Here is a 72089-nt window from a genome sequence, read left to right as displayed (position 1 = left end):
TTGCCTGAACTAGTAATCCAGAGGCTTTGATTAATGGGACGTGAGTTGAAATCCATCCACAGCAGCTGGGGCATTTAAATTTATAGAAAAAAAAGAAGGATCCCAATCGCCCTGACTTTCCTCAAACACAGTTTGAATATCTGGAATCACAGGCTTATCTTTCAGCTAATCCATTGGGACGATTAAATCATCAATCAGAAACATTTAAACCATAAGTTACCCCCTTTTTAAAGGGGCACAAACAATAAGTTCCAAATTATGACAAAACTAAAATAAAAACCTTTTAAATTATAATTGAGTTCCCTGGATCCACTCTGCACTCCAGTCCCTCTGGTGCCCACCGGTTAGGGAAAGCCTCAAAGGGAACCGTCAGACACTGCGTGCTCCCTCTTCAGGGACACCCAGGCATTGGTTGTAGCCACGGAAGAGAGGCGGGCAGCCGGAGCGAACACCCCCCACCCCATCGACCGCGCTCTGCCTGGACCAGTTGAGGGCCACCTTGCCCAGGTTAATTGAATCCTCCGTTGTTTGCGAGTCAGTGTCTTTTTAATAGTTCTGCGTGGTTCAGTGGGTTGGTCATTTTCAGGTATCTGTGGGTTTGAGGCAACATCCAACCAGATCAGTGAATCTGCAAAGCGGGTCAGGCGAATGGAAAGTGCGTGTGAAATAGCAGAGGCTCTGACCATCATTTTCCAATCTTCTCTGGCTTCAGGTGTGGTGCCAGAGGACTGGAGGACTGCTAACGTGGTACCGTTGTTTAAAAAGGGACCATGTACAGCAAGCACCTCAAAGCACTGGAGAGGTACCACCGACGCTGCCTCCGCAAGATCCTGCAAATCCATTGGCAGGATAGACACTCCAACGTCAGTGATCGCGCTCAGGCCAACATCACCGGCATCGAAGCTTTGACAACGCTCGATCAGCTCCGATGGACGGGTCACATTGTCCGCATGCCCGATACGAGACTCCCAAAACAAGTGCTCTACTCGGAGCTCCGGCACGGCAAGAGAGCCCCAGGTGGGCAGAGGAAGTGCATCAAGGACACCCTCAAAGCCTCCTTGAAAAAGTGTAACATCCCCACCGACACCTGGGAATCCCTGGCCTAAGACCGCACAAAGTGGAGTAGAAGAATCCGGGAAGGTGCCGAACACATCGAGTCTCTTCGCCGGGAGCAAGCGGAAGCTAAGCGCAGGCAGCGCAAGGAGCGCACGTCAACCCAAGCACCCCACCCACCCGCCCCCTTCAACCACCGTCTGCCTCACCTGTGACAGAGACTGCAGGTCCTGCATTGGACTCATCAGTCACCTGAGAACTCGTTTTAAATGTGGAAGCAAGTCATCCTCGGTTCGGAGGGACTGCCGAAGGAGAAGAAGAAGTTTAAAAATGGAGAATGGGATAGACCGAATAATTACAGGCCAGTCAGCCTAACCTCAGTGTTGGGAATATTATTGGAAACATTTCCGAGCGACAGGATAAATCTTCATTTAGAAAGACACGGATTAATCAGGGACAGTCAGCATGGACATGTTAAGGGAAGGTCATGTCTGACTAACTTGATTGAATTTTTTGAGGAGGGTCGATGAGGGTAGTGCGTTTGATGTAATCTATATGGATTTTAGTAAGGCTTTTGATAAGGTCCTGCAAGGCAGACTGGTCACAATAGTAAAAGCCCATGATATCCAAGGCAAAGGGGCAAGTTGGATCCAGAATTGGCTCAGAGGCAGGAAACAAAGGGTAATGGTCGAAGGGTGTTTTTGTGACTGGAAGGCTGTTTCCAGTGGGGTTCCGCAGGGCTCAGTACTGGGTCCTTTGCTTTTTGTGGTATATATCAATGATTTAGACTTGAATGTAGGAAGTATGATTAAGAAGGTTGCAGATGATACAAAAATTGGCTGTGTGGTTGATAATGAAGAAAGCTGAAGACTGCAGGAAGATATCAATGGACTGGTCAGGTGTGCAGAACAGTGGCAAATGGAATTCAATCTGGAGAAGTGTGAGGTCATGCATTTGTGGAGGGCTAACAAGGCAAGGGTTAAATGGTAGGACACTGAGAAGTGCAGAAGATCAGAGGGACCTTGGAGTGCATGTCCACAGATCTCTGAAGTTAGCTGGACAGGTAGATAAGGTGGTTAAGAAGGCATACGGGATACTTGCTTTATTAGCCGAGGCATAGAATATAAGAGCAGGGAGGTTATGCTTGAAATGTATAAAACACTAGTTAGGCCGCAGCTAGAGTACTGCGTGCAGTTCTGGTCACCACATTACAGGAAGGATGTGATTGCACTAGAGAGGGTACAGAGGAGATTTACGAGGATGTTGCCTGGGCTGAAGAATTTTAGCTATGAGGAAAGATTGGATAGGCTGGGTTGTCCTATTTATCCCTCAAATAAAAACAGAAAATGCCGGAGACACTCGGCAGGTCAGGCAGCGTCTGTGAAGAAAGAAACAGAGTCAACGTTTCAGGTCGATGACCTTTCGTCAGAACTGGAAAAAAGCCGGAAATGGAACAGATTCTTAAGCAAGTGAAGAGGCTGGGAAAGGGGGGAGGGGAGGAAAGAACAAAAGGGACGGTCTGTGATAGGCTGGAAGGCAGGAGAGATTAAGAGACATTGAGAGATATTCAAGGCAAAGGGAGATGGTAATGGGACAGGTTAAGAAACAAAGGATGGCTCTAGATGAAGTGTAAATTGTGCTTTCTTTTAATATTAATCCCTCAACCAACATAACAAAAACAGATGATCCAGTCATTATCACAGTGTTGTTTGTGGGAGCTTGCTGTGTGCAAATTGGCTGCTATGTTTCCTACATTACAACAGTGACTACACTTCAAAAAGTACTTCATTGGCTGTAAAGTGCTTTGAGACTTCCGGTGGTCGTAAAAGGCGCTACAGAAATGCAAGTCTTTCTTTTCCCTAGTCTCATTCTTTTGTATTTTCCCACATTATATGCCATTTTCCACCCAGCTATCCCGATCCCTTTGTATTTGTAGGTCCGCCTCACCCCCATTATTAGATTCATGCCAGCTTTAAATGATGGTTAACTGTGTATGTGTGTTTTTGTAATGTTATAAATATTACCTTTTGCACGAGTACATTCCATGTCTTTGACATGTACTGGGGTAAGTCTGGTCTATCCGCCGGGGAAAGGATGTTGGAGTTAAGCTGACAGGATTGGGGGGATTGCAGGAAGAGAGAGGCAATCACTGTGTGTACTCTTTTTGAGCAACCCATAAACAAAGAGACCAACTAAACTCAAAACATTAAGTGAAACTTAACAAATCAAGTTGAAATTTGGTTGCTGGGTGATGAATCACTCCAGTCCCCACCGGTCGCAGGAGGCCTCGAGCGTGCCGGGTTCACCGCGTGCTCCATCTCCAAGGACACCCGGGCACGAACATGGCCGCGGAAGAGAGGCAGGCAATCCGGCTGAACGACCCCCCGGACCAATTGATGGCTTTTTTAGCCAGGCCCAGGCCGACAAGGGTGACCGTAGATCAGGAGCGTGGGACTGAAGTGCAACCAAAAAAAGCAAGGAGCAGCCCCTTCAGGTAATGAAAGAGGGGCTGCAACCTCTCACATTCTATGTAAACGTGAAACACGGACTCCTCCAGGCCGCAAAAAATGCAGGCGGCCTGGGAGTCCGTGAACCTATTTAAAACCATATTGCACAGGACCGCTCCGTGCAACACCCTCCAGGCCAAGTCCCCGATGGAACAAGGGAGGACTCCCGCGTAGAGAGCCCTCCATTGGGGACCTCCGCCACCGCCGGTCAGCAAGACGCCACGGCGTGTGCAGACAGCAGACGGCAAAGTGGAGTGTGTGTGCAGGAGCAGCCCGTACAGGAAACTCCTCCGCGCGGAATGAAAAGGCACGGAGGGTCTTTCCTCGAGACGGCGCAAGTTGTGAGGAGCCGGTTCCCGAGGAGAGTTTCGGGGCCGGGCGCCGATTAGGAACTCCGTCTGAACGGGGGTGAGCTCGGACGGGATCGCCCCCGTGCTTAAGCCGCCGCGATACACCTAGTGGAGCCGGGGCCCAGTGCCACTTTCACTGACTCGATGGCTTTGACTGCGAGCCGGACGTTGGCCCAGGCCAGGCGCCGTGCCAGCTCCTCCGGCGCCATGCAGACCACTCCTCCGCCATAGAGCAGATACCCGCCTCTGGTCACCTTGCCAGGCACAGCCCTGCACGCCGCCAGCCTCCCGAACCCACAGTCGTGGAGGTGTGGATTCCTGAGCAACGGCTCCCGCAGGAGAGCCGCCGCTCCCGACGGGGGGAAGAGTTCCGCCTGGAAGCGACATAGTTCCAAACCCATAGCAGTTCCTGGTAGAAGACAGGCAGCTCCCGCAGGCTGGCACGCATGCCGCCCACTTTCACAAACAGGAGCTGCGTGGCGTAATTGAGGCCGTGCAGCTGGTGGAAGAAATACGTCGCCAACGCACACCATCTCAGAGGACACAGCCCAGCGTAGCTCTTGTCTGAAGACAACCAAATGTTATCAGAAAATAAGCAACCACTCAAATTTACAAGGAGACAAAATCCAGTCCAATGTTGGACAGTTTATTTACAGTTAGTGACAGTTGATATTACAGAGCCCAGGTCTCACAGCTCTTTGTACAAAGTCACACAACCCATCATTCCCTGAAGGACAGGGTCTCCCACACAATTATATAAACACGAGTACTGAACACAATAAGCTTCAGTCACTCTCCCCCAGGGTGTGCTTGTCAAACAAGTACTCTCCCATGCCATTCTCAGGGGCTCCCAGTCTCTTCAAGTTGGTGATGTGATCTCCAAGCTTCTTGATTATCTTCACTTGCTCATCCAAGTAGTGGGTCTCCAGGAAGTCACACAACTGAAAAGAAACAAAGTGAAACTAGTTATGGCCAGTAGCAGATATCAAGGAACATCCAAGCTCCCCCCACTTCCTCTAGAGTTGGGATTTTAATCCTCTTGGACTGGAGGATAGTCAAGTGGTGTAATTGAGATGATGTAAATTTGCTCAAATGATCTAGTAATTCCTGTACAATAGATGCTTAGATCCTGGAACCACTGCGACACACTTATTCTCAATGTCCACATAAGGCCAACTGTCCCATCCTCACCCCAACCCCCTTAAGAACCCAGGAGACACCCCAACACAAAGCGATTGGGCATGTAGATTGTTGAATCGGCTCAAGGACAGCAAGGTTCCACCACCTCCAACATACCCAAAAACCCACCAAGAACTTACATGAGGGTCAGTGCTCCCAGTGGAGAGTTTGTGCAGATCCAGCAGACTCTGGTTGACATTCTTCTCCATCTGCAGAGCTCTCTGCATCACCTCCAGACCATTGCTCCACTCATCCTGCTCTGGTTTCTGAAGGTGAAAGTCACAGTTCACTTACAATGAATTAAACAAAAAAGACACAAGACAGCACAAGGAAAACAGGGGTGAAAAGCAGCCAGAAATCCATGTTACCATGAACCGATGTGTCACAGGAATATAGAATGACAGCATTGCTTTAGAAAGTATTGGAAACAAGGGGAACCCAACAGAAGGCCACTCATTTATTGAATCCAACCTTGATGTCCTCCAAGATGATTCGGCCTCCACGCCGATTCTGGAATTTCATCAATTTCTCAGCATCCTCGTGTTTCTCATGTGACTGCTCCTTGAGGAACTCGGCAAAGTGACGCAGGGCAACATCATCCCGGTCAAAGTAATAGGACTGTGGAGAGAATTTTAAACAGCTTCATCAGACCTAGATCTTCATATACAATGCAAGATTATATTTACCCCTAGTTAGCTAGTGAGTTCTTAATCTTGCAAAAATAGATAGAACCATAGAAGAGATAGGAGCAGTAGTAGGCCATTCGGCCCCTTGAGCCTGTTCCAACGTTTAGTGAGATCATGGCTGATCATCCAAACAAGTACCCGGTCCCTGGCTTCTCCCTTGATCCTGAAGATACCATTGGTTAACTAGCAAAATGCAATTCACTTCACTAATCTGAACATGTTGGCCAGCTTCTCCTCCCAAGAACCAGGATGAAACAGTCAACCAACAAATAAAAACTATAAACTACAGTTCAGGATTATATTTCATGACCAGTCAAACTAAACTCTACTGCTGGATAAGTAGTCCCTCCTCTACTTCCTGTCATTCAGATGAGATGTTAAACAGAGGCCCTGTCTGTCCTCAGGTGGATGTGAAAGATCTCAAGGCACTACTTCAGAGAACAGGGGAGTTCTCTCCAGATTCCCAGGCCAATATTTATCCCTCAACCAAAACAGATGATCTGATGAGTCTCATTGTTTGTGCAAGCTTACTGTGCACAAATTGGCTGCTGCATTTCCCACATAACAGGTGGCTTCATTGACTACCTCCCAAAGTGCCTTGTAGCCAAAGAGATCTAGGCACAGTGAACAAGGCTTCAACACCAGGATTCCCAGAACTTCACTTCCAGTTAAAAAGAAAGCTAGTGAGGACCTGCCATCATGTCACTCACTACAGTCACCCCACTGAAACTGAACTTTGTTTCATATCAACAAGCACCAACAGTCACTTGACCAGGTTTGTGCTCTTCTGTTACAAACTCAGGCAGCAGCTGAGCTAGTTCCATATATTAAACCTGGTCAACAGAGTGCAGCTGCTACAAGGAGCAGGCCATCAACACAACAAGCTCACCCTGAAGTACTCACTGCTCAAAGATTGCTTTCCCAGGTAAGGAAGTCAAGCGAAATATAATTTAAAGCCAGTTCATGGAACTACAGAATGTCCAGCTTTTAAGAATACAGCAACAAGGAATACAAGACTCACCATGGAAAGATAAACATAGGAGGAATAGAGCTCCATGTTAATTTGCTTGTTGACAGCATCCTCACAGTCCTTGTGGTAGTTCTGACGTACTTGGGAGGCCATCTTCACTATTTCCTGTTGTACTATTACTGCTCACTAGCACCTAGAAAGTTCAAAAACTAACCCTTTCTAACTCAAGCTCTTGTATTTATACTACTGGGACAGCCTGCATTCAAACAAGGAATGACATCACCAATGATGATTGACAATCCCTGAGAGCCAATCAGGAATCTTTCCTGAATCCAGGCACCAATTAACAAAGGAGAGGGGGTGTGGGGGAGGAGGGGGTGAGACCCAGAGCCAATCAGAGCTATGGAAAACCGGCAGGTTTGGGAGATCAGTCTCGGTGATGTCATTGCTTTTGGGTTCCTTGACCTTCTTCAAATCGGAAAGTCTCTCGTTGTTTGATGCTCTCATTTGAATTAAATGACAATTTGCTGCTTTCCAAAAGCTCAAGGTGCTGAGAATCATCCTTCGCTATCGATGAATTTTCCTACAATTGTTCCTTCATCGTCGCTGGGTCAAAATCCTGGAACTCACTGCCTAACAGCATTGTGGGAGTACCTTCACCGCACGGAGTTCAAGAAGGCGGCTCACCCCCACCTTCTCCAGGGCGACTCGCGCCGGGCAATACATTCTGGCCGTTGACAGCGACGCCCACATCCCGTGAATTAATATTCTAAAAATGGAATCAATTGATTGGAAACATCTTTGTGTGTTATGGAACATACACCAGAGTATTATTCATTTCACATTTTCAGATTCTGTAGAACCGGGACCCATGAGGCTTGACTTTCCATTAAATATTTCTCCCCATCACACAATCCCTTCGAATGTAAAGACAGAAATTTCTCTTCCAGAAAAACAGGCATGTTCCCGATGGCGGGGAGTCCAGAACCAGGGGTCACAGTCTAAGGATAAGTGGGAAGCCATTTAGGACTGAGATGAGGAGGAATTTCTTCACCCAGAGAGTGGTGAACCTGTGACATTCTCTGCCACACAGGGCAGTTGAGGAAAATTCAGTAAATACATTCAAGAAGGATTTGAATATATTTCTTGAGGCTAAAGGGATCAAGGGATATGGGGAGAAAGCAGGGACAGGGTACTGAATTTGGATGATCAGCCACGATCTCATTAAATGGCTGAACAGGCTCGAGTTGCCGAATGGCCGACTGATGCTCCAATCTTCTATGTTTCTCTGTGTATTTTCTAGCCCGTCACTCGGGGAGCTGCTACCAGGGCTGTGCTTCTTTGTAGTCAGACTGTAGGAAATGTATTGGCACGGAGCGGGGTGAACGTCGACCTCATAGATTTTGTGAGATGCAAACAGTTACCATTAGTGCCGTTCTGACCTCAGTGCGGGGAGTGCTTGCAGCTGAACCGCACCCGAGTTCAACGTGTTAAATTGGTATAGAACCTCGGTTAGACTACACTTGGAGTACGGTGCACGGTTCTGGTCTCCATAGAATCATAGAATAGTGCAGCACAGAAGGAGGCCATTCGGCCCATCGAGTCTGTCCCGGCTCGTTCAAAGAGCAATCCAGTTAGTCCCACTGCCCCGCTCTTTCCCCAGGAACCTGGAATTTTTTCTACTTCAAGTATTTATCCAATTCCCTTTTGAAGGCCACTATTGAATCTGTATCCACCGCCCCATCAGGCAGCGCATTCCCAATCCTAACCACTCCTTGTGTAACAAAGTTTTTCCTCCTGTCGCCTCTGGTTCTTTTGCGAATCATCTTAAATCTGTGTCCTCTGGTTATCGACCCTTCAGCCATTGGAAACAGTTTCTCTTTATTTACTCTATCGAAACCCTTCATGATTTTAAACGCCTCTATCAAATCTCCTCTTAGCCTTCTCTGCTCTAAGGAGAATATTACAAAAAGGATATAGAGGCACTGGAGAAGGTGCACAGTTGATTTACAAGGATGATAGCAGAACTGAGAGGTTATATCGATCAGGAATGACTGAACAGGCTGGGGCGCTTTTCTCTAGAAATAAGAAGGCTGAAGGGTGACCTAATAGAGGTCTTTAAAATTATGAAGGTGTTTTGATAAGGTAGATGGAAAGAAAATGCTTTCACTTGTGGGGAGTCCAGAACTCAGGGCCATAAATATAAGATAGTCACTAATAAATCTAACAGGGGATTCAGGAGCAACTTCTTCAGTGGTGAGAATGTGGAACTCGCTACCACATAGGAGTAGTTGAGGCGAAGAGCAGAGATGCATTTAAGGTGAAGTTTGGTAAGAAGGGAATAGAAGGATATGCTGATCGGATTAGATGAAGAAGGGCAGGAGGAGGCTCGTGTGGAGCATAAACACCGGCACGGAGCAGTCGGGCCGAATGGCCAGTTTCTGTGCTGTAAATTCAATGTCATCCTTAAAACACGGGCGCCTGTAAAGTTTTTCACATCGAGTGAGCTGAAGACTTTGTTTTGTCTGAAACATGAAGCCGTCAAACCCGTCAGCACGCAAACCCATCCCGACTCGTAGAATTGCGGCTCATCGTCGTGTGAAATGTGGGGACTCAGATACCCCAGAAATGCCTCCGAGAGATGCAAAGACATCAACGTGGAATGGCTGAAGACGGCAATTTCATTGCACCCGCTGCAGTTCTCAGCTAAGTTCCTAAATTAGCTTGTCAACACTGGCGTGTTGCAGCTGCAGCATCATCAACGGTTGAATCCATTCCTGGGGGTGGAGGACACAAATGGAGATGCAGTCGGATTTGGAAAGGATGATTGCTATTTGGTATGAACTGCACAATGGGCCTGAATACCAATCAATACATTTATGGAGGAGCTGCCGGTTGACGCGCCATCAATTACTCAAAAGACTGAGGTTAAGCGAGTAACAATCAGGCTTTTATTAACTAGAGAATGAAGGTCTTGCCTCGAGTGGTCGACCCGTCCAGAATACCAAGGGACTGAGAGGCAGTCACTTATATACCTGGAATAGTGGGAGGAGTCAGCCGAGGCATGTACAGACCTGTACCTAGTGGAGTACACACACACATGCAGGCAGGTATAACAGTGGTTTACCACATTCACCCCTTGTTTAAAAATGAGTCCGGCGGGGTGAAGTGTATTTAGAAGTTCATGTATTGGAGTCTCTCCGGAGGTCTTGTCTGCCGCTGTGATCGACGTGGCGACGGCAGGGGTGGTGGAGCTTCTGGCGTCGCATCCGTTGTAGGCTGGTGCACTGGAGTGTAGTCCTCGTGGGTGATGGGCCCAGGCGTGCCGGCTGCTGGGGTTGGATATCGGGTCGTGGGGGGGGTGGTGGTAATGGGTAGTGGGTTTCTGCGGCCCCCGAGGGTGCGAGGTCTCGTATGGAGACTGTGTCCTCCCGCCCGTCCGGGTACGCAATGTAAGCGTACTGGGGGTTGGCGTGGAGGAGGTCGACCCTCTCGACCAGGGGGTCCGTTTTATGGGTCCTCACGTGTCTTCTCAGTAGTACCGGCCCTGGGGACGTCAGCCATGGTGGTAACGATGTCCCCGATGTGAACTTCCTTGGGAAGACAAACATTTTCTCGTGAGGGGTGGCATTGGTGACAGTGCAGAGCAGTGACCGAATCGAGTGGAGCGCATCGGGGAGCACCTCCTGCCAGCGGGAGGTCGGAAGGCCCCTAGACTTTAAGGCTAGTAGGGCGGCCTTCCAAACTGTCGCATTCTCTCTTTCCACCTGTCCGTTCCCCCGGGGGTTGTAACTGGTGGTCCTGCTTGTGGCTATACCCCTAGCGAGCAGGTACTGGCGGAGTCCGTCGCTCATAAACGATGAGCCCCGGTCGCTATGGATATAGCTGGGGAAACCGAACAGGGTGAAGAGGTCGTTCAGACATTTAATGACTGTGGCACTGGTCATGTCCGGGCAGGGGATAGCGAACGGGAAACGAGAGTACTCGTCAATGATGTTGAGGAAGTACACATTGCGGTCGGGGGAGGGGAGAGGCCCTTTAAAATCGACGCTCAGGCGTTCGAAAGGGCGAGTGGCTTTTATCAGGTGGGCTCTGTCTGGTCTATAAAAGTGCGGTTTGCACTCAGCGCAGACTTGGCAGTTCCTGGTCATGGTCCTGACCTCCTCGATGGAGTAAGGCAGGTTGCGGGCCTTGATGAAGTGGAAGAACCTGGTGACCCCTGCGTGGCAGAGGTCATTGTGGAGGGCCCTCAGCCTATCGATCTGCGCGCTGGCGCAGGTGCCACGCGATAGAGCATCTGGGGGTTCATTGAGCTTCCCAGGCCGGTACAAGATCTCGTAATTGTAGGTGGAAAGTTCGATTCTCCACCTCAAGATCTTGTCATTTTTGATTTTGCCCCTCTGCTTGTTGTTGAACATAAAAGCAACTGAACGCTGGTCAGTGAGCAGGGTAAATCGTTTTCCGGCCAGGTAGTGCCTCCAATGGCGCACAGCCTCCACAATGGCCTGGGCCTCCTTCTCGACCGCGGAGTGTCTGGTCCCCGGGCCCTGGAGGGTTCATGAGAAGAAGGCCACAGGTCTCCCCGCCTGATTAAGGGTGGCGGCCAGAGCGAAGTCGGACGCATCGCTTTCCACCTGGAAGGGGATGGATTCGTCCACTGCGTGCATGGTGGCTTTGGCAATGTCCTCCTTGATACGGTGGAAGGCCAAGCGGGCCTCTGCCGTCAGGGGAAAAGAGGTGGACTTGATCAGCGGACGGGCTTTGTCTGCATAGTAGGGGACCCACTGGGCGTAGTAGGAAAAAAACCCTAGGCACCTCTTCAGAGCTTTTAGGCAGTGGGGCAGTGGGAGTTCCATAAGGGGACGCATCCGGTCCGGGTCGGGACCGATGACCCCGTGTTCCACAACACAGCCAAGGATGGCGAGGCGGTCTGTGCGGAATATGCACTTCTCCTTGTTATATGTCAGGTTCAGGAGTTGGGCGGTGCGGAGGAATTTCTCGAGGTTTGCGTCATGGTCCTGCAAGTCATGGCCGCAGATGGTCACATTGTCCAGGTAAGGGAAAGTGGCCTGGAGCGCGTTTTGATCGACCATCTGGTCCATCTCCCTTTGGAAGACGGAGACCCCGTTGGTAACGCCAAAGGGAACCCTAAGGAAGTGATAGAGGCGGCCGTTTGCCTCAAAGGCAGTATACTGGCGGTCTTCAGGGCGGATGGGGAGCTGGTGGTATGCTGATTTCAGGTCAATGGTCGAAAAGATGCGGTACTGCGCGATCTGGTTGACCATGTCAGCTATGCGGGGGAGTGGGTAGGCGTCCAGCAGGGTGTAGCGGTTAATTGTTTGGCTGTAGTCGATGACCAGGCATTGTTTCTCGCCGTTCTTAACGACCACAACCTGGGCTTGCCAGGGGCTGGTGCAGCCCTCAATAATCCCCTCCTTCAGGAGCCGCTCCACTTCGGTTTTAATGAAAACCCTGTCCCCGGCACTGTATCGCCTGCTCTTTGTGGCGATGGGCTTACAGTCGGGGGTGAGGTTAGCAAATAGTGGGGGGGGGGGGGACTCTGAGTGTGGAGAGGTTGCATCTGGTGCGCGGCGGGCAATTTGGAAGCTGCTGGCTGCGGACTGTGAGTGGGGGGAGGGGGCCACCGTATGCCATCGTAACACTTTTGAGGTGGCACTGGAAATCCAACCCCAGTAGAACGGCAGCGCAAAGTTGGGGCAGGACCAGGAGTTTAAAATTATTGAACACAGTCCCGTCTACTATTAGTGTCACCACGCAGTAGCCGCCAATGTCCGCTGACTGGGACTCGGAGGCCATAGAAATCCGCTGGTGCGCAGGCAGGACTGGGAGAGAGCAACGCCGCACCGTGTCGGGGTGGATGAAGCTCTCTGTGCTCCCGGAGTCAAAAAGGCAGTTTATTGCATGGCCGTTTACCTTAACGTCCATTTTGGACCGAGCTAGTTGGTGTGGTCTCGTTTGGTCCAGCGTAACAGAGGCCAGCGTAGGGGTCGGCGTGTCGCTGCGGGTATCAGATGGGGGGGGGGGGTTGGCGGCCTGCTGCGTCCCGGCTGGTGTCCAAGATGGCAGCGTCCATGATCCCCATGTGGCTGGAGTCGTCCAAGATGGCTGCTGTTGGGGTGGTTCTCACATGGCTGGGGAGGCCCAAGATGGCGGCCCGCACGGCCCACACGCGGCGCTGTTGGGGGCCCAAGATGGCGGCTCGCACGGCCCACACGCGCCGCTGCTGGCGTTCGGGGTGGCTTTGGCCCTGCAGACGTTGGCGTAGTGTCCCTTTTTCCCGCAGCCCGAGCAGGTCGCATTCTTCGCCGGGCAGCGTGCTCTGGGGTGTTTGGCCTGGCCACAGAAGTAGCATTTCTGGCCTTGGGATACTGCTGTCTGGCCTTGGGACACTGCTGCGGTTGTTGGGCCATTGTTGGGATGTGGCTGGGGTGGTACGGTGCTATGGGGCTGTCCTACTGTGTCCCAGGTTGTCGTTCCCCACGGCGTCCACGGTGCAGAGGAGTAGGCATCCATGCCCCGGTAGGCTGCGTCCAGCGTTAGTGCGATTTCGGAGGCTTTGTTGAGGGTGAGGTCGCTCTGCTCCAGCAGTTGCTGTCGGGTGTAGTTGGACCTGTGGCCCGCTACGAAGGCATCCCGGATCAGTTCCTCCGTGTACTTAGCGGGCGTTACCGCCTTACACCCACAGGCCCGGCCAAGCACGGACAGTGCTTGGAGGTATTCCTCAGTCGACTCCCCAGGAGGTGCCTGGCGTACACTTCATTCACAGGGCGCGCGTACTGGGTCTTGAGGAGCTGGAGGGCGGCTGTGTACGAGGTCGCGTCCCGGATGACTGAGTACACTCGGTGGTTCACCTTGGAGATCAGGACAGACAGTTTGTCCGCATCCGTTACGACCGCAGTGGAGGCAGTCAGGAATGTCTCGAAGCACATGAGCCAGTGAGCAAACTTGGTGGAAGCGTCCGCTTCCCGACTGTCCAGGTCCAGCCATGCTGGTGTGAGGATCTTCTCCATTATAAAAAATCTAGTTAATAAAATTGACGCGCCATCAATTACTCAAAAGATTGAGGTTAAGCGAGTAACAATCAGGCTTTTATTAACTAGAGAATGAAGGTCTTGCCTCGACCCATCCAGAATACCAAGGGACTGAGAGGCAGTCACTTATATAGCTGGAATAGTGGGAGGAGTCAGCCGAGGCATGTACAGACCTGTACCTAGTGGAGTACACACACACATGCAGGCAGGTATAACAGTGGTTTACCACACCGGTATTGGGTTTCTACATTGATGGAACAGGCAGGTAGGGGGAAAGAGTTTCAGGAGAAGTATCTATTTAACTTGGGGGTTTTACTTTGTGCATTTAATGAAATACATTTACTCCTTCCAGAAGGATTATATTTTGTGGGACTACAGTTCCGCACGTATTCCTCATCCTTCAATACCTTACCCAAGACCATGAGTGTTGGCAGGTTAGTCAAACATGGTGGGGGAGGGGGGAGGAGAGGGGTCCCAGAACAAAGCCCAGTAGGGTACTCACAGTTTCCCAGTAAGATATTTTCAAATTCTCTACCCCAAAGGGCTGTGGATGCTGAACCATTAACTATATTCAAGGCTCAGATAGATTTTTAGATTGTAGTGGGATTAAGGGATATGGAGATCGGGCTGGAAAGTAGAGGTGAGATTGAAGATCAGCCATGATTTTATTGAATGGTGGAGCAGGCTCAAGGGCCGCATGGCCTACTCCTGCTTCTAATTATGTTATGTGGATAGCAAGCTGATATGGCAATTGTTGATTCTCCTCCACCACCACATCAATTGTAATCCCCTTATCATGAGTTCAGTGAGCTCCAACATTGCTGGTCTGTGCAGCAGTTATTTGTTTCTCTGCCCACAAAGCTGATCAGAAAAGCTATAGCGGCAGTGGTGAGTTTGTTAACGGAGTTACCCCCACTAATGACTGATGGGGATCTGTAGCAGTTTACTGAATACGAACTGCTCTTCCCCAGGGAAAATATAATTCTTAGAGAATGCTAAACCAGAGCTTTCTCTTCATTGGACTGAAATGACAGAACACAGTCACAGGAAAACTTCCTTGTGTTTATTATAACTTGTATTTCATTGTAGTGACTAAATAATAACTCTCTTCAAGCTCTCAAGGGCAGGGGGAATATTCATCGCCATGGCAACAAATACTTCTATTTAACTGCCGAGACCCCAAGCTCTGGAATTCCCTCCCTAAACACCTCTTCCTCCTGTAAGACTCTAAAAACCTACTTCTGACAAAGCTTCAGGGGTCCCTGGTCCCATTAGCTCATTTGGCTGAACACACCTTGGTACATTTAGCTGTTGTATTACAGTTCCAAGAAATACAAAAAAAATTAAAAATTACCCCTGCAAAAAAAAAAAAAAAATAGAACTGTGGTCATTGGTGGAAGGGTCAAGAACCAGAGGACACAGATTTAAGGTGATTGGCAGAAGGCCCAAAGGCGACAGGAGGAAAAACTGAACGCAGCGAGTGGTTAGGATCTGGAATGCACTGCCCGAGAGGGTGGTGGAGGTAGGCTCAATCTGTTTCCAAAAGGGAACTAGACAAGTACCTGAAGGAAAAAATGGCAAGGCTCCACAGAAAAGGGCAGGGTGTGGTACTAGCCGAAGTGCTCCTGCAGAGAGCCGGCATAGGCTCAACGGGCCGAATGGCCTCCTGTGCTGTAACCATTCTATGACCAAATCCCATGACAACACTGCTGCACAGCCCAGTGTAATACTGGAAAATGTAACCAAGTTATGCTAACTGGAACAAAAACCACTAAAACTTACAAGCAGACAAAATCCAGTCCAATATAGAACAGTTTATTTACAGTTAGTGACATTTCACATTAAGAGCCCAGGTCTCAGCTCTTGCACAAAGTCACAAGCCATCATTCCCTACAGGACAGGAGTCTCACACACAATTATAAATACAAGTACTAAACACAATAGGCTTCATCCCTGCAGTCACTCTTCCCCCAGGGTGTGCTTGTCAAACAGGTACTCTCCCATGCCAGTCTCAGGGGCTCCCAGTCTCTTCAGGTTGGTGATGTGATCGCCAAGCTTCTTGATCATCTTCACTTGCTCATCCAAGTAGTGGGTCTCCAGGAAGTCACACAACTGGAAAAAGAGGGAAACTAGTTATGTCCAGCAGCAGATTTCAAGGAACATCCTAGCTTCCCCCTCGAGAGTTTAATCCACTTGGACTGCAGGATGTTCTAGTGGTGCAATTGAAATTAATGGAATTACTGCATCATTAGATTAAAATTCCTGCACAATAGGGGCATAGATCCTAGAATCACTGGGACACATTTACTAGTCAATGTCCACAGTAGGCCAACCTCCCACCACTTAAAAACCTAAAAAAAGCACCAACACAGCTATTGGGTGTGAAGATCTTTTGAATAGGCTCAAGGTTCCACCACCTCCAACTTAACATATGCCCACATTACAGCATCAAGAACTTACATGAGGGTCAGTCCTCTCAGTGGAGAGTTTGTGCAGATCCAGCAGACTCTGGTTGACATTCTTCTCCAGCTGCAGAGCTCTCTGCATCGCCTCCAGACCATTGCGCCACTCATCCTGCTCTGGTTTCTGGAAAGGGAAATTCAGACAGTTCACTGTACAATGGAATAAACAAACAAGTATTGAAGGAAATTAGGCGTGCAAATATCTAATGTTACCATGAACCAATGTGTTAGAAGAAAAGAGAGCTACGGCATTAAGCCAACACAACTACTGGAGTCAAATAACAGATGTATTGAAGGGGAAGCTAGATAAGTACTAGGGAGAGGTGTATAGAAGGATATGCAGATAGGGTTAGATGAAGCACGGTGGGAGGTGGTTCGTGCAGGATACACTCCGTCATGGACCCACTTGGCCAAATGGCCTGTTTGTTATAAATTGGAACAAATTGCTTTAGAAAGTATTTGAAACAATCAGGCTACGGGGACCCAGACCGAAGGTCACTTGTTTATTGAGCCAAACCTTGATGTCCGCCAAGATGATTCGGCCTCCACGCCGATTCTGGAATTTCATCAGTTTCTCCGCGTGCTCCCGTTCCTCGTGTGACTGCTCCTTGAAGAACTCGGCAAAATGACGCAGGGCAACGTCATCCCGGTCAAAGTAGAAGGACTGTGGAGAGACCAGAAAAGTAGTTGGGTATCCCAAAGCAGATCAATCATGGGTATTGTACATAAAGCCAACCTGGATTATGCTTTCTTGCAAATGGTTCAAGTCTCACTGAACTCGTTGTACATGAAAACTAGCACAGGCCTACTTACTTCACTAACCTGGTAGAGAGTGGACAATCTGACCCCTAGCAATAGGGGAACTGGCCAATGGAAATGGCAAAAGAACCAGAGGCTACATGAGGAAACTCAAGTGCATGCACTGCCTGAAAGGGTGGTGGGAGCAGATTAAATAGTAACTTGCAATTATTGGCCCAGATGTATTGCCAAGGGGCACTAGAAACAAACCCATTACAGTAGAGTCTAGTCACAGTACACAATTCATGTAGTACATCAAAGAGGAGAAACTGGTCTGAGTCTTACTGGCTACATTCATCCCATGGAACTAAAATTACCACAAGCAGCATTAATTTGGCACCTTCAACACTAATCAAGGCATTTCAGAGGAGAAGCACATACCAAGGAATAAAGGTTCATAAACCTTCAGAATTTGAAGTGCTTGGTCAAGGTCAAGAAGTAGGAAAGCAGAGTTAAGGGAGAGTTCCCGAGTAGGGTCAAAGTGGCTGACGGATTTACCACCAGTACGGCAAAGGGAGTTAGCGAAAAGACAGAAGGGCACAAACTGAGAGTTAAAACTAAGGTTAATATTAGGAACAGGAGTAGGCCATTCAGCCACTCGAGCCTGCTCCACCATTCAATTTGATCATGGCTGACCTGTAGCTTTACTCCATCCCCCTTGAGGCACTTACCCAAGAAAACATCTGTCTTGAAAGCTCCAATTGTCCCAGCAGCCACAGCTGGGGTGGAGGAAAGCAGGTAAAGAAAGTGTTCCAGATTTCCACCACCCTTGCGTGTGAAAAAGTGCTTCCTGACTTCCCTCCTAAATGGGCTACTTTTAATTTGAAGATTACATCCCCTCATTTGCAAAAGCAAGGTAGGGAAAGGCCATGGAGTGAATTAGAAGTGAGGATAAGAATTCTGAATGCCACACATTGAATGCAGAGTATTACAAATATAAACTTCAACAACATGCTCACAAGAGCCCAACAAAGAGTCATTAAGATACTCAGAATATGGTTCAGTTACTGCAAGGACCAGAGAGGCAGTTTGTTAATGGACACACAAAATGATAAATTGCATTATATTATACCTTTAAAAAATGAATTAACTGTGCATAGATTGAGGGGTGGGCTAGACACAGCACAGAATTTAGTAAAGTAACATTACATAGACTCCATTGTGAAGTGGTCAGAAATACAAGACTCACCATGGAGAGATAAACATAGGAGGAATAGAGCTCCATGTTGATCTGCTTGTTGACAGCATCCTCACAGTCCTTGTGGTAGTTCTGACGCACTTGAGAAGCCATCCTAATTATTATTATTTATTGCTAAATCTAAACTTTGTTGAAGTAAGAAGCTGGGATTTAACCAACCCCCCAAACTCCTAGTATTTATACTGCTGGATAATCCAGGGCGTGACCGCCTAGATGATGAGTGACATTCCTCAATACCCAATCAGAAGTGGCAGCCTCTCTCTCAGAGCACCAATCAAGTAAAGGGAGGAGGGGGAGATGACACCCAGAGCCAATCATGACTTTGAAAAATGAGTGTCATTGGCTGACAAGGCAATAAGGATCCCAAAGGAAGGGGACACTAGCGTCACGCCGTGGCGTGCCGTTTTACCTCCGGACGGAGGCGGAGGTCCCCAATGGGGGGCTCTCTATGCGGGAGTCCTCCCTTGTTCTATCGGGGATTTGGCCTGGAGGGTGTTGCACAGAGCAGTTCCGTGCAATAGATTTTTAAGTAGGTTTACGGACTCCCAGACCGCCTGTTTGTTTTGCGGTCTGGAGGAGTCCGTCTTTCACGTTTACACGGGGTGTGAGAGGTTGCAGCCCCTCTTCCATTTTTTGAGGGGGCTGCTCCTCAAATTTTGGTTGCACTTCAGTCCCACGCTCCTGATCTACGGTCACCCCGTGCGGAGGGGGGCGGGCGGGTCGGAGGACCTCCTCGTGGGCCTGCTCCTGGGCCTGGCCAAGAAAGCCATCAATTGGTCCTGGCAGCGGGCGAGCGAGGGGGTCGTCCGACCGGATTGCCTCCCCCTCTTCCGTGGCCATGTTCGCGCCCGGGTGGCCATAGAGATGGAGCACGCGGTGTCCGCCGGCACGCTCGAGCTCTTTCGTGACCGGTGGGCGCCGCGGGGCCTGGAGTGCATTGTTAATCGGGACAACCAAATTTTAATTTGATTGGTGGAGGGTTATTTAAAAGGGTAATTGGGTTTTGTCACCTTATTTGTGAAATTGTTTCTTTTTTATTTGGGTCCAATGAAAAGAGAGGGGACACTAGCGTCACGCCGTGGCGTGCCGTTTTACCTCCGGACGGAGGCGGAGGTCCCCAATGGGGGGCTCTCTATGCGGGAGTCCTCCCTTGTTCTATCGGGGATTTGGCCTGGAGGGTGTTGCACAGAGCAGTTCCGTGCAATAGATTTTTAAGTAGGTTTACGGACTCCCAGACCGCCTGTTTGTTTTGCGGTCTGGAGGAGTCCGTCTTTCACGTTTACACGGGGTGTGAGAGGTTGCAGCCCCTCTTCCATTTTTTGAGGGGGCTGCTCCTCAAATTTTGGTTGCACTTCAGTCCCACGCTCCTGATCTACGGTCACCCCGTGCGGAGGGGGGCGGGCGGGTCGGAGGACCTCCTCGTGGGCCTGCTCCTGGGCCTGGCCAAGAAAGCCATCAATTGGTCCTGGCAGCGGGCGAGCGAGGGGGTCGTCCGACCGGATTGCCTCCCCCTCTTCCGTGGCCATGTTCGCGCCCGGGTGGCCCTAGAGATGGAGCACGCGGTGTCCGCCGGCACGCTCGAGCTCTTTCGTGACCGGTGGGCGCCGCGGGGCCTGGAGTGCATTGTTAATCGGGACAACCAAATTTTAATTTGATTGGTGGAGGGTTATTTAAAAGGGTAATTGGGTTTTGTCACCTTATTTGTGAAATTGTTTCTTTTGTTTGGTCCAATGAAAAGAGAGGGGACACTAGCGTAGATTTAGACTTGAATGTAGGAAGTATGATTAAGAAGGTTGCAGATGATACAAAAATTGGCTGTGTGGTTGATAATGAAGGAAGCTGAAGACTGCAGGAAGATATCAATGGACTGGTCAGGTGGGCAGAACAGTGGCAAAAGGAATTCAATCTGGAGAAGTGTGAGGTCATGCATTTGTGGAGGGCTAACAAGGCAAGGGAATACACAAGGGTAGGACACTGAGAAGTGCAGAAGATCAGAGGGGCCTTGGAGTGCATGTCCACAGATCTCTGAAGGTAGCTGGACAGGTAGATAAGTTGGTTAAGAAGGCATATGGGATACTTGCCTTTATTAGCTGAGGCACAGAATATAAGAGCAGGGAGGTTATGCTTGAAATGTATAAAACACTAGTTAGGCCGCAGCTAGAGTACTGCGTGCAGTCCTGGTCACCACATTACAGGAAGGATGTGATTGCACTAGAGAGGGTGCAGAGGAGATTTACGAGGATGTTGCCTGGGCTGAAGAATTTTAGCTATGAGGAAAGATTGGATAGGCTGGGTTGTCCTATTTATCCCTCAAATAAAAACAGAAAATGCCGGAGACATGTGGTGTATGTAACCATTCCACCTTTAAGAGAACTATTTTAAGAGATGCACTACTTTATCTTGGCTGCTGTATACTGTAATACCGGTGGTGACCACACCGGTATATAAGTGCTGTGTAATGATTTATTGGGCAGTTCAGCCTGACCTCCGACTAGTAAAGACCTGTTGAATTTACTCTTGTGGTCTGTGTGCAGCGATTCTTATTAACAATAACTAGAACACACAGACTTAACAGTGGCGACGATGACGATCTTACCCTGCGGCAGAGATATATCCAAGGCAGTTTAACGGGCGTCGAGAAGAGGCATCCGCCCTCGTCATCCTGCTGAGAAAAGACTCGGGTCTGAAGAGCAAGGAAGAATCCTGACACGAAGCCTTCCATCAGCAACAGGCAATGATCATCCCTTCTATCACGGTGGTGGGTAAGCCGATCAGCGACGAGCAGCAAGTCGGCCACGTTGGCTGTGAAGTAGGGGAGGGAAAAACGGAGGATATAAGGGCGGCGAACTCGACCACGGCCGGGGAAAAGAGCCGGACAGAAGTCGGGGCCAGAGGCGCTGAGACTGGGGCAGCGTAAGGCACGGGAGCCGCGGTGAATGCAAACGCAACCGGAGTAAAAGACTGGGCTGCAAGCGGGCTGGGAGATGCAACAGCGTCGAGAGAGAGCTCGACCGCGACCGGGGAAAAAGGCCGGGCAGCTACCGAGGCCGCGAGGCGTGGGATAAAAAAAAACAAAAAAAAACGCGGAGAACTCAGCCGCAGCCGGGGGAAAGGATCGGACTGCAAGAGGGGCTGGGAGGCACGATTTGAGAACTGCTGGGGAGGGCGAACGCAGCAATACGGCAATCGCCATTACAGCCAGCGGGGGAGAAAGCCAAATGCGGGAAGCCGCCATTTTCGTAGGCGGGGGAAGAAGACAAGCGCGGGAAACCGCCATTTTGAAAAAAAAAAAAAAAAATTCTTTTTGTTTCTCAAGAAGATTGCGAGGATGCCTAAGCGTGGTAACATCAACGATTTCGATCCCGATGTTGAAGATTGGGCCACGTATGTAGAACGCATAGAGATTTATTGTAAGGCAAATAAAATATCAGATGAAGATAAAGCACTAACCTTACTAAACTCAATGGGTGCGAAGACATACGGGCTATTGAAGCACCTTCTATCACCAGCTAAACCGGCGGATCAGGCTTTCGCTAATATTGTTGCTGTCCTGAGAAATCATTTGAACCCCACACCGCTGATGTTAGCGGAACGATTTAAATTTTATGCGAGAACGCAACTGAAAGAGGAAAGCAACGCGGAGTATTTAATTGAACTGCGTAAGTTAGCGAAATACTGTCAGTTTGGGGAAAGACTGACAGAGGCACTGAGAGACAAATTCGTGTGTGGATTGTCGAAAGAAGGAACACAAAAGCGGCTGCTTGAAGAGAATGATCTTACACTTGATAAGGCTGTCACTATTGCAGCATCGCACGAAGCCGCAGCGAGAGGCACTGCGGAAATGCAGCTGAAGGCAGCGGTACTCAGCGTAGATCAAATGGCTTTGGGTACAGCGAAATGTTATCGTTGTGGAAAGACAACACACGATCAGAACCAATGCTGGTTTAAAAATCAGGAATGTAGAAAATGTGGCAAGCTTTGTCACATAGCTAAAGTATGCCGGTCAGGAAAGAAGACCAGCAACAAAAAGTCACCGCAGGAAAAGTGCAGAAAGGTACATAAGGTGGCTGAGAAGAGTTCGGATGAACAGAATTCGGATTCAGACTCCAACAGCAAGGAACTGGGTAGTCTGAGAATTCACAATGTGAGTAAGGAAGCTGACCTACAAACCATCTGGGTCACACTTCAGATAGCAGGAGTCCAAGTGAAGATGGAATTGGACACCGGATCGGCGTTGACGGTCATGAATAAGCAAGATTACAAAAGGTTATTCACACATATTCCCCTACGGGATACGGAGATAGCATTGCAGACATACACGGGGCAAAGAGTATACCCCATCGGAAAGATAAAAGTCAAGGTGGTACACAAGGGCAAAGAACACCAAGGAATGTACTACCTGAGGGAGGTCCACCACTTCTGGGACGGGAGTGGATCAGGAAAATAAATATGGACTGGCACTCCCTAAAAGCAATAACGGTAGATTCCGGAAAAAAAGATGTCAAACCTGAACGATTGTCCAGAATATTGGATGAGGTTAAAGAGGTGTTCCAACAGGGACTGGGAACACTGAGAGGAATTACGGCAAAAATCATGATTGCAGAACATGCAAACCCAAAATTTTTCAAAGCCAGACCTTATGCGATACGACCTGCTGTGGAAGCTGAGCTGGAAGGGCTAGAACGTTCAGGAGTACTGTCTAAGGTGGACTGGAGTGAGTGGGCCACGCCCATTGTTCCCGTCATGAAGCGTTCATCGAGTAACAAGCCAGGGGAACCGGGGAAGGTCCGCATCTGTGGAGACTTCAAGATCACGGTTAATCCGGTGCTTCACACGGTGCAATATCCGCTTCCGCGGATTGAGGATATCTTTGCTTCATTGTCTGGCGGGAAACACTTCACCAAGATAGACCTGGCGCAAGCGTACTTACAGATGGAAGTTGAGGAAGAGTCGCGCCAGTATCTCTCAATCAACACGCACAGAGGCTTGTATCGATATAATAGACTGGTTTTTGGAGTGGCTTCGGCTCCAGCAATTTGGCAGAGGGCCATGGAGCAGGTATTACAGGGAATTCCAAGCACTCAATGTTACTTGGACGATATCCTGATTACAGGAGATGACGATGAGGAACACCTTGCAAATTTGAAACTGGTGCTCACCAGATTGAAGGAATATGGACTTCGAGTTAATCGCCAGAAATGTGAGTTCTTTCAGAAACGGATCTCGTACTGTGGTCATGTCATTGACCAGGAGGGGCTGCACAAGTCACCTGACAAGATCGAAGCTGTTGTGAAGGCTCCCGCTCCGGAAAATTTATCCCAGTTGAGGTCGTTCCTAGGGTTGATTAACTATTACCATAAGTTTCTGCCAAATCTATCCACGGTGCTGCACCCGCTGAACGCTCTTTTGCAGAAAGAAGTACCGTGGAAGTGGAGCGAGGACTGTAAGAAGGCCTTTCGCAAAAGCAAGGCATTGATCACCTCAGAGGAAGTGTTGGCTCACTTCAACCCAACGCTACCTATTCGTTTAGCTTGTGATGCTTCTCCTTATGGTATTGGAGCAGTACTCTCACACAAGTTGCCAAATGGCTTGGAAAGGCCAGTCGCATTTGCATCCAGATCATTGACCTCCGCTGAGCGCAACTATGCTCAGATAGATAGGGAGGCTCTCAGCCTTGTGTGGGGAGTAAAGAAGTTTAATCATTACCTGCAGGGCCAGAAGTTTACACTGCTGACAGACCACCAGCCGTTGGTATCCATTTTTAACCCTAAGAAGGGTGTTTCGGTGATGACAGCACAGAGGCTCCAGAGATGGTCCCTTTTCCTAGGGGCACATCAATATCAGATAGAATTCAAAGGTACAAAGCAGCATGGTAATGCTGATGGGCTGTCGCGCCTGCCACTACCTACTGAGGAGGAGGCACCGACGGTTGACCCGGTGGAGTTCTTTCACTCGACCATCATCGAATGTTTACCTGTCACCAATGCAAATATTGAAAGGGAGACTAGGAATGACCCGACACTGGCCCGGGTCTACGAATTGACAGTAAAGGGATGGCCAGCCCATGGTGATCCACTGTTACCGGCATTCTCAGCAAGACGAGAACAGCTGTCCATCTGTCAGGGAACATTGATGTATGGAACAAGGGTGATTATCCCTCCTAAGTTAAGAGAGAGAGTTCTAAAAGAACTACATGAAGGTCATCTGGGGGGAGTCAAGATGAAAAGCCTTGCTGGGCTTATGTGTGGTGGCCGGGTATCGACCAACAGATAGAGGATCTGACGAAAAGCTGCTCAGGGTGCCAAAAAGTCCAAAATGCACCTCCAATTGCACCGCTGCATCCATGGGAATGGCCTTCAACCCCATGGCAATGTGTACATATTGACTTTGCTGGTCCATTCATGGATTCCATGTTTTTAATTGCGGTGGACGCACATTCTAAATGGCCAGAAGTGATTAAAATGACTACCACTACCTCGGAGAAGACGATCGCGGTGCTAAGAACGATATTTGCAAGAAATGGATTGCCAGAGCAAATATGTTCGGACAACAGACCACAGTTCGTGTCAGAGGAATTCCAGAAATTCCTGAAGAAGAATGGGGTGAAACATTATACCTCTGCCCCATATCATCCAGCTACGAATGGGCTGGCCGAGAGGTTTGTGCAGACGTTCAAAAAGGCAATAAAGGCCATGAGCGAAGATCAGATTCCACTGCAACACAAGGTGGACAATTTCCTACTGGCATATCGAAACGCCACCCATGCAACAACAAACCAAAGTCCTGCCATGATGTTCTATAACAGGAGGTTGCGGTCCAGGTTGGACTTGTTAAAACCAAATGTGCGGAGGGAAGTCGAAAACAAACAGTTCCAGCATATCAATAACAAGCCCACTCGGAGTTTTGAAATAGGACAACCGGTGTTAGCCAGGGACTATAAAAACGAGAAATGGCAATCTGGAACAATTCGGGCCAGACAAGGACCCCTGATGTACACGGTAGATGTTGGTGAAAATGTAATGCGACGTCATGCTGACCAACTGGTGGGATCGAGAACAAGGGTCGAGCCCATGGTTATGACAGAGACAACCGTGGAGGAAGTTAGTGAACCTGAAGCATCTACCTCAGAAGTGAATATACCTGATGATGATGTCCTATCCATAGGGGATCAACTAGATGAGTCACCCCAGCAACGAGAACCAGAGACCCCTGAAAGGCGTTATCCGTCTCGGATCAGGAGGCCTCCTCAGAGACTGAATCTGTGAACTGTTTTTACATGAAGTTGTGTATATATGTTATTATGTTATGTTTAATGGGGAATATATACTGTTAAGCTAAAAAGGGAGGATTGTGGTGTATGTAACCGTTCCACCTTTAAGAGAACTATTTTAAGAGATGCACTACTTTATCTTGGCTGCTGTATACTGTAATACCGGTGGTGACCACACCGGTATATAAGTGCTGTGTAATGATTTATTGGGCAGTTCAGCCTGACCTCCGACTAGTAAAGACCTGTTGAATTTACTCTTGTGGTCTGTGTGCAGTGATTCTTATTAACAATAACTAGAACACACAGACTTACCAAGACACTCGGCAGGTCAGGCAGCGTCTGTGAAGAGAGAAACAGAGTCAACGTTTCAGGTCGATGACCTTTCGTCAGAACTGGAAAAAAGCCGGAAATGGAACAGATTCTTAAGCAAGTGAAGAGGCTGGGAAAGGGGGGAGGGGAGGAAAGAACAAAAGGGAAGGTCTGTGATAGGATGGAAGGCAGGAGAGATTAAGAGACATTGGCCCAGTAATTCGGCTCGGGTGATTGCCGCGCGTGCAAGGCCCCAAGGTGGACTCACCCGGCGCGCCGACATCTGAAATCTGGCCCGCAATGACATTCCTGTGACTGGCCAGCTTGAGGTCCTGCCGCGCTGTGCGTGCGTGACCCAGCGGCGTACTTAGTGCGATGAGCCGGCTGGGATCACGTGGGCACTGGGCAACCAATGGGAGGTTGCAAAAGTTCATTCATAAGTTTGACAGTGAGAGCTGTCAAACTCATGAAAACTGCTGGCCCCAAAACACGACTTAAACCTGAAAGAAAATTTAAAAAAAACATTGCAATACTTAAATGAACCATAAATAACTATGAAAAACTATTTTAAACAATAATTTTAAAATTTGAAAAAAAATTTTTTATAAAAAATCGGGGCTAAAACTAAACTTACCTTACTGTAAATTCTTAAAAATTACAAACCTGTGGAAAAAAAAAAATCTAAATTGTATTAATAGACCGCTTACCTGAAAAACTAAGTACTTACGTGTGGTTTTTCCGTGTGTAAATATCGGAGGCCTTTACACACGCGCAACTCTGGGGAAAAAAAAGGGAATTTCACTGCGCACGTGCTGCCTGTGCAGCTGCGCGCGCTGTGCCTCTGAACCCCTTCGTTCAGAGGACTGGAAGTGCCGGCGTTCCCCGCATGCACGGTGCTTCCTGAACGCCGGCATTTCCACCGGCCAGATGCGTGAGTACCCAGACCGTACTCACGCATTTGGACCCGAATTACTGGGCCATTGAGAGATATTCAAGGCAAAGGGAGATGGTAATGGGACAGGTTAAGAAACAAAGGATGGCTCTAGATGAAGTGTAAATTGTGCTTTCTTTTAAATATTAATCCCTCAACCAACATAACAAAAACAGATGATCCAGTCATTATCACATTGTTGTTTGTGGGAGCTTGCTGTGTGCAAATTGGCTGCTATGTTTCCTACATTACAACAGTGACTACACTTCAAAAAGTACTTCATTGGCTGTAAAGTGCTTTGAGACGTCCGGTGGTCGTAAAAGGCGCTATAGAAATGCAAGTCTTTCTTTTCCCTAGTCTCATTCTTTTGTATTTTCCCACATTAAATGCCATTTTCCACCCACCTATCCCGATCCCTTTGTATTTGTAGGTCCGCCTCACCCCCATTATTAGATTCATGCCAGCTTTAAATGATGGTTAACTGTGTATGTGTGTTTTTTGTAATGTTTTAAATATGACCTTTTGCACGAGTACATTCCATGTATTTGACATGTACTGGGGTAAGTCTGGTCTATCCGCCGGGGAAAGGATGTTTGAGTTAAGCTGACGGGATTGGGGGGATTGCAGGAAGAGAGAGGCAATCACTGTGTGTACTCTTTTTGAGCAACCCATAAACAAAGAGACTAACTAAACTCAAAACATTAAGTGAAACTTAACAAATTAAGTTGAAATTTGGTTGCTGGGTGATGAATCACTCCAGTCCCCACGGGGCCCACCGGTCGCAGGAGGCCTCGAGCGTGCCGGGTTCACCGCGTGCTCCATCTCCAAGGACACCCGGGCACGAACGTGGCCACGGAAGAGCGGCAGTCAGTCGGCCGAACGACCCTCTGCTGCCTGGACCCAGTTGCTGGCAATCACTGTGTGTAGTGTTGGTTGTGTAGACTTTGTCCCACTGATGTGAAGAGACTATCTGTTATAGACTTGTTTTAGTGATTAATCTCTCTTGATGTTTGACTGTCGAGAAGGAAAGTACAAATGGAAAGAGGCGAGGAGACTGGTGAATCTTCTCTGGTGGAACAGGAAGTCCAGTAAATCATTCTGAGATGAGAGTTACTGAGGTTTCCCTCAATCTGGTCAGGGTAGGACGGTGCTGGGGTTCCATGGATACCTTGTGTTCCTGTTTGGACCACAACACTGTGGGATCAACAGGAAGGAACAGGCTAAGAAAGCACATCAAAGGTCTAACACTATTGAATGAAAGATGAAGTAAGGAAAAGTGGGACTAGTGGACTGACACACGTGTTCATGTGATACAGGTATGTTGAGAATAACCTCAGATTTTCACCCAAGGTCAAAACTCAGATAAAGCTCTAACACTGTGACCACGTCTCTAATTGTTTATCCTATAGTTACCTTGCTCTATTCTCCAACTCTCCATTAGGCTTAGAAGTGGCAGCTTTAGCCGTAGGAACCTAGTGCAGTGTGGTTCTAAGCCAATGGGACTCCATGAAGAGAGTATTGTTCTTCACCCCCTCCCCACCAACAGAAATGATCTTCACCAAGAAAAGAATCCCATAAAGGCCAGTTGGAACTCCCAGATTTGAATTAGGACAATTCTACTAGACTAGATTGGGTGTTTAACCAAATTGTCTGCAACTTAAAACATCAAATGAAACTTAAAATTTGGTTGCTGGGGTCGATGATGCATTCCAGTCGCTGCGGAGCCTACCCGTCACAGAAGGGCTCGAGCATGCTGGCCGACACCGCGTGCTCCATCTCCAGGGAGAACCAGGCGCAAACATGGCCACGGAAGACAGGCAGGCAATCGGGCCGAACAACACTCAACCGCCCGCTGCTTGGACCAGTTAATGGCCTTTTTGGGAAGGCCCAGGAGCAGTCCTCCGAGAAGGTCCTCTCATCTGCCTGCTCCCTCCACACTGGGTGACCGAAGATCAGGAGCGTGGGACTGAAGTGCAACCCAAAATTGAGCAGCTCCTTTCACATAATGAATGAAAGGAGGACTGCCACCTCACATTCTGTGTAAACACAGCCCAGTGTACTCTTTTAGTTTGGACCAACAACAAATTTGACTGTAAATTAACAAAAGTTCAACTAAAACATAAATCAAATTAAAATTTGGTTTTCCGGGTTGACGAGGCACTCCAGTCCCCGCGGCGCCCACCGGTCGCGGAAATACTCAAGCGTGCCGGCGGACACCGCGTGCTCCATCTCCAGGGCCACTTGGGCGCAAACATGGCCGCGGAAGAGAGGCAGGCAATCCGGCTGAACGACCCCCCGGACCAATTGATGGCTTTTTTTAGCCAGGCCCACAAGGGTGACCGTAGATCAGGAGCGTGGGACTGAAGTGCAACCAAAAATCAAGGAGCAGCCTCTTCAGGTAATGAAAGAGGGGCTGCAACCTCTCACATTCTATGTAAACGTGAAACACGGACTCCTCCAGGCCGCAAAAAATGCAGGCGGCCTGGGAGTCCGTGAACCTATTTAAAACCATATTGCACGGGACCGCTCCGTGCAACACCCTCCAGGCCAAGTCCCCGATGGAACAAGGGAGGACTCCCGCGTAGAGAGCCCTCCATTGGGGACCTCCGCCACCGCCGGTCAGCAAGACGCCACGCCAAGGCGTGTCCGGATGGCAGACGCAGACGGCAAAGTGGTGTCTGCGCAGGAGCAGCCCGTACAGGAAACTCCTCCGCACGGAATGAAAAGGCACGGAGGGTCTTTCCTCGAGACGGCGCAAGTTGTGAGGAGCCGGTTTCCGAGGGGAGTTTCGGGGCCGGGCGCCGATTAGGAACTCCGTCCGAACGGGGGCAAGCTCGGACGGGATCGCCCCACGTGCTCAAGCCGCCTCGATACACCTAGTGGAGCCGGGGCCCAGTGCCACTTTCACCGACTCAATGGCTTGGACCACGAGCCGGACGTTGGCCCAGGACAGGCGCCGCGCCAGCTCCTCCAGCGCCATCCAGCCCGCTCCTCCGCCATCGAGCAGATCCCCGACTCTGGTCACCTTGCCAGGCACAGCCCTGCGCTCCGCCAGCCACCCGAACCCACGGTCGTGAAGGTGCGGATTCCTGAGCAACGGCACCCGAAGGAGAGCCGCTGCTCCTGAGGGGCGGGGGAGGAAAAAAAAAGAGCTCCGCCTGGAAGCGACGTAGTTCCAAACCCATAGCAGTTCCTGGTAGAAGACAGGCAGCTCCCGCAGGCTGGCACGCATGCCGCCCACTTTCACAAACAGGAGCTGCGTGGCGTAATTGAGGCCGCGCAGCTGGTGGAAGAAATACGTCACCAACGCACACCATCTCAGAGGACACAGCCCAGCGTAGCTCTTGTCTGAAGACAACCAAATGTTATCAGAAAATAAGCAACCACTCAAATTTACAAGGAGACAAAATCCAGTCCAATGTTGGACAGTTTATTTACAGTTAGTGACAGTTGATATTACAGAGCCCAGGTCTCACAGCTCTTTGTACAAAGTCACACAACCCATCAGTCCCTGAAGGACAGGGTCTCCCACACAATTATATAAACACGAGTACTGAACACAATAAGCTTCAGTCACTCTCCCCCAGGGTGTGCTTGTCAAACAAGTACTCTCCCATGCCATTCTCAGGGGCTCCCAGTCTCTTCAAGTTGGTGATGTGATCTCCAAGCTTCTTGATTATCTTCACTTGCTCATCCAAGTAGTGGGTCTCCAGGAAGTCACACAACTGAAAAGAAACAAAAAGTGAAACTAGTTATGGCCAGTAGCAGATATCAAGGAACATCCAAGCTCCCCCCACTTCCTCTAGAGTTGGGATTTTAATCCTCTTGGACTGGAGGATAGTCAAGTGGTGTAATTGAGATGATGTAAATTTGCTCAAATGATCTAGTAATTCCTGTACAATAGATGCTTAGATCCTGGAACCACTGCGACACACTTATTCTCAATGTCCACATAAGGCCAACTGTCCCATCCTCACCCCAACCCCCTTAAGAACCCAGGAGACACCCCAACACAAAGCGATTGGGCATGTAGATTGTTGAATCGGCTCAAGGACAGCAAGGTTCCACCACCTCCAACATACCCAAAAACCCAACAAGCACTTACATGAGGGTCAGTGCTCCCAGTGGAGAGTTTGTGCAGATCCAGCAGACTCTGGTTGACATTCTTCTCCATCTGCAGAGCTCTCTGCATCACCTCCAGACCATTGCTCCACTCATCCTGCTCTGGTTTCTGAAGGTGAAAGTCACAGTTCACTTACAATGAATTAAACAAAAAAGACACAAGACAGCACAAGGAAAACAGGGGTGAAAAGCAGCCAGAAATCCATGTTACCATGAACCAATGTGTCACAGGAATATAGAATGACAGCATTAAGCCACTAGAACCATGGATTCAAATTGGAACTAATTGCTTTAGAAAGTATTGGAAACAAGGGGAACCCAACAGAAGGCCACTCATTTATTGAATCCAACCTTGACGTCCTCCAAGATGATTCGGCCTCCACGCCGATTCTGGAATTTCATCAGTTTCTCAGCATCCTCGTGTTTCTCATGTGACTGCTCCTTGAGGAACTCTGCAAAGTGACGCAGGGCAACATCATCCCGGTCAAAGTAATAGGACTGTGGAGAGAATTTTAAACAGCTTCATCAGACCTAGATCTTCATATACAATGCAAGATTATATTTACCCCTAGTTAGCTAGTGAGTTCTTAATCTTGCAAAAATAGATAGAACCATAGAAGATAGGAGCAGTAGTAGGCCATTCGGCCCCTTGAGCCTGTTCCAACGTTTAGTGAGATCATGGCTGATCATCCAAACAAGTACCCTGTCCCTGGCTTCTCCCTTGATCCTGAAGATACCATTGGTTAACTAACAAAATGCAATTCACTTCACTAATCTGAACATGTTGGCCAGCTTCTCCTCCCAAGAACCAGGATGAAACAGTCAACCAACAAATATAAACTATAAACTACAGTTCAGGATTATATTTCATGACCAGTCAAACTAAACTCTACTGCTGGATAAGTAGTCCCTCCTCTACTTCCTGTCATTCAGATGAGATGTTAAACAGAGGCCCTGTCTGTCCTCAGGTGGATGTGAAAGATCTCAAGGCACTACTTCAGAGAACAGGGGAGTTCTCTCCAGATTCCCAGGCCAATATTTATCCCTCAACCAAAACAGATGATCTGATGAGTCTCATTGTTTGTGCAAGCTTACTGTGCACAAATTGGCTGCTGCATTTCCCACATAACAGGTGGCTTCATTGACTACCTCCCAAAGTGCCTTGTAGCCAAAGAGATCTAGGCACAGTGAACAAGGCTTCAACACCAGGATTCCCAGAACTTCACTTCCAGTTAAAAAGAAAGCTAGTGAGGACCTGCCATCATGTCACTCACTACAGTCACCCCACTGAAACTGAACTTTGTTTCATATCAACAAGCACCAACAGTCACTTGACCAGGTTTGTGCTCTTCTGTTACAAACTCAGGCAGCAGCTGAGCTAGTTCCATATATTAAACCTGCTCAACAGAGCGCAGCTGCTACAAGGAGCAGGCCATCAACACAACAAGCTCACCCTGAAGTACTCACTGCTCAAACATTGCTTCCCCAGGTAAGGAAGTCAAGAGAAATATAGTTGAAAGCCAGTTCATGGAACTACAGAATGTCCAGCTTTTAAGAATACAGCAACAAGGAATACAAGACTCACCATGGAAAGATAAACATAGGAGGAATAGAGCTCCATGTTAATTTGCTTGTTGACAGCATCCTCACAGTCCTTGTGGTAGTTCTGACGTACTTGGGAGGCCATCTTCACTATTTCCTGTTATACTATTACTGCTCACTAGCACCTAGAAAGTTCAAAAACTAACCCTTTCTAACTCAAGCTCTTGTATTTATACTACTGGGACAGCCTGCATTCAAACAAGGAATGACATCACCAATGACGATTGACAATCCCTGAGAGCCAATCAGGAATCTTTCCTGAATCCAGGCACCAATTAACAAAGGAGAGGGGGTGTGGGGGAGGAGGGGGGGAGACCCAGAGCCAATCAGAGCTATGGAAAACCGGCAGGTTTGGGAGATCAGTCTCGGTGATGTCATTGCTTTTGGGTTCCTTGACCTTCTTCAAATCGGAAAGTCTCTCGTTGTTTGATGCTCTCATTTGAATTAAATGACAATTTGCTGCTTTTCAAAAGCTCAAGGTGCTGAGAATCATCCTTCGCTATCGATGAATTTTCCTACAATCGTTCCTTCATCGTCGCTGGGTCAAAATCCTGGAACTCACTGCCTAACAGCATTGTGGGAGTACCTTCACCGCACGGAGTTCAAGAAGGCGGCTCACCCCCACCTTCTCCAGTGCGACTCGCGCCGAGCAATACATTCTGGCCGTTGACAGCGACGCCCACATCCCGTGAATTAATATTCTAAAAATGGAATAAATTGATTGGAAACATCTTTGTGTGTTATGGAACATACACCAGAGTATTATTCATTTCACATTTTCAGATTCTGTAGAACCGGGACCCATGAGGCTTGACTTTCCATTAAATATTTCTCCCCATCACACAATCCCTTCGGATGTAAAGACAGAAATTTCTCTTCCAGAAAAAACAGGCAAGTTCCCGATGGCGGGGAGTCCAGAACCAGGGGTCACAGTCTAAGGATAAGTGGGAAGCCATTTAGGACTGAGATGAGGAGGAATTTCTTCACCCAGAGAGTGGTGAACCTGTGACATTCTCTGCCACACAGGGCAGTTGAGGAAAATTCATTAAATATATTCAAGAAGGATTTGAATATATTTCTTGAGGCTAAAGGGATCAAGGGATATGGGGAGAAAGCAGGGACAGGGTACTGAATTTGGATGATCAGCCACGATCTCATTAAATGGCTGAACAGGCTCGAGTTGCCGAATGGCCGACTGATGCTCCAATCTTCTATGTTTCTCTGTGTATTTTCCAGCCCGTCACTCGGGGAGCTGCTACCAGGGCTGTGCTTCTTTGTAGTCAGATTGTAGGAAATGTATCGGCACGGAGCGGGGTGAACGTCGACCTCATAGATTTTGTGAGATGCAAACAGTTACCATTAGTGCCGTTCTGACCTCAGTGCGGGGAGTGCTTGCAGCCGAACCGCACCCGAGTTCAACGTGTTAAATTGGTATAGAACCTCGGTTAGACTACACTTGGAGTACGGTGCACGGTTCTGGTCTCCATAGAATCATAGAATAGTGCAGCACAGAAGGAGGCCATTCGGCCCATCGAGTCTGTCCCGGCTCGTTCAAAGAGCAATCCAGTTAGTCCCACTCCCCCGCTCTTTCCCCAGGAACCTGGAACTTTTTTCTGCTTCAAGTATTTATCCAATTCCCTTTTGAAGGCCACTATTGAATCTGTATCCACCACCCCATCAGGCAGCGCATTCCCAATCCTAACCACTCCTTGTGTAACAACGTTTTTCCTCCTGTCGCCTCTGGTTCTTTTGCTAATCATCTTAAATCTGTGTCCTCTGGTTATCGACCCTTCAGCCATTGGAAACAGTTTCTCTTTATTTACTCTATCGAAACCCTTCATGATTTTAAACGCCTCTATCAAATCTCCTCTTAGCCTTTTCTGCTCTAAGGAGAATATTACAAAAAGGATATAGAGGCACTGGAGAAGGTGCACATTTGATTTACAAGGATGATAGCAGAACTGAGAGGTTATATCGATCAGGAATGACTGAACAAGCTGGGGCTCTTTTCTCTAGAAATAAGAAGGCTGAAGGGTGACCTAATGGAGGTCTTTAAAATTATGAAGGTGTTTTGATAAGGTAGATGGAAAGAAAATGCTTTCACTTGTGGGGGAGTCCAGAACTGAGGGCCATAAATATAAGATAGTCACTAATAAATCTAACAGGGGATTCAGGAGCAACTTCTTCAGTGGTGAGAATGTGGAACTCGCTACCACATAGGAGTAGTTGAGGCGAAGAGCAGAGATGCATTTAAGGGGAAGTTTGGTAAGAAGGGAATAGAAGGATATGCTGATCGGATTAGATGAAGAAGGGCGGGAGGAGGCTCGTGTGGAGCATAAACACGGGCACGGAGCAGTCGGGCCGAATGGCCAGTTTCTGTGCTGTAAATTCGATGTCATTCTTAAAACACGGGCACCTGTAAAGTTTTTCACATCGAGTGAGCTGAAGACTTTGTTTTGTCTGAAACATGAAGCCATGAAACCCGTCAGCACGCAAACCCATCCCGACTCGTAGAATTGCGGCTCATCATCGTGTGAAATGTGGGGACTCAGATACCCCAGAAATGCCTCCGATAGATGCAAAGACATCAGCGTGGAATGGCTGAAGACGGCAATTTCATTGCACCTGCTGCAGTTCTCAGCGAAGTTCCTAAATTAGCGTGTAAACACTGGCGTGTTGCAGCTGCAGCATCATCAACGGATGAATCCATTCCTGGGGGTGAAGGACACAAATGGAGATGCAGTCGGATTTGGAAAGGATGATTGCTATTTGGTATGAACTGCACAATGGGCCTGAATACCAATCAATACATTTATGGAGGAGCTGCCGGTATTGGGTTTATACATTGATGGAACAGGCAGGGAGGGGGAAGAGAGTTTCAGGAGAAGTATCTATTTAACTTGGGGGTTTTACTTTGTGTATTTAATGAAATACATTTACTCCTTCCAGAAGGACTATATTTTGTGGGAATACAGTTCCGCACGTATTCCTCGTCCTTCAATACCTTACCCAAGACCATGAGTGTTGGCAGGTTAGTCAAACAGCGTGGGGGAGGGGGAAGGAGAGTGGTCCCAGAACAAAGCCCAGTAGGGTACTCACAGTTTCCCAGTAAGATATTTTCAAATTCTCTACCCCAAAGGGCTGTGGATGCTGAACCATTAACTATATTCAAGGCTCAGATAGATTTTTAGATTGTAGTGGGATCAAGGGATATGGAGATCGGGCTGGAAAGTAGAGGTGAGATTGAAGATCAGCCATGATTTTATTGAATGGTGGAGCAGGCTCAAGGGCCGCATGGCCTACTCCTGCTTCTAATTAGGTTATGTGGATAGCAAGCCGATATGGCAATTGTTGATTCTCCTCCACCACCACATCAATTGTAATCCCCTTATCATGAGTTCAGTGAGCTCCAACATTGCTGGTCTGTGCAGCAGTTATTTGTTTCTCTGCCCAGAAAGGCTATAGCGGCAGTGGTGAGTTTGTTAAGAGTTACCCCCACTAATGACTGATGGGGATCTGTAGCAGTTTACTGAATACAAACTGCTCTTCCCCAGGGAAAATATAATTCTTAGAGAATGCGAAACCAGAGCTTTCTCTTCATTGGACTGAAATGACAGAACACAGTCACAGCAAATCATCCTTGTGTTTATTATAACTTGTATTTCATTGTAGTGGCTAAATTATAACTCTCCAAGCTCTCAAGGGCAGGGGGAATATTCATCACCATGCCAACAAGTACTTCTATTTAACTGCCTAGAGCCCAAGCTTTGGAATACCCTCCCTAAACCTCTCTGCCTCCTTTAAGACTCTAAAACCTACTTCTTACCAAGCTTCAGGGGTCCCTGGTCCCATTAGCCTGAACACACCTTTGTACATTAAGCTGTTGTATTACAGCATTGCACTTTGTTTGCAACACAAGATTGACAAATTTCCAAGAAATACATAGAATATCAAAGTTAAATAGATTAAAATTACCCCGGCAAAAAATATAACTGTTCCCGTTGGTGGAAGGGTCGAGAACCAGAGGACACAGATTTAAGATGATTGGAAGGGGGCCCAAAGACGACTGAGGAAAAACTGAACGCAGCGAGTGGTTAGGACCTGGAATGCACTGCCTGAGAGGGTGATGGTGGCAGACTCAATCTCTGTTTCCAAAAAGGGAACTAGACAAGTACCTGAAGGATAAAATGGCAGGGCTCCAGAGAAAGGGCAGGGTGTAGTACTAGCCGAAGTGCTCCTGCAGAGAGCCAGCATGGGCTCGACAGGCCTCTTGTGCTGTAACCATTCTATGACCAAATCCCATGACAACACTGCTGCACAGCCCAGTGTAATACTGGAAATGTAACCAAGTTATGCTAACTGGAACAAAAACCACTAAAATTTAGAAGGAGACAAAATCCAGTCAAATATAGAACAGTTTATTTACAGTTAGTGACATTTCACAGTAAGAGCCCAGGTCTCTCAGCTCTTGCACAAAGTCACAAACCATCATTCCCTACAGGACAGGCATCTCGCACACAATTATAAATACAAGTACTAAACACAATAGGCTTCATCCCTGCGGTCAGTTTAGTCACTCTTCCCCCAGGGTGTGCTTGTCAAACAGGTACTCCCCCATGCCATTCTCAGGGGCTCCCAGTCTCTTCAAGTTGGTGATGTGATCTCCAAGCTTCTTGAGCATCTTCACTTGCTCATCCAAGTAGTGGGTCTCCAGGAAGTCACACAACTGGAAAAAAGAGGGAAACTAGTTATGTCCAGCAGCAGATTTCAAGGAACATCCTAGCTTCCCCGCAAGAGTTCAATCCACTTGGACTGCAGGATAGTGTTGTGGTGCAATTGAGATTAAAGGAATTACTGCATCATTAGATTAAACTTCCTGCAGAATAGGGGCATAGATCCTAAAATCACTGGGACACATTCACTAGGCAATGTCCACAGTAGGCCAACCTCCCACCACTCAAAAACCTAAAAGGCACCAACACAAAGCTATTGAGCGTGAAGATCTTTTGATTAGGCTCACGGTACCACCACCGCCAACTTAACAAATGCCCACATTACAGCTTCAAGAACTTACATGAGGGTCAGTCCTAACAGTGGCGAGTTTGTGCAGATCCAGCAGACTCTGGTTGACATTCTTCTCCAGCTGCAGAGCTCTCTGCATCACCTCCAGACCATTGCTCCACTCATCCCGCTCTGGTTTCTGGAAAGGGAAATTCAGACAGTTCACTGTACAATGGAATAAACAAACAAGAAAGTATTGAAGGAAATTAGGGGTGCAAATATCGAATGTTACCATGAACCAATGTGTTAGAAGAAAATAGAACTACAGCATTAAGCCAACACAACTACTGGAGTCAAATAACAGATGTAGTTAAGGGGAAGCTAGATAAGTACTAGGGAGAGGTGGATAGAACAATATGCAGATAGGGTTAGATGAAGCATGGCTCGTGGAGTATAAACTCTGTCATGGACCCACTTGGCCAAATGGCCTGTTTGTTCTAAATTGGAACCAATGGCTTTAGAAAGTCTTTGAAACAATCAGTCTACGGGTCCCAGACAGAAGGTCACTCGTTTATTGAGCCAAACCTTGATGTCCTCCAAGATGATTCGGCCTCCACGCCGATTCTGGAATTTCATCAGTTTCTCCGCGTGCTCCCGTTCCTCGTGCGACTGCTCCTTGAAGAACTCGGCAAAGTGACGCAGGGCAACATCATCCCGGTCAAAGTAGAAGGACTATGGAGAGATCAGAAAAGTAGTTGGGTATCCAATGGCAGATCTATCATGGGTATTGTACATAAAGCCAACCTGGATTTTGCTTTCTTTCAAAGGTTTAACGTCTCACTGAACTCGTTGTACATGAAAACTAGCACAGGCCTACTTACTTCACTAACCTGGTAGAGAGTGGACAATCTGACCCCTAGCAATAGGGAAGCTGGCCAATGGAAATGGCAAAAGAACCAGAGGCTACATGAGGAAACTCAAGTGCATGTACTGCCTAAAAGGGTGGTGGGAGCAGATTAAATAGTAACTTGCAAATATTGGCCCAGAGCTATTGCCAAGGGGCACTAAACAAACCCATTAAAGTAGAGTCTAGTCACAGTGCACAATTCATGTAGTACATCAAAGAGAAACTGGTCTGAGTCTTACTGGCTACATTCATCCCATGAACTAAAATTACCACAAGCAGCATTAATTTGGCACCTTCAACACTAATCAAGGCATTGCACAGAAGAACCAGATACCAAGGAATAAAGGTTCATAAGCCTTCAGAATTTGAAGTGCTTGGTCAAGGTCAAGAAGTAGGAAAGCAGAGGAGTTAAGGGAGAGTTCCACTGAGTAGGGTCAAAGTGGCTGAAGGCTTTACCACCATTAAAGCAAAAGGGAGCTAGAGAAAAAGACAGAAGGGCCCAAACTAGTACTTAAAACTAGGAGGTTAAGAATATTAGGAACAGGAGTAGGCCATTCAGCCACCCAAGCCTGCTCCACCATTCAATTTGATCATGGCTGACCTGTAGCTTTACTCCATCCCCCTGGAGACCCTTACCCAACAAAACATCCGTCTTGAAAGCTCCAATTGTCCCAGCATCCACAGCTTGCGGGATGGGAGGGCAGGAAAAGAAAGTGTTCCGGATTTCCACCACCCTTGTGTGAAAAAGTGCTTCCTGACTTCCCTCCTAAATGGGCTACTTCTAATTTGAAGATTACATCCCCTCATTGCAAAAGCAAGGTAGGAAAAAGCCATGGGGTGATTTAGAAGTGAGGATAAGAATTCTGAATGCCACACATTGAATGCAGAGTGTATTCCAAATATAAACTTCAACACCCTCACAAGAGCCCAGGAGAGAGTCATTAAGATACTCAGAATAAGGTTCAGCTATTGCAAGGACCAGGAGAGGCAGTTTGTTGATGAACACACAAGCTGATAAATTGCATTATTATAGCTTTAAAAAATGAATTTACTGTGCATAGATTGAGGGGTGGGCTAGATACAGCACAGAATTTAGTAAAGTCACATTACATAGTCTCCATTGTGAAGTGGTCAGAAATACAAGACTCACCATGGAGAGATAAACATAGGAGGAATAGAGCTCCATGTTGATCTGCTTGTTGACAGCATCCTCGCAGTCCTTGTGGTAGTTCTGACACACTTGAGAAGCCATCCTAATTATTATTATTTATTGCTAAATCTAAACTTTGTTGAAGTAAGAAGCTGGGATTTAACCAACCCCCCAAACTCCTAGTATTTATACTGCTGGATAATCCAGGGCGTGGCCGCCTAGGTGATGAGTGACATTCCTCAATACCCAATCAGAAGTGGCAGCCTCTCTCAGAGCACCAATCAAGTAAAGGGAGGAGGGGGAGATGACACCCAGAGCCAATCATGACTTTGAAAAATGAGTGTCATTGGCTGACAAGGCAATAAGGATCCCAAAGGAAGGGGACACTAGCGTAGATTTAGACTTGAATGTAGGAAGTATGATTAAGAAGGTTGCAGATGATACAAAAATTGGCTGTGTGGTTGATAATGAAGGAAGCTGAAGACTGCAGGAAGATATCAATGGACTGGTCAGGTGGGCAGAACAGTGGCAAAAGGAATTCAATCTGGAGAAGTGTGAGGTCATGCATTTGTGGAGGGCTAACAAGGCAAGGGAATACACAAGGGTAGGACACTGAGAAGTGCAGAAGATCAGAGGGGCCTTGGAGTGCATGTCCACAGATCTCTGAAGGTAGCTGGACAGGTAGATAAGTTGGTTAAGAAGGCATACGGGATACTTGCCTTTATTAGCCGAGGCATAGAATATAAGAGCAGGGAGGTTATGCTTGAAATGTATAAAACACTAGTTAGGCCGCAGCTAGAGTACTGCGTGCAGTTCTGGTCACCACATTACAGGAAGGATGTGATTGCACTAGAGAGGGTACAGAGGAGATTTATGAGGATGTTGCCTGGGCTGAAGAATTTTAGCTATGAGGAAAGATTGGATAGGCTGGGTTGTCCTATTTATCCCTCAAATAAAAACAGAAAATGCCGGAGACATGTGGTGTATGTAACCGTTCCACCTTTAAGAGAACTATTTTAAGAGATGCACTACTTTATCTTGGCTGCTGTATACTGTAATACCGGTGGTGACCACACCGGTATATAAGTGCTGTGTAATGATTTATTGGGCAGTTCAGCCTGACTTCCGACTAGTAAAGACCTGTTGAATTTACTCTTGTGGTCTGTGTGCAGCGATTCTTATTAACAATAACTAGAACACACAGACTTAACAGTGGCGACGATGACGATCTTACCCTGCGGCAGAGATATATCCAAGGCAGTTTAACGGGCGTCGAGAAGAGGCATCCGCCCTCGTCATCCTGCTGAGAAAAGACTCGGGTCTGAAGAGCAAGGAAGAATCCTGACACGAAGCCTTCCATCAGCAACAGGCAGTGATCATCCCTTCTATCACGGTGGTGGGTAAGCCGATCAGCGACGAGCAGCAAGTCGGCCACGTTGGCTGTGAAGTAGGGGAGGGAAAAACGGAGGATATAAGGGCGGCGAACTCGACCACGGCCGGGGAAAAGAGCCGGACAGAAGTCGGGGCCAGAGGCGCTGAGACTGGGGCAGCGTAAGGCACGGGAGCCGCGGTGAATGCAAACGCAACCAGAGTAAAAGACTGGGCTGCAAGCGGGCTGGGAGATGCAACAGCGTCGAGAGAGAGCTCGACCGCGACCGGGGAAAAAGGCCGGGCAGCTACCGAGGCCGCGAGGCGTGGGATTAAAAAAAAAAAAAAACGCGGAGAACTCAGCCGCAGCCGGGGGAAAGGACCGGACTGCAAGAGGGGCTGGGAGGCACGATTTGAGAACCGCTGGGGAGGGCGAACGCAGCAATACGGCAATCGCCATTACAGCCAGCGGGGGAGAAAGCCAAATGCGGGAAGCCGCCATTTTCGTAGGCGGGGGAAGAAGACAAGTGCGGGAAACCGCCATTTTGAAAAAAAAAAAAAAATTCTTTTTGTTTCTCAAGAAGATTGCGAGGATGCCTAAGCGTGGTAACATCAACGATTTCGATCCCGATGTTGAAGATTGGGCCACGTATGTAGAACGCATAGAGATTTATTGTAAGGCAAATAAAATATCAGATGAAGATAAAGCACTAACCTTACTAAACTCAATGGGTGCGAAGACATACGGGCTATTGAAGCACCTTCTATCACCAGCTAAACCGGCGGATCAGGCTTTCGCTAATATTGTTGCTGTCCTGAGAAATCATTTGAACCCCACACCGCTGATGTTAGCGGAACGATTTAAATTTTATGCGAGAACGCAACTGAAAGAGGAAAGCAACGCGGAGTATTTAATTGAACTGCGTAAGTTAGCGAAATACTGTCAGTTTGGGGAAAGACTGACAGAGGCACTGAGAGACAAATTCGTGTGTGGATTGTCGAAAGAAGGAACACAAAAGCGGCTGCTTGAAGAGAATGATCTTACACTTGATAAGGCTGTCACTATTGCAGCATCGCACGAAGCCGCAGCGAGAGGCACTGCGGAAATGCAGCTGAAGGCAGCGGTACTCAGCGTAGATCAAATGGCTTTGGGTACAGCGAAATGTTATCGTTGTGGAAAGACAACACACGATCAGAACCAATGCTGGTTTAAAAATCAGGAATGTAGAAAATGTGGCAAGCTTGGTCACATAGCTAAAGTATGCCGGTCAGGAAAGAAGACCAGCAACAAAAAGTCACCGCAGGAAAAGTGCAGAAAGGTACATAAGGTGGCTGAGAAGAGTTCGGATGAACAGAATTCGGATTCAGACTCCAACAGCAAGGAACTGGGTAGTCTGAGAATTCACAATGTGAGTAAGGAAGCTGACCTACAAACCATCTGGGTCACACTTCAGATAGCAGGAGTCCAAGTGAAGATGGAATTGGACACCGGATCGGTGTTGACGGTCATGAATAAGCAAGATTACAAAAGGTTATTCACACATATTCCCCTACGGGATACGGAGATAGCATTGCAGACATACACGGGGCAAAGAGTATACCCCATCGGAAAGATAAAAGTCAAGGTGGTACACAAGGGCAAAGAACACCAAGGAATGTACTACCTGAGGGAGGTCCACCACTTCTGGGACGGGAGTGGATCAGGAAAATAAATATGGACTGGCACTCCCTAAAAGCAATAATGGTAGATTCCGGAAAAAAGATGTCAAACCTGAACGATTGTCCAGAATATTGGATGAGGTTAAAGAGGTGTTCCAACAGGGACTGGGAACACTGAGAGGAATTACGGCAAAAATCATGATTGCAGAACATGCAAACCCAAAATTTTTCAAAGCCAGACCGGTACCTTATGCGATACGACCTGCTGTGGAAGCTGAGCTGGAAGGGCTAGAACGTTCAGGAGTACTGTCTAAGGTGGACTGGAGTGAGTGGGCCACGCCCATTGTTCCCGTCATGAAGCGTTCATCGAGTAACAAGCCAGGGGAACCGGGGAAGGTCCGCATCTGTGGAGACTTCAAGATCACGGTTAATCCGGTGCTTCACACGGTGCAATATCCGCTTCCGCGGATTGAGGATATCTTTGCTTCATTGTCTGGCGGGAAACACTTCACCAAGATAGACCTGGCGCAAGCGTACTTACAGATGGAAGTTGAGGAAGAGTCGCGCCAGTATCTCTCAATCAACACGCACAGAGGCTTGTATCGATATAATAGACTGGTTTTTGGAGTGGCTTCGGCTCCAGCAATTTGGCAGAGGGCCATGGAGCAGGTATTACAGGGAATTCCAAGCACTCAATGTTACTTGGACGATATCCTGATTACAGGAGATGACGTTGAGGAACGCCTTGCAAATTTGAAACTGGTGCTCACCAGATTGAAGGAATATGGACTTCGAGTTAATCGCCAGAAATGTGAGTTCTTTCAGAAACGGATCTCGTACTGTGGTCATGTCATTGACCAGGAGGGGCTGCACAAGTCACCTGACAAGATCGAAGCTGTTGTGAAGGCTCCCGCTCCGGAAAATTTATCCCAGTTGAGGTCGTTCCTAGGGTTGATTAACTATTACCATAAGTTTCTGCCAAATCACGGTGCTGCACCCGCTGAACGCTCTTTTGCAGAAAGAAGTACCGTGGAAGTGGAGCGAGGACTGTAAGAAGGCCTTTCGCAAAAGCAAGGCATTGATCACCTCAGAGGAAGTGTTGGCTCACTTCAACCCAACGCTACCTATTCGTTTAGCTTGTGATGCTTCTCCTTATGGTATTGGAGCAGTACTCTCACACAAGTTGCCAAATGGCTTGGAAAGGCCAGTCGCATTTGCATCCAGATCATTGACCTCCGCTGAGCGCAACTATGCTCAGATAGATAGGGAGGCTCTCAGCCTTGTGTGGGGAGTAAAGAAGTTTAATCATTACCTGCAGGGCCAGAAGTTTACACTGCTGACAGACCACCAGCCGTTGGTATCCATTTTTAACCCTAAGAAGGGTGTTTCGGTGATGACAGCACAGAGGCTCCAGAGATGGTCCCTTTTCCTAGGGGCACATCAATATCAGATAGAATTCAAAGGTACAAAGCAGCATGGTAATGCTGATGGGCTGTCGCGCCTGCCACTACCTACTGAGGAGGAGGCACCGACGGTTGACCCGGTGGAGTTCTTTCACTCGACCATCATCGAATGTTTACCTGTCACCAATGCAAATATTGAAAGGGAGACTAGGAATGACCCGACACTGGCCCGGGTCTACGAATTGACAGTAAAGGGATGGCCAGCCCATGGTGATCCACTGTTACCGGCATTCTCAGCAAGACGAGAACAGCTGTCCATCTGTCAGGGAACATTGATGTATGGAACAAGGGTGATTATCCCTCCTAAGTTAAGAGAGAGAGTTCTAAAAGAACTACATGAAGGTCATCTGGGGGGAGTCAAGATGAAAAGCCTTGCTGGGCTTATGTGTGGTGGCCGGGTATCGACCAACAGATAGAGGATCTGACGAAAAGCTGCTCAGGGTGCCAAAAAGTCCAAAATGCACCTCCAATTGCACCGCTGCATCCATGGGAATGGCCTTCAACCCCATGGCAATGTGTACATATTGACTTTGCTGGTCCATTCATGGATTCCATGTTTTTAATTGCGGTGGACGCACATTCTAAATGGCCAGAAGTGATTAAAATGACTACCACTACCTCGGAGAAGACGATCGCGGTGCTAAGAACGATATTTGCAAGAAATGGATTGCCAGAGCAAATATGTTCGGACAACGGACCACAGTTCGTGTCAGAGGAATTCCAGAAATTCCTGAAGAAGAATGGGGTGAAACATTATACCTCTGCCCCATATCATCCAGCTACGAATGGGCTGGCCAAGAGGTTTGTGCAGACGTTCAAAAAGGCAATAAAGGCCATGAGCGAAGATCAGATTCCACTGCAACACAAGGTGGACAATTTCCTACTGGCATATCGAAACGCCACCCATGCAACAACAAACCAAAGTCCTGCCATGATGTTCTATAACAGGAGGTTGCGGTCCAGGTTGGACTTGTTAAAACCAAATGTGCGGAGGGAAGTCGAAAACAAACAGTTCCACCATATCAATAACAAGCCCACTCGGAGTTTTGAAATAGGACAACCGGTGTTAGCCAGGGACTATAAAAACGAGAAATGGCAATCTGGAACAATTCGGGCCAGGCAAGGACCCCTGATGTACACGGTAGATGTTGGTGAAAATGTAATGCGACGTCATGCTGACCAACTGGTGGGATCGAGAACAAGGGTCGAGCCCATGGTTACGACAGAGACAACCGTGGAGGAAGTTAGTGAACCTGAAGCATCTACCTCAGAAGTGAATATACCTGATGATGATGTCCTATCCATAGGGGATCAACTAGATGAGTCACCCCAGCAACGAGAACCAGAGACCCCTGAAAGGCGTTATCCGTCTCGGATCAGGAGGCCTCCTCAGAGACTGAATCTGTGAACTGTTTTTACATGAAGTTGTGTATATATGTTATTATGTTATGTTTAATGGGGAATATATACTGTTAAGCTAAAAAGGGAGGATTGTGGTGTATGTAACCGTTCCACCTTTAAGAGAACTATTTTAAGAGATGCACTACTTTATCTTGGCTGCTGTATACTGTAATACCGGTGGTGACCACACCGGTATATAAGTGCTGTGTAATGATTTATTGGGCAGTTCAGCCTGACCTCCGACTAGTAAAGACCTGTTGAATTTACTCTTGTGGTCTGTGTGCAGTGATTCTTATTAACAATAACTAGAACACACAGACTTACCAAGACACTCGGCAGGTCAGGCAGCGTCTGTGAAGAGAGAAACAGAGTCAACGTTTCAGGTCGATGACCTTTCGTCAGAACTGGAAAAAAGCCGGAAATGGAACAGATTCTTAAGCAAGTGAAGAGGCTGGGAAAGGGGGGAGGGGAGGAAAGAACAAAAGGGAAGGTCTGTGATAGGATGGAAGGCAGGAGAGATTAAGAGACATTGGCCCAGTAATTCGGCTCGGGTGATTGCCGCGCGTGCAAGGCCCCAAGGTGGACTCACCCGGCGCGCCGACATCTGAAATCTGGCCCGCAATGACATTCCTGTGACTGGCCAGCTTGAGGTCCTGCCGCGCTGTGCGTGCGTGACCCAGCGGCGTACTTAGTGCGATGAGCCGGCTGGGATCACGTGGGCACTGGGCAACCAATGGGAGGTTGCAAAAGTTCATTCATAAGTTTGACAGTGAGAGCTGTCAAACTCATGAAAACTGCTGGCCCCAAAACACGACTTAAACCTGAAAGAAAATTAAAAAAAAACATTGCAATACTTAAATGAACCATAAATAACTATGAAAAACTATTTTAAACAATAATTTTAAAATTTGAAAAAAAAATTTTTATAAAAAATCGGGGCTAAAACTAAACTTACCTTACTGTAAATTCTTAAAAATTACAAACCTGTGGAAAAAAAAAAATCTAAATTGTATTAATAGACCGCTTACCTGAAAAACTAAGTACTTACGTGTGGTTTTTCCGTGTGTAAATATCGGAGGCCTTTACACACGCGCAACTCTGGGAAAAAAAAGGGAATTTCACTGCGCACGTGCTGCCTGTGCAGCTGCGCGCGCTGTGCCTCTGAACCCCTTCGTTCAGAGGACTGGAAGTGCCGGCGTTCCCCGCATGCACGGTGCTTCCTGAACGCCGGCATTTCCACCGGCCAGATGCGTGAGTACCCAGACCGTACTCACGCATTTGGACCCGAATTACTGGGCCATTGAGAGATATTCAAGGCAAAGGGAGATGGTAATGGGACAGGTTAAGAAACAAAGGATGGCTCTAGATGAAGTGTAAATTGTGCTTTCTTTTAAATATTAATCCCTCAACCAACATAACAAAAACAGATGATCCAGTCATTATCACATTGTTGTTTGTGGGAGCTTGCTGTGTGCAAATTGGCTGCTATGTTTCCTACATTACAACAGTGACTACACTTCAAAAAGTACTTCATTGGCTGTAAAGTGCTTTGAGACGTCCGGTGGTCGTAAAAGGCGCTATAGAAATGCAAGTCTTTCTTTTCCCTAGTCTCATTCTTTTGTATTTTCCCACATTAAATGCCATTTTCCACCCACTTATCCCGATCCCTTTGTATTTGTAGGTCCGCCTCACCCCCATTATTAGATTCATGCCAGCTTTAAATGATGGTTAACTGTGTATGTGTGTTTTTTGTAATGTTTTAAATATGACCTTTTGCACGAGTACATTCCATGTATTTGACATGTACTGGGGTAAGTCTGGTCTATCCGCCGGGGAAAGGATGTTTGAGTTAAGCTGACGGGATTGGGGGGATTGCAGGAAGAGAGAGGCAATCACTGTGTGTACTCTTTTTGAGCAACCCATAAACAAAGAGACTAACTAAACTCAAAACATTAAGTGAAACTTAACAAATTAAGTTGAAATTTGGTTGCTGGGTGATGAATCACTCCAGTCCCCACGGGGCCCACCGGTCGCAGGAGGCCTCGAGCGTGCCGGGTTCACCGCGTGCTCCATCTCCAAGGACACCCGGGCACGAACGTGGCCACGGAAGAGCGGCAGTCAGTCGGCCGAACGACCCTCTGCTGCCTGGACCCAGTTGCTGGCAATCACTGTGTGTAGTGTTGGTTGTGTAGACTTTGTCCCACTGATGTGAAGAGACTATCTGTTATAGACTTGTTTTAGTGATTAATCTCTCTTGATGTTTGACTGTCGAGAAGGAAAGTACAAATGGAAAGAGGCGAGGAGACTGGTGAATCTTCTCTGGTGGAACAGGAAGTCCAGTAAATCATTCTGAGATGAGAGTTACTGAGGTTTCCCTCAATCTGGTCAGGGTAGGACGGTGCTGGGGTTCCATGGATACCTTGTGTTCCTGTTTGGACCACAACACTGTGGGATCAACAGGAAGGAACAGGCTAAGAAAGCACATCAAAGGTCTAACACTATTGAATGAAAGATGAAGTAAGGAAAAGTGGGACTAGTGGACTGACACACGTGTTCATGTGATACAGGTATGTTGAGAATAACCTCAGATTTTCACCCAAGGTCAAAACTCAGATAAAGCTCTAACACTGTGACCACGTCTCTAATTGTTTATCCTATAGTTACCTTGCTCTATTCTCCAACTCTCCATTAGGCTTAGAAGTGGCAGCTTTAGCCGTAGGAACCTAGTGCAGTGTGGTTCTAAGCCAATGGGACTCCATGAAGAGAGTATTGTTCTTCACCCCCTCCCCACCAACAGAAATGATCTTCACCAAGAAAAGAATCCCATAAAGGCCAGTTGGAACTCCCAGATTTGAATTAGGACAATTCTACTAGACTAGATTGGGTGTTTAACCAAATTGTCTGCAACTTAAAACATCAAATGAAACTTAAAATTTGGTTGCTGGGGTCGATGATGCATTCCAGTCGCTGCGGAGCCTACCCGTCACAGAAGGGCTCGAGCATGCTGGCCGACACCGCGTGCTCCATCTCCAGGGAGAACCAGGCGCAAACATGGCCACGGAAGACAGGCAGGCAAGCGGGCCGAACAACACTCAACCGCCCGCTGCTTGGACCAGTTAATGGCCTTTTTGGGAAGGCCCAGGAGCAGTCCTCCGAGAAGGTCCTCTCATCTGCCTGCTCCCTCCACACTGGGTGACCGAAGATCAGGAGCGTGGGACTGAAGTGCAACCCAAAATTGAGCAGCTCCTTTCACATAATGAATGAAAGGAGGACTGCCACCTCACATTCTGTGTAAACACAGCCCAGTGTACTCTTTTAGTTTGGACCAACAACAAATTTGACTGTAAATTAACAAAAGTTCAACTAAAACATAAATCAAATTAAAATTTGGTTTTCCGGGTTGACGAGGCACTCCAGTCCCCGCGGCGCCCACCGGTCGCGGAAATACTCAAGCGTGCCGGCGGACACCGCGTGCTCCATCTCCAGGGCCACTTGGGCGCAAACATGGCCGCGGAAGAGAGGCAGGCAATCCGGCTGAACGACCCCCCGGACCAATTGATGGCTTTTTTTAGCCAGGCCCACAAGGGTGACCGTAGATCAGGAGCGTGGGACTGAAGTGCAACCAAAAATCAAGGAGCAGCCTCTTCAGGTAATGAAAGAGGGGCTGCAACCTCTCACATTCTATGTAAACGTGAAACACGGACTCCTCCAGGCCGCAAAAAATGCAGGCGGCCTGGGAGTCCGTGAACCTATTTAAAACCATATTGCACGGGACCGCTCCGTGCAACACCCTCCAGGCCAAGTCCCCGATGGAACAAGGGAGGACTCCCGCGTAGAGAGCCCTCCATTGGGGACCTCCGCCACCGCCGGTCAGCAAGACGCCACGCCAAGGCGTGTCCGGATGGCAGACGCAGACGGCAAAGTGGTGTCTGCGCAGGAGCAGCCCGTACAGGAAACTCCTCCGCACGGAATGAAAAGGCACGGAGGGTCTTTCCTCGAGACGGCGCAAGTTGTGAGGAGCCGGTTTCCGAGGGGAGTTTCGGGGCCGGGCGCCGATTAGGAACTCCGTCCGAACGGGGGCAAGCTCGGACGGGATCGCCCCACGTGCTCAAGCCGCCTCGATACACCTAGTGGAGCCGGGGCCCAGTGCCACTTTCACCGACTCAATGGCTTGGACCACGAGCCGGACGTTGGCCCAGGACAGGCGCCGCGCCAGCTCCTCCAGCGCCATCCAGCCCGCTCCTCCGCCATCGAGCAGATCCCCGACTCTGGTCACCTTGCCAGGCACAGCCCTGCGCTCCGCCAGCCACCCGAACCCACGGTCGTGAAGGTGCGGATTCCTGAGCAACGGCACCCGAAGGAGAGCCGCTGCTCCTGAGGGGCGGGGGAGGAAAAAAAAAGAGCTCCGCCTGGAAGCGACGTAGTTCCAAACCCATAGCAGTTCCTGGTAGAAGACAGGCAGCTCCCGCAGGCTGGCACGCATGCCGCCCACTTTCACAAACAGGAGCTGCGTGGCGTAATTGAGGCCGCGCAGCTGGTGGAAGAAATACGTCACCAACGCACACCATCTCAGAGGACACAGCCCAGCGTAGCTCTTGTCTGAAGACAACCAAATGTTATCAGAAAATAAGCAACCACTCAAATTTACAAGGAGACAAAATCCAGTCCAATGTTGGACAGTTTATTTACAGTTAGTGACAGTTGATATTACAGAGCCCAGGTCTCACAGCTCTTTGTACAAAGTCACACAACCCATCAGTCCCTGAAGGACAGGGTCTCCCACACAATTATATAAACACGAGTACTGAACACAATAAGCTTCAGTCACTCTCCCCCAGGGTGTGCTTGTCAAACAAGTACTCTCCCATGCCATTCTCAGGGGCTCCCAGTCTCTTCAAGTTGGTGATGTGATCTCCAAGCTTCTTGATTATCTTCACTTGCTCATCCAAGTAGTGGGTCTCCAGGAAGTCACACAACTGAAAAGAAACAAAAAGTGAAACTAGTTATGGCCAGTAGCAGATATCAAGGAACATCCAAGCTCCCCCCACTTCCTCTAGAGTTGGGATTTTAATCCTCTTGGACTGGAGGATAGTCAAGTGGTGTAATTGAGATGATGTAAATTTGCTCAAATGATCTAGTAATTCCTGTACAATAGATGCTTAGATCCTGGAACCACTGCGACACACTTATTCTCAATGTCCACATAAGGCCAACTGTCCCATCCTCACCCCAACCCCCTTAAGAACCCAGGAGACACCCCAACACAAAGCGATTGGGCATGTAGATTGTTGAATCGGCTCAAGGACAGCAAGGTTCCACCACCTCCAACATACCCAAAAACCCAACAAGCACTTACATGAGGGTCAGTGCTCCCAGTGGAGAGTTTGTGCAGATCCAGCAGACTCTGGTTGACATTCTTCTCCATCTGCAGAGCTCTCTGCATCACCTCCAGACCATTGCTCCACTCATCCTGCTCTGGTTTCTGAAGGTGAAAGTCACAGTTCACTTACAATGAATTAAACAAAAAAGACACAAGACAGCACAAGGAAAACAGGGGTGAAAAGCAGCCAGAAATCCATGTTACCATGAACCAATGTGTCACAGGAATATAGAATGACAGCATTAAGCCACTAGAACCATGGATTCAAATTGGAACTAATTGCTTTAGAAAGTATTGGAAACAAGGGGAACCCAACAGAAGGCCACTCATTTATTGAATCCAACCTTGACGTCCTCCAAGATGATTCGGCCTCCACGCCGATTCTGGAATTTCATCAGTTTCTCAGCATCCTCGTGTTTCTCATGTGACTGCTCCTTGAGGAACTCTGCAAAGTGACGCAGGGCAACATCATCCCGGTCAAAGTAATAGGACTGTGGAGAGAATTTTAAACAGCTTCATCAGACCTAGATCTTCATATACAATGCAAGATTATATTTACCCCTAGTTAGCTAGTGAGTTCTTAATCTTGCAAAAATAGATAGAACCATAGAAGATAGGAGCAGTAGTAGGCCATTCGGCCCCTTGAGCCTGTTCCAACGTTTAGTGAGATCATGGCTGATCATCCAAACAAGTACCCTGTCCCTGGCTTCTCCCTTGATCCTGAAGATACCATTGGTTAACTAACAAAATGCAATTCACTTCACTAATCTGAACATGTTGGCCAGCTTCTCCTCCCAAGAACCAGGATGAAACAGTCAACCAACAAATATAAACTATAAACTACAGTTCAGGATTATATTTCATGACCAGTCAAACTAAACTCTACTGCTGGATAAGTAGTCCCTCCTCTACTTCCTGTCATTCAGATGAGATGTTAAACAGAGGCCCTGTCTGTCCTCAGGTGGATGTGAAAGATCTCAAGGCACTACTTCAGAGAACAGGGGAGTTCTCTCCAGATTCCCAGGCCAATATTTATCCCTCAACCAAAACAGATGATCTGATGAGTCTCATTGTTTGTGCAAGCTTACTGTGCACAAATTGGCTGCTGCATTTCCCACATAACAGGTGGCTTCATTGACTACCTCCCAAAGTGCCTTGTAGCCAAAGAGATCTAGGCACAGTGAACAAGGCTTCAACACCAGGATTCCCAGAACTTCACTTCCAGTTAAAAAGAAAGCTAGTGAGGACCTGCCATCATGTCACTCACTACAGTCACCCCACTGAAACTGAACTTTGTTTCATATCAACAAGCACCAACAGTCACTTGACCAGGTTTGTGCTCTTCTGTTACAAACTCAGGCAGCAGCTGAGCTAGTTCCATATATTAAACCTGCTCAACAGAGCGCAGCTGCTACAAGGAGCAGGCCATCAACACAACAAGCTCACCCTGAAGTACTCACTGCTCAAACATTGCTTCCCCAGGTAAGGAAGTCAAGAGAAATATAGTTGAAAGCCAGTTCATGGAACTACAGAATGTCCAGCTTTTAAGAATACAGCAACAAGGAATACAAGACTCACCATGGAAAGATAAACATAGGAGGAATAGAGCTCCATGTTAATTTGCTTGTTGACAGCATCCTCACAGTCCTTGTGGTAGTTCTGACGTACTTGGGAGGCCATCTTCACTATTTCCTGTTATACTATTACTGCTCACTAGCACCTAGAAAGTTCAAAAACTAACCCTTTCTAACTCAAGCTCTTGTATTTATACTACTGGGACAGCCTGCATTCAAACAAGGAATGACATCACCAATGACGATTGACAATCCCTGAGAGCCAATCAGGAATCTTTCCTGAATCCAGGCACCAATTAACAAAGGAGAGGGGGTGTGGGGGAGGAGGGGGGGAGACCCAGAGCCAATCAGAGCTATGGAAAACCGGCAGGTTTGGGAGATCAGTCTCGGTGATGTCATTGCTTTTGGGTTCCTTGACCTTCTTCAAATCGGAAAGTCTCTCGTTGTTTGATGCTCTCATTTGAATTAAATGACAATTTGCTGCTTTTCAAAAGCTCAAGGTGCTGAGAATCATCCTTCGCTATCGATGAATTTTCCTACAATCGTTCCTTCATCGTCGCTGGGTCAAAATCCTGGAACTCACTGCCTAACAGCATTGTGGGAGTACCTTCACCGCACGGAGTTCAAGAAGGCGGCTCACCCCCACCTTCTCCAGTGCGACTCGCGCCGAGCAATACATTCTGGCCGTTGACAGCGACGCCCACATCCCGTGAATTAATATTCTAAAATGGAATAAATTGATTGGAAACATCTTTGTGTGTTATGGAACATACACCAGAGTATTATTCATTTCACATTTTCAGATTCTGTAGAACCGGGACCCATGAGGCTTGACTTTCCATTAAATATTTCTCCCCATCACACAATCCCTTCGGATGTAAAGACAGAAATTTCTCTTCCAGAAAAAACAGGCAAGTTCCCGATGGCGGGGAGTCCAGAACCAGGGGTCACAGTCTAAGGATAAGTGGGAAGCCATTTAGGACTGAGATGAGGAGGAATTTCTTCACCCAGAGAGTGGTGAACCTGTGACATTCTCTGCCACACAGGGCAGTTGAGGAAAATTCATTAAATATATTCAAGAAGGATTTGAATATATTTCTTGAGGCTAAAGGGATCAAGGGATATGGGGAGAAAGCAGGGACAGGGTACTGAATTTGGATGATCAGCCACGATCTCATTAAATGGCTGAACAGGCTCGAGTTGCCGAATGGCCGACTGATGCTCCAATCTTCTATGTTTCTCTGTGTATTTTCCAGCCCGTCACTCGGGGAGCTGCTACCAGGGCTGTGCTTCTTTGTAGTCAGATTGTAGGAAATGTATCGGCACGGAGCGGGGTGAACGTCGACCTCATAGATTTTGTGAGATGCAAACAGTTACCATTAGTGCCGTTCTGACCTCAGTGCGGGGAGTGCTTGCAGCCGAACCGCACCCGAGTTCAACGTGTTAAATTGGTATAGAACCTCGGTTAGACTACACTTGGAGTACGGTGCACGGTTCTGGTCTCCATAGAATCATAGAATAGTGCAGCACAGAAGGAGGCCATTCGGCCCATCGAGTCTGTCCCGGCTCGTTCAAAGAGCAATCCAGTTAGTCCCACTCCCCCGCTCTTTCCCCAGGAACCTGGAACTTTTTTCTGCTTCAAGTATTTATCCAATTCCCTTTTGAAGGCCACTATTGAATCTGTATCCACCACCCCATCAGGCAGCGCATTCCCAATCCTAACCACTCCTTGTGTAACAACGTTTTTCCTCCTGTCGCCTCTGGTTCTTTTGCTAATCATCTTAAATCTGTGTCCTCTGGTTATCGACCCTTCAGCCATTGGAAACAGTTTCTCTTTATTTACTCTATCGAAACCCTTCATGATTTTAAACGCCTCTATCAAATCTCCTCTTAGCCTTTTCTGCTCTAAGGAGAATATTACAAAAAGGATATAGAGGCACTGGAGAAGGTGCACATTTGATTTACAAGGATGATAGCAGAACTGAGAGGTTATATCGATCAGGAATGACTGAACAAGCTGGGGCTCTTTTCTCTAGAAATAAGAAGGCTGAAGGGTGACCTAATGGAGGTCTTTAAAATTATGAAGGTGTTTTGATAAGGTAGATGGAAAGAAAATGCTTTCACTTGTGGGGGAGTCCAGAACTGAGGGCCATAAATATAAGATAGTCACTAATAAATCTAACAGGGGATTCAGGAGCAACTTCTTCAGTGGTGAGAATGTGGAACTCGCTACCACATAGGAGTAGTTGAGGCGAAGAGCAGAGATGCATTTAAGGGGAAGTTTGGTAAGAAGGGAATAGAAGGATATGCTGATCGGATTAGATGAAGAAGGGCGGGAGGAGGCTCGTGTGGAGCATAAACACGGGCACGGAGCAGTCGGGCCGAATGGCCAGTTTCTGTGCTGTAAATTCGATGTCATTCTTAAAACACGGGCGCCTGTAAAGTTTTTCACATCGAGTGAGCTGAAGACTTTGTTTTGTCTGAAACATGAAGCCATGAAACCCGTCAGCACGCAAACCCATCCCGACTCGTAGAATTGCGGCTCATCATCGTGTGAAATGTGGGGACTCAGATACCCCAGAAATGCCTCCGATAGATGCAAAGACATCAGCGTGGAATGGCTGAAGACGGCAATTTCATTGCACCTGCTGCAGTTCTCAGCGAAGTTCCTAAATTAGCGTGTAAACACTGGCGTGTTGCAGCTGCAGCATCATCAACGGATGAATCCATTCCTGGGGGTGAAGGACACAAATGGAGATGCAGTCGGATTTGGAAAGGATGATTGCTATTTGGTATGAACTGCACAATGGGCCTGAATACCAATCAATACATTTATGGAGGAGCTGCCGGTATTGGGTTTATACATTGATGGAACAGGCAGGGAGGGGGAAGAGAGTTTCAGGAGAAGTATCTATTTAACTTGGGGGTTTTACTTTGTGTATTTAATGAAATACATTTACTCCTTCCAGAAGGACTATATTTTGTGGGAATACAGTTCCGCACGTATTCCTCGTCCTTCAATACCTTACCCAAGACCATGAGTGTTGGCAGGTTAGTCAAACAGCGTGGGGGAAGGGGGAAGGAGAGTGGTCCCAGAACAAAGCCCAGTAGGGTACTCACAGTTTCCCAGTAAGATATTTTCAAATTCTCTACCCCAAAGGGCTGTGGATGCTGAACCATTAACTATATTCAAGGCTCAGATAGATTTTTAGATTGTAGTGGGATCAAGGGATATGGAGATCGGGCTGGAAAGTAGAGGTGAGATTGAAGATCAGCCATGATTTTATTGAATGGTGGAGCAGGCTCAAGGGCCGCATGGCCTACTCCTGCTTCTAATTAGGTTATGTGGATAGCAAGCCGATATGGCAATTGTTGATTCTCCTCCACCACCACATCAATTGTAATCCCCTTATCATGAGTTCAGTGAGCTCCAACATTGCTGGTCTGTGCAGCAGTTATTTGTTTCTCTGCCCAGAAAGGCTATAGCGGCAGTGGTGAGTTTGTTAAGAGTTACCCCCACTAATGACTGATGGGGATCTGTAGCAGTTTACTGAATACAAACTGCTCTTCCCCAGGGAAAATATAATTCTTAGAGAATGCGAAACCAGAGCTTTCTCTTCATTGGACTGAAATGACAGAACACAGTCACAGCAAATCATCCTTGTGTTTATTATAACTTGTATTTCATTGTAGTGGCTAAATTATAACTCTCCAAGCTCTCAAGGGCAGGGGGAATATTCATCACCATGCCAACAAGTACTTCTATTTAACTGCCTAGAGCCCAAGCTTTGGAATACCCTCCCTAAACCTCTCTGCCTCCTTTAAGACTCTAAAACCTACTTCTTACCAAGCTTCAGGGGTCCCTGGTCCCATTAGCCTGAACACACCTTTGTACATTAAGCTGTTGTATTACAGCATTGCACTTTGTTTGCAACACAAGATTGACAAATTTCCAAGAAATACATAGAATATCAAAGTTAAATAGATTAAAATTACCCCGGCAAAAAATATAACTGTTCCCGTTGGTGGAAGGGTCGAGAACCAGAGGACACAGATTTAAGATGATTGGAAGGGGGCCCAAAGACGACTGAGGAAAAACTGAACGCAGCGAGTGGTTAGGACCTGGAATGCACTGCCTGAGAGGGTGATGGTGGCAGACTCAATCTCTGTTTCCAAAAAGGGAACTAGACAAGTACCTGAAGGATAAAATGGCAGGGCTCCAGAGAAAGGGCAGGGTGTAGTACTAGCCGAAGTGCTCCTGCAGAGAGCCAGCATGGGCTCGACAGGCCTCTTGTGCTGTAACCATTCTATGACCAAATCCCATGACAACACTGCTGCACAGCCCAGTGTAATACTGGAAATGTAACCAAGTTATGCTAACTGGAACAAAAACCACTAAAATTTAGAAGGAGACAAAATCCAGTCAAATATAGAACAGTTTATTTACAGTTAGTGACATTTCACAGTAAGAGCCCAGGTCTCTCAGCTCTTGCACAAAGTCACAAACCATCATTCCCTACAGGACAGGCATCTCGCACACAATTATAAATACAAGTACTAAACACAATAGGCTTCATCCCTGCGGTCAGTTTAGTCACTCTTCCCCCAGGGTGTGCTTGTCAAACAGGTACTCCCCCATGCCATTCTCAGGGGCTCCCAGTCTCTTCAAGTTGGTGATGTGATCTCCAAGCTTCTTGAGCATCTTCACTTGCTCATCCAAGTAGTGGGTCTCCAGGAAGTCACACAACTGGAAAAAAGAGGGAAACTAGTTATGTCCAGCAGCAGATTTCAAGGAACATCCTAGCTTCCCCGCAAGAGTTCAATCCACTTGGACTGCAGGATAGTGTTGTGGTGCAATTGAGATTAAAGGAATTACTGCATCATTAGATTAAACTTCCTGCAGAATAGGGGCATAGATCCTAAAATCACTGGGACACATTCACTAGGCAATGTCCACAGTAGGCCAACCTCCCACCACTCAAAAACCTAAAAGGCACCAACACAAAGCTATTGAGCGTGAAGATCTTTTGATTAGGCTCACGGTACCACCACCGCCAACTTAACAAATGCCCACATTACAGCTTCAAGAACTTACATGAGGGTCAGTCCTAACAGTGGCGAGTTTGTGCAGATCCAGCAGACTCTGGTTGACATTCTTCTCCAGCTGCAGAGCTCTCTGCATCACCTCCAGACCATTGCTCCACTCATCCCGCTCTGGTTTCTGGAAAGGGAAATTCAGACAGTTCACTGTACAATGGAATAAACAAACAAGAAAGTATTGAAGGAAATTAGGGGTGCAAATATCGAATGTTACCATGAACCAATGTGTTAGAAGAAAATAGAACTACAGCATTAAGCCAACACAACTACTGGAGTCAAATAACAGATGTAGTTAAGGGGAAGCTAGATAAGTACTAGGGAGAGGTGGATAGAACAATATGCAGATAGGGTTAGATGAAGCATGGCTCGTGGAGTATAAACTCTGTCATGGACCCACTTGGCCAAATGGCCTGTTTGTTCTAAATTGGAACCAATGGCTTTAGAAAGTCTTTGAAACAATCAGTCTACGGGTCCCAGACAGAAGGTCACTCGTTTATTGAGCCAAACCTTGATGTCCTCCAAGATGATTCGGCCTCCACGCCGATTCTGGAATTTCATCAGTTTCTCCGCGTGCTCCCGTTCCTCGTGCGACTGCTCCTTGAAGAACTCGGCAAAGTGACGCAGGGCAACATCATCCCGGTCAAAGTAGAAGGACTATGGAGAGATCAGAAAAGTAGTTGGGTATCCAATGGCAGATCTATCATGGGTATTGTACATAAAGCCAACCTGGATTTTGCTTTCTTTCAAAGGTTTAACGTCTCACTGAACTCGTTGTACATGAAAACTAGCACAGGCCTACTTACTTCACTAACCTGGTAGAGAGTGGACAATCTGACCCCTAGCAATAGGGAAGCTGGCCAATGGAAATGGCAAAAGAACCAGAGGCTACATGAGGAAACTCAAGTGCATGTACTGCCTAAAAGGGTGGTGGGAGCAGATTAAATAGTAACTTGCAAATATTGGCCCAGAGCTATTGCCAAGGGGCACTAAACAAACCCATTAAAGTAGAGTCTAGTCACAGTGCACAATTCATGTAGTACATCAAAGAGAAACTGGTCTGAGTCTTACTGGCTACATTCATCCCATGAACTAAAATTACCACAAGCAGCATTAATTTGGCACCTTCAACACTAATCAAGGCATTGCACAGAAGAACCAGATACCAAGGAATAAAGGTTCATAAGCCTTCAGAATTTGAAGTGCTTGGTCAAGGTCAAGAAGTAGGAAAGCAGAGGAGTTAAGGGAGAGTTCCACTGAGTAGGGTCAAAGTGGCTGAAGGCTTTACCACCATTAAAGCAAAAGGGAGCTAGAGAAAAAGACAGAAGGGCCCAAACTAGTACTTAAAACTAGGAGGTTAAGAATATTAGGAACAGGAGTAGGCCATTCAGCCACCCAAGCCTGCTCCACCATTCAATTTGATCATGGCTGACCTGTAGCTTTACTCCATCCCCCTGGAGACCCTTACCCAACAAAACATCCGTCTTGAAAGCTCCAATTGTCCCAGCATCCACAGCTTGCGGGATGGGAGGGCAGGAAAAGAAAGTGTTCCGGATTTCCACCACCCTTGTGTGAAAAAGTGCTTCCTGACTTCCCTCCTAAATGGGCTACTTCTAATTTGAAGATTACATCCCCTCATTGCAAAAGCAAGGTAGGAAAAAGCCATGGGGTGATTTAGAAGTGAGGATAAGAATTCTGAATGCCACACATTGAATGCAGAGTGTATTCCAAATATAAACTTCAACACCCTCACAAGAGCCCAGGAGAGAGTCATTAAGATACTCAGAATAAGGTTCAGCTATTGCAAGGACCAGGAGAGGCAGTTTGTTGATGAACACACAAGCTGATAAATTGCATTATTATAGCTTTAAAAAATGAATTTACTGTGCATAGATTGAGGGGTGGGCTAGATACAGCACAGAATTTAGTAAAGTCACATTACATAGTCTCCATTGTGAAGTGGTCAGAAATACAAGACTCACCATGGAGAGATAAACATAGGAGGAATAGAGCTCCATGTTGATCTGCTTGTTGACAGCATCCTCGCAGTCCTTGTGGTAGTTCTGACACACTTGAGAAGCCATCCTAATTATTATTATTTATTGCTAAATCTAAACTTTGTTGAAGTAAGAAGCTGGGATTTAACCAACCCCCCAAACTCCTAGTATTTATACTGCTGGATAATCCAGGGCGTGGCCGCCTAGGTGATGAGTGACATTCCTCAATACCCAATCAGAAGTGGCAGCCTCTCTCAGAGCACCAATCAAGTAAAGGGAGGAGGGGGAGATGACACCCAGAGCCAATCATGACTTTGAAAAATGAGTGTCATTGGCTGACAAGGCAATAAGGATCCCAAAGGAAGGGGACACTAGCGTAGATTTAGACTTGAATGTAGGAAGTATGATTAAGAAGGTTGCAGATGATACAAAAATTGGCTGTGTGGTTGATAATGAAGGAAGCTGAAGACTGCAGGAAGATATCAATGGACTGGTCAGGTGGGCAGAACAGTGGCAAAAGGAATTCAATCTGGAGAAGTGTGAGGTCATGCATTTGTGGAGGGCTAACAAGGCAAGGGAATACACAAGGGTAGGACACTGAGAAGTGCAGAAGATCAGAGGGGCCTTGGAGTGCATGTCCACAGATCTCTGAAGGTAGCTGGACAGGTAGATAAGTTGGTTAAGAAGGCATACGGGATACTTGCCTTTATTAGCCGAGGCATAGAATATAAGAGCAGGGAGGTTATGCTTGAAATGTATAAAACACTAGTTAGGCCGCAGCTAGAGTACTGCGTGCAGTTCTGGTCACCACATTACAGGAAGGATGTGATTGCACTAGAGAGGGTACAGAGGAGATTTATGAGGATGTTGCCTGGGCTGAAGAATTTTAGCTATGAGGAAAGATTGGATAGGCTGGGTTGTCCTATTTATCCCTCAAATAAAAACAGAAAATGCCGGAGACATGTGGTGTATGTAACCGTTCCACCTTTAAGAGAACTATTTTAAGAGATGCACTACTTTATCTTGGCTGCTGTATACTGTAATACCGGTGGTGACCACACCGGTATATAAGTGCTGTGTAATGATTTATTGGGCAGTTCAGCCTGACTTCCGACTAGTAAAGACCTGTTGAATTTACTCTTGTGGTCTGTGTGCAGCGATTCTTATTAACAATAACTAGAACACACAGACTTAACAGTGGCGACGATGACGATCTTACCCTGCGGCAGAGATATATCCAAGGCAGTTTAACGGGCGTCGAGAAGAGGCATCCGCCCTCGTCATCCTGCTGAGAAAAGACTCGGGTCTGAAGAGCAAGGAAGAATCCTGACACGAAGCCTTCCATCAGCAACAGGCAGTGATCATCCCTTCTATCACGGTGGTGGGTAAGCCGATCAGCGACGAGCAGCAAGTCGGCCACGTTGGCTGTGAAGTAGGGGAGGGAAAAACGGAGGATATAAGGGCGGCGAACTCGACCACGGCCGGGGAAAAGAGCCGGACAGAAGTCGGGGCCAGAGGCGCTGAGACTGGGGCAGCGTAAGGCACGGGAGCCGCGGTGAATGCAAACGCAACCAGAGTAAAAGACTGGGCTGCAAGCGGGCTGGGAGATGCAACAGCGTCGAGAGAGAGCTCGACCGCGACCGGGGAAAAAGGCCGGGCAGCTACCGAGGCCGCGAGGCGTGGGATTAAAAAAAAAAAAAAACGCGGAGAACTCAGCCGCAGCCGGGGGAAAGGACCGGACTGCAAGAGGGGCTGGGAGGCACGATTTGAGAACCGCTGGGGAGGGCGAACGCAGCAATACGGCAATCGCCATTACAGCCAGCGGGGGAGAAAGCCAAATGCGGGAAGCCGCCATTTTCGTAGGCGGGGGAAGAAGACAAGTGCGGGAAACCGCCATTTTGAAAAAAAAAAAAAAATTCTTTTTGTTTCTCAAGAAGATTGCGAGGATGCCTAAGCGTGGTAACATCAACGATTTCGATCCCGATGTTGAAGATTGGGCCACGTATGTAGAACGCATAGAGATTTATTGTAAGGCAAATAAAATATCAGATGAAGATAAAGCACTAACCTTACTAAACTCAATGGGTGCGAAGACATACGGGCTATTGAAGCACCTTCTATCACCAGCTAAACCGGCGGATCAGGCTTTCGCTAATATTGTTGCTGTCCTGAGAAATCATTTGAACCCCACACCGCTGATGTTAGCGGAACGATTTAAATTTTATGCGAGAACGCAACTGAAAGAGGAAAGCAACGCGGAGTATTTAATTGAACTGCGTAAGTTAGCGAAATACTGTCAGTTTGGGGAAAGACTGACAGAGGCACTGAGAGACAAATTCGTGTGTGGATTGTCGAAAGAAGGAACACAAAAGCGGCTGCTTGAAGAGAATGATCTTACACTTGATAAGGCTGTCACTATTGCAGCATCGCACGAAGCCGCAGCGAGAGGCACTGCGGAAATGCAGCTGAAGGCAGCGGTACTCAGCGTAGATCAAATGGCTTTGGGTACAGCGAAATGTTATCGTTGTGGAAAGACAACACACGATCAGAACCAATGCTGGTTTAAAAATCAGGAATGTAGAAAATGTGGCAAGCTTGGTCACATAGCTAAAGTATGCCGGTCAGGAAAGAAGACCAGCAACAAAAAGTCACCGCAGGAAAAGTGCAGAAAGGTACATAAGGTGGCTGAGAAGAGTTCGGATGAACAGAATTCGGATTCAGACTCCAACAGCAAGGAACTGGGTAGTCTGAGAATTCACAATGTGAGTAAGGAAGCTGACCTACAAACCATCTGGGTCACACTTCAGATAGCAGGAGTCCAAGTGAAGATGGAATTGGACACCGGATCGGTGTTGACGGTCATGAATAAGCAAGATTACAAAAGGTTATTCACACATATTCCCCTACGGGATACGGAGATAGCATTGCAGACATACACGGGGCAAAGAGTATACCCCATCGGAAAGATAAAAGTCAAGGTGGTACACAAGGGCAAAGAACACCAAGGAATGTACTACCTGAGGGAGGTCCACCACTTCTGGGACGGGAGTGGATCAGGAAAATAAATATGGACTGGCACTCCCTAAAAGCAATAATGGTAGATTCCGGAAAAAAGATGTCAAACCTGAACGATTGTCCAGAATATTGGATGAGGTTAAAGAGGTGTTCCAACAGGGACTGGGAACACTGAGAGGAATTACGGCAAAAATCATGATTGCAGAACATGCAAACCCAAAATTTTTCAAAGCCAGACCGGTACCTTATGCGATACGACCTGCTGTGGAAGCTGAGCTGGAAGGGCTAGAACGTTCAGGAGTACTGTCTAAGGTGGACTGGAGTGAGTGGGCCACGCCCATTGTTCCCGTCATGAAGCGTTCATCGAGTAACAAGCCAGGGGAACCGGGGAAGGTCCGCATCTGTGGAGACTTCAAGATCACGGTTAATCCGGTGCTTCACACGGTGCAATATCCGCTTCCGCGGATTGAGGATATCTTTGCTTCATTGTCTGGCGGGAAACACTTCACCAAGATAGACCTGGCGCAAGCGTACTTACAGATGGAAGTTGAGGAAGAGTCGCGCCAGTATCTCTCAATCAACACGCACAGAGGCTTGTATCGATATAATAGACTGGTTTTTGGAGTGGCTTCGGCTCCAGCAATTTGGCAGAGGGCCATGGAGCAGGTATTACAGGGAATTCCAAGCACTCAATGTTACTTGGACGATATCCTGATTACAGGAGATGACGTTGAGGAACGCCTTGCAAATTTGAAACTGGTGCTCACCAGATTGAAGGAATATGGACTTCGAGTTAATCGCCAGAAATGTGAGTTCTTTCAGAAACGGATCTCGTACTGTGGTCATGTCATTGACCAGGAGGGGCTGCACAAGTCACCTGACAAGATCGAAGCTGTTGTGAAGGCTCCCGCTCCGGAAAATTTATCCCAGTTGAGGTCGTTCCTAGGGTTGATTAACTATTACCATAAGTTTCTGCCAAATCACGGTGCTGCACCCGCTGAACGCTCTTTTGCAGAAAGAAGTACCGTGGAAGTGGAGCGAGGACTGTAAGAAGGCCTTTCGCAAAAGCAAGGCATTGATCACCTCAGAGGAAGTGTTGGCTCACTTCAACCCAACGCTACCTATTCGTTTAGCTTGTGATGCTTCTCCTTATGGTATTGGAGCAGTACTCTCACACAAGTTGCCAAATGGCTTGGAAAGGCCAGTCGCATTTGCATCCAGATCATTGACCTCCGCTGAGCGCAACTATGCTCAGATAGATAGGGAGGCTCTCAGCCTTGTGTGGGGAGTAAAGAAGTTTAATCATTACCTGCAGGGCCAGAAGTTTACACTGCTGACAGACCACCAGCCGTTGGTATCCATTTTTAACCCTAAGAAGGGTGTTTCGGTGATGACAGCACAGAGGCTCCAGAGATGGTCCCTTTTCCTAGGGGCACATCAATATCAGATAGAATTCAAAGGTACAAAGCAGCATGGTAATGCTGATGGGCTGTCGCGCCTGCCACTACCTACTGAGGAGGAGGCACCGACGGTTGACCCGGTGGAGTTCTTTCACTCGACCATCATCGAATGTTTACCTGTCACCAATGCAAATATTGAAAGGGAGACTAGGAATGACCCGACACTGGCCCGGGTCTACGAATTGACAGTAAAGGGATGGCCAGCCCATGGTGATCCACTGTTACCGGCATTCTCAGCAAGACGAGAACAGCTGTCCATCTGTCAGGGAACATTGATGTATGGAACAAGGGTGATTATCCCTCCTAAGTTAAGAGAGAGAGTTCTAAAAGAACTACATGAAGGTCATCTGGGGGGAGTCAAGATGAAAAGCCTTGCTGGGCTTATGTGTGGTGGCCGGGTATCGACCAACAGATAGAGGATCTGACGAAAAGCTGCTCAGGGTGCCAAAAAGTCCAAAATGCACCTCCAATTGCACCGCTGCATCCATGGGAATGGCCTTCAACCCCATGGCAATGTGTACATATTGACTTTGCTGGTCCATTCATGGATTCCATGTTTTTAATTGCGGTGGACGCACATTCTAAATGGCCAGAAGTGATTAAAATGACTACCACTACCTCGGAGAAGACGATCGCGGTGCTAAGAACGATATTTGCAAGAAATGGATTGCCAGAGCAAATATGTTCGGACAACGGACCACAGTTCGTGTCAGAGGAATTCCAGAAATTCCTGAAGAAGAATGGGGTGAAACATTATACCTCTGCCCCATATCATCCAGCTACGAATGGGCTGGCCAAGAGGTTTGTGCAGACGTTCAAAAAGGCAATAAAGGCCATGAGCGAAGATCAGATTCCACTGCAACACAAGGTGGACAATTTCCTACTGGCATATCGAAACGCCACCCATGCAACAACAAACCAAAGTCCTGCCATGATGTTCTATAACAGGAGGTTGCGGTCCAGGTTGGACTTGTTAAAACCAAATGTGCGGAGGGAAGTCGAAAACAAACAGTTCCACCATATCAATAACAAGCCCACTCGGAGTTTTGAAATAGGACAACCGGTGTTAGCCAGGGACTATAAAAACGAGAAATGGCAATCTGGAACAATTCGGGCCAGGCAAGGACCCCTGATGTACACGGTAGATGTTGGTGAAAATGTAATGCGACGTCATGCTGACCAACTGGTGGGATCGAGAACAAGGGTCGAGCCCATGGTTACGACAGAGACAACCGTGGAGGAAGTTAGTGAACCTGAAGCATCTACCTCAGAAGTGAATATACCTGATGATGATGTCCTATCCATAGGGGATCAACTAGATGAGTCACCCCAGCAACGAGAACCAGAGACCCCTGAAAGGCGTTATCCGTCTCGGATCAGGAGGCCTCCTCAGAGACTGAATCTGTGAACTGTTTTTACATGAAGTTGTGTATATATGTTATTATGTTATGTTTAATGGGGAATATATACTGTTAAGCTAAAAAGGGAGGATTGTGGTGTATGTAACCGTTCCACCTTTAAGAGAACTATTTTAAGAGATGCACTACTTTATCTTGGCTGCTGTATACTGTAATACCGGTGGTGACCACACCGGTATATAAGTGCTGTGTAATGATTTATTGGGCAGTTCAGCCTGACCTCCGACTAGTAAAGACCTGTTGAATTTACTCTTGTGGTCTGTGTGCAGTGATTCTTATTAACAATAACTAGAACACACAGACTTACCAAGACACTCGGCAGGTCAGGCAGCGTCTGTGAAGAGAGAAACAGAGTCAACGTTTCAGGTCGATGACCTTTCGTCAGAACTGGAAAAAAGCCGGAAATGGAACAGATTCTTAAGCAAGTGAAGAGGCTGGGAAAGGGGGGAGGGGAGGAAAGAACAAAAGGGAAGGTCTGTGATAGGATGGAAGGCAGGAGAGATTAAGAGACATTGGCCCAGTAATTCGGCTCGGGTGATTGCCGCGCGTGCAAGGCCCCAAGGTGGACTCACCCGGCGCGCCGACATCTGAAATCTGGCCCGCAATGACATTCCTGTGACTGGCCAGCTTGAGGTCCTGCCGCGCTGTGCGTGCGTGACCCAGCGGCGTACTTAGTGCGATGAGCCGGCTGGGATCACGTGGGCACTGGGCAACCAATGGGAGGTTGCAAAAGTTCATTCATAAGTTTGACAGTGAGAGCTGTCAAACTCATGAAAACTGCTGGCCCCAAAACACGACTTAAACCTGAAAGAAAATTAAAAAAAAACATTGCAATACTTAAATGAACCATAAATAACTATGAAAAACTATTTTAAACAATAATTTTAAAATTTGAAAAAAAAATTTTTATAAAAAATCGGGGCTAAAACTAAACTTACCTTACTGTAAATTCTTAAAAATTACAAACCTGTGGAAAAAAAAAAATCTAAATTGTATTAATAGACCGCTTACCTGAAAAACTAAGTACTTACGTGTGGTTTTTCCGTGTGTAAATATCGGAGGCCTTTACACACGCGCAACTCTGGGAAAAAAAAGGGAATTTCACTGCGCACGTGCTGCCTGTGCAGCTGCGCGCGCTGTGCCTCTGAACCCCTTCGTTCAGAGGACTGGAAGTGCCGGCGTTCCCCGCATGCACGGTGCTTCCTGAACGCCGGCATTTCCACCGGCCAGATGCGTGAGTACCCAGACCGTACTCACGCATTTGGACCCGAATTACTGGGCCATTGAGAGATATTCAAGGCAAAGGGAGATGGTAATGGGACAGGTTAAGAAACAAAGGATGGCTCTAGATGAAGTGTAAATTGTGCTTTCTTTTAAATATTAATCCCTCAACCAACATAACAAAAACAGATGATCCAGTCATTATCACATTGTTGTTTGTGGGAGCTTGCTGTGTGCAAATTGGCTGCTATGTTTCCTACATTACAACAGTGACTACACTTCAAAAAGTACTTCATTGGCTGTAAAGTGCTTTGAGACGTCCGGTGGTCGTAAAAGGCGCTATAGAAATGCAAGTCTTTCTTTTCCCTAGTCTCATTCTTTTGTATTTTCCCACATTAAATGCCATTTTCCACCCACTTATCCCGATCCCTTTGTATTTGTAGGTCCGCCTCACCCCCATTATTAGATTCATGCCAGCTTTAAATGATGGTTAACTGTGTATGTGTGTTTTTTGTAATGTTTTAAATATGACCTTTTGCACGAGTACATTCCATGTATTTGACATGTACTGGGGTAAGTCTGGTCTATCCGCCGGGGAAAGGATGTTTGAGTTAAGCTGACGGGATTGGGGGGATTGCAGGAAGAGAGAGGCAATCACTGTGTGTACTCTTTTTGAGCAACCCATAAACAAAGAGACTAACTAAACTCAAAACATTAAGTGAAACTTAACAAATTAAGTTGAAATTTGGTTGCTGGGTGATGAATCACTCCAGTCCCCACGGGGCCCACCGGTCGCAGGAGGCCTCGAGCGTGCCGGGTTCACCGCGTGCTCCATCTCCAAGGACACCCGGGCACGAACGTGGCCACGGAAGAGCGGCAGTCAGTCGGCCGAACGACCCTCTGCTGCCTGGACCCAGTTGCTGGCAATCACTGTGTGTAGTGTTGGTTGTGTAGACTTTGTCCCACTGATGTGAAGAGACTATCTGTTATAGACTTGTTTTAGTGATTAATCTCTCTTGATGTTTGACTGTCGAGAAGGAAAGTACAAATGGAAAGAGGCGAGGAGACTGGTGAATCTTCTCTGGTGGAACAGGAAGTCCAGTAAATCATTCTGAGATGAGAGTTACTGAGGTTTCCCTCAATCTGGTCAGGGTAGGACGGTGCTGGGGTTCCATGGATACCTTGTGTTCCTGTTTGGACCACAACACTGTGGGATCAACAGGAAGGAACAGGCTAAGAAAGCACATCAAAGGTCTAACACTATTGAATGAAAGATGAAGTAAGGAAAAGTGGGACTAGTGGACTGACACACGTGTTCATGTGATACAGGTATGTTGAGAATAACCTCAGATTTTCACCCAAGGTCAAAACTCAGATAAAGCTCTAACACTGTGACCACGTCTCTAATTGTTTATCCTATAGTTACCTTGCTCTATTCTCCAACTCTCCATTAGGCTTAGAAGTGGCAGCTTTAGCCGTAGGAACCTAGTGCAGTGTGGTTCTAAGCCAATGGGACTCCATGAAGAGAGTATTGTTCTTCACCCCCTCCCCACCAACAGAAATGATCTTCACCAAGAAAAGAATCCCATAAAGGCCAGTTGGAACTCCCAGATTTGAATTAGGACAATTCTACTAGACTAGATTGGGTGTTTAACCAAATTGTCTGCAACTTAAAACATCAAATGAAACTTAAAATTTGGTTGCTGGGGTCGATGATGCATTCCAGTCGCTGCGGAGCCTACCCGTCACAGAAGGGCTCGAGCATGCTGGCCGACACCGCGTGCTCCATCTCCAGGGAGAACCAGGCGCAAACATGGCCACGGAAGACAGGCAGGCAAGCGGGCCGAACAACACTCAACCGCCCGCTGCTTGGACCAGTTAATGGCCTTTTTGGGAAGGCCCAGGAGCAGTCCTCCGAGAAGGTCCTCTCATCTGCCTGCTCCCTCCACACTGGGTGACCGAAGATCAGGAGCGTGGGACTGAAGTGCAACCCAAAATTGAGCAGCTCCTTTCACATAATGAATGAAAGGAGGACTGCCACCTCACATTCTGTGTAAACACAGCCCAGTGTACTCTTTTAGTTTGGACCAACAACAAATTTGACTGTAAATTAACAAAAGTTCAACTAAAACATAAATCAAATTAAAATTTGGTTTTCCGGGTTGACGAGGCACTCCAGTCCCCGCGGCGCCCACCGGTCGCGGAAATACTCAAGCGTGCCGGCGGACACCGCGTGCTCCATCTCCAGGGCCACTTGGGCGCAAACATGGCCGCGGAAGAGAGGCAGGCAATCCGGCTGAACGACCCCCCGGACCAATTGATGGCTTTTTTTAGCCAGGCCCACAAGGGTGACCGTAGATCAGGAGCGTGGGACTGAAGTGCAACCAAAAATCAAGGAGCAGCCTCTTCAGGTAATGAAAGAGGGGCTGCAACCTCTCACATTCTATGTAAACGTGAAACACGGACTCCTCCAGGCCGCAAAAAATGCAGGCGGCCTGGGAGTCCGTGAACCTATTTAAAACCATATTGCACGGGACCGCTCCGTGCAACACCCTCCAGGCCAAGTCCCCGATGGAACAAGGGAGGACTCCCGCGTAGAGAGCCCTCCATTGGGGACCTCCGCCACCGCCGGTCAGCAAGACGCCACGCCAAGGCGTGTCCGGATGGCAGACGCAGACGGCAAAGTGGTGTCTGCGCAGGAGCAGCCCGTACAGGAAACTCCTCCGCACGGAATGAAAAGGCACGGAGGGTCTTTCCTCGAGACGGCGCAAGTTGTGAGGAGCCGGTTTCCGAGGGGAGTTTCGGGGCCGGGCGCCGATTAGGAACTCCGTCCGAACGGGGGCAAGCTCGGACGGGATCGCCCCACGTGCTCAAGCCGCCTCGATACACCTAGTGGAGCCGGGGCCCAGTGCCACTTTCACCGACTCAATGGCTTGGACCACGAGCCGGACGTTGGCCCAGGACAGGCGCCGCGCCAGCTCCTCCAGCGCCATCCAGCCCGCTCCTCCGCCATCGAGCAGATCCCCGACTCTGGTCACCTTGCCAGGCACAGCCCTGCGCTCCGCCAGCCACCCGAACCCACGGTCGTGAAGGTGCGGATTCCTGAGCAACGGCACCCGAAGGAGAGCCGCTGCTCCTGAGGGGCGGGGGAGGAAAAAAAAAGAGCTCCGCCTGGAAGCGACGTAGTTCCAAACCCATAGCAGTTCCTGGTAGAAGACAGGCAGCTCCCGCAGGCTGGCACGCATGCCGCCCACTTTCACAAACAGGAGCTGCGTGGCGTAATTGAGGCCGCGCAGCTGGTGGAAGAAATACGTCACCAACGCACACCATCTCAGAGGACACAGCCCAGCGTAGCTCTTGTCTGAAGACAACCAAATGTTATCAGAAAATAAGCAACCACTCAAATTTACAAGGAGACAAAATCCAGTCCAATGTTGGACAGTTTATTTACAGTTAGTGACAGTTGATATTACAGAGCCCAGGTCTCACAGCTCTTTGTACAAAGTCACACAACCCATCAGTCCCTGAAGGACAGGGTCTCCCACACAATTATATAAACACGAGTACTGAACACAATAAGCTTCAGTCACTCTCCCCCAGGGTGTGCTTGTCAAACAAGTACTCTCCCATGCCATTCTCAGGGGCTCCCAGTCTCTTCAAGTTGGTGATGTGATCTCCAAGCTTCTTGATTATCTTCACTTGCTCATCCAAGTAGTGGGTCTCCAGGAAGTCACACAACTGAAAAGAAACAAAAAGTGAAACTAGTTATGGCCAGTAGCAGATATCAAGGAACATCCAAGCTCCCCCCACTTCCTCTAGAGTTGGGATTTTAATCCTCTTGGACTGGAGGATAGTCAAGTGGTGTAATTGAGATGATGTAAATTTGCTCAAATGATCTAGTAATTCCTGTACAATAGATGCTTAGATCCTGGAACCACTGCGACACACTTATTCTCAATGTCCACATAAGGCCAACTGTCCCATCCTCACCCCAACCCCCTTAAGAACCCAGGAGACACCCCAACACAAAGCGATTGGGCATGTAGATTGTTGAATCGGCTCAAGGACAGCAAGGTTCCACCACCTCCAACATACCCAAAAACCCAACAAGCACTTACATGAGGGTCAGTGCTCCCAGTGGAGAGTTTGTGCAGATCCAGCAGACTCTGGTTGACATTCTTCTCCATCTGCAGAGCTCTCTGCATCACCTCCAGACCATTGCTCCACTCATCCTGCTCTGGTTTCTGAAGGTGAAAGTCACAGTTCACTTACAATGAATTAAACAAAAAAGACACAAGACAGCACAAGGAAAACAGGGGTGAAAAGCAGCCAGAAATCCATGTTACCATGAACCAATGTGTCACAGGAATATAGAATGACAGCATTAAGCCACTAGAACCATGGATTCAAATTGGAACTAATTGCTTTAGAAAGTATTGGAAACAAGGGGAACCCAACAGAAGGCCACTCATTTATTGAATCCAACCTTGACGTCCTCCAAGATGATTCGGCCTCCACGCCGATTCTGGAATTTCATCAGTTTCTCAGCATCCTCGTGTTTCTCATGTGACTGCTCCTTGAGGAACTCTGCAAAGTGACGCAGGGCAACATCATCCCGGTCAAAGTAATAGGACTGTGGAGAGAATTTTAAACAGCTTCATCAGACCTAGATCTTCATATACAATGCAAGATTATATTTACCCCTAGTTAGCTAGTGAGTTCTTAATCTTGCAAAAATAGATAGAACCATAGAAGATAGGAGCAGTAGTAGGCCATTCGGCCCCTTGAGCCTGTTCCAACGTTTAGTGAGATCATGGCTGATCATCCAAACAAGTACCCTGTCCCTGGCTTCTCCCTTGATCCTGAAGATACCATTGGTTAACTAACAAAATGCAATTCACTTCACTAATCTGAACATGTTGGCCAGCTTCTCCTCCCAAGAACCAGGATGAAACAGTCAACCAACAAATATAAACTATAAACTACAGTTCAGGATTATATTTCATGACCAGTCAAACTAAACTCTACTGCTGGATAAGTAGTCCCTCCTCTACTTCCTGTCATTCAGATGAGATGTTAAACAGAGGCCCTGTCTGTCCTCAGGTGGATGTGAAAGATCTCAAGGCACTACTTCAGAGAACAGGGGAGTTCTCTCCAGATTCCCAGGCCAATATTTATCCCTCAACCAAAACAGATGATCTGATGAGTCTCATTGTTTGTGCAAGCTTACTGTGCACAAATTGGCTGCTGCATTTCCCACATAACAGGTGGCTTCATTGACTACCTCCCAAAGTGCCTTGTAGCCAAAGAGATCTAGGCACAGTGAACAAGGCTTCAACACCAGGATTCCCAGAACTTCACTTCCAGTTAAAAAGAAAGCTAGTGAGGACCTGCCATCATGTCACTCACTACAGTCACCCCACTGAAACTGAACTTTGTTTCATATCAACAAGCACCAACAGTCACTTGACCAGGTTTGTGCTCTTCTG

General features: G+C 47.7%; 2 protein-coding genes across 2 annotated transcripts; both read right to left on the bottom strand.

The window, feature by feature from the left end:
* Window positions 1–36886: 36886 nt before the first annotated feature.
* On the bottom strand, window positions 36887–56902 carry LOC147099814 (ferritin heavy chain, oocyte isoform-like). Its single transcript, XM_085969242.1, has 3 exons — window positions 56840–56902; window positions 37564–37689; window positions 36887–37215 (listed from the first exon to the last, which is right to left on the bottom strand). The coding sequence occupies exons 1-3, from the start codon at window positions 56900–56902 to the stop codon at window positions 37063–37065; spliced, it is 342 nt and encodes a 113-aa protein (XP_085825368.1). The 3' UTR covers window positions 36887–37062.
* LOC147099813 (ferritin heavy chain, oocyte isoform-like) lies at window positions 56811–58573 on the bottom strand. Its single transcript, XM_085969241.1, has 3 exons — window positions 58561–58573; window positions 57488–57639; window positions 56811–57139 (listed from the first exon to the last, which is right to left on the bottom strand). Exons 1-3 carry the CDS (start codon window positions 58571–58573, stop codon window positions 56987–56989), a joined length of 318 nt encoding a protein of 105 aa, XP_085825367.1. The 3' UTR covers window positions 56811–56986.
* Window positions 58574–72089: the final 13516 nt, after the last annotated feature.

This window comes from Somniosus microcephalus, chromosome 28, assembly GCF_052327205.1.
Source record: "Somniosus microcephalus isolate GS21.2 chromosome 28, FLI_Smic_1.0, whole genome shotgun sequence".
Lineage (NCBI taxonomy): Eukaryota > Metazoa > Chordata > Chondrichthyes > Squaliformes > Somniosidae > Somniosus > Somniosus microcephalus.
This window is presented reverse-complemented; position numbering and strand designations above follow the sequence as displayed.

Coding starts and splice junctions, on each gene's coding strand:
- LOC147099814 (XM_085969242.1), bottom strand. CDS start 56,902: ATGGTTTGTGACTTTGTGCAAGAGCTGAGAGACCTGGGCTCTTACTGT. Junction 37,690..56,839: donor ACTGTGAAATGTCACTAACT/GTAAATAAACTG, acceptor TTCCCTTTCCAG/AAACCAGAGCGGGATGAGTG. Junction 37,216..37,563: donor CTGTTAGGACTGACCCTCAT/GTAAGTTCTTGA, acceptor TCTTTTTTCCAG/TTGTGTGACTTCCTGGAGAC.
- LOC147099813 (XM_085969241.1), bottom strand. Junction 57,140..57,487: donor CTGTTAGGACTGACCCTCAT/GTAAGTTCTTGA, acceptor TCTTTTTTCCAG/TTGTGTGACTTCCTGGAGAC.